Source organism: Lottia gigantea (genome assembly GCF_000327385.1).
Source record: "Lottia gigantea unplaced genomic scaffold LOTGIsca_68, whole genome shotgun sequence".
Taxonomy (NCBI): Eukaryota; Metazoa; Mollusca; class Gastropoda; family Lottiidae; genus Lottia; species Lottia gigantea.
In genome coordinates, this window is record NW_008710315.1 from 122165 (window position 1) to 194253 (window position 72089).

The following is a 72089-nucleotide window of genomic DNA, read 5'->3' on the forward strand; positions in this document are numbered from 1 at the left end:
CTGTAACGAATTAAGACATGACATTTCATGAAAATGGACAACTGAACGCAAGGTTAGAATTGTGTACAAATTCGATTCGTTTCCAGTAGAAATAATCACATTAGTTACATTGGCAAATATCCAAATTCATCAAAGCTCCAAACCAATTCCCGCTGGTAATAATTGGGAAGCCTGTTTGTGCTATTATATGGACGACACTAATAGTCATTGTAATTTGTAAACCAAAAACCTTGAATAACACCTCTGAATCCCTTTAACGCTCCTATCTAAACGTGTACAAGAAAACGAGCTATATTGGCAAATATCCACAACCATCAACGCATCAAACCGATTCCCATTGGTTATAGTTGGGAAGCTTGGCGGTACAGAGAGGTTTTGTATAGTGTACAATTTATAGTTATTGATCTTTGTCCTGAATGGTGTTGACACAATCGGCACGATGCTGCTTTCTATTAAAATTAATCGTCCAAGGCTGTATTGGTTGTTAATATTTGAGTTAAGTATCTAATCAATATTGATACACAACTGTTTTACTGGAACCTCACGTCTACTGCAGACACTAGATTCTTATACACTTTATTTCCATGCATTGTCAATGACAGTAGGACATAACAGGTTCGTCCGATGTTGGATTGTCCAATGATGAAGCACTTATTGAAAGTACACATAATGATGAGTGCTGTTATCTGAGAGAGTACATGTATTATAGATACGGATTCGGGGTTCTAATTTACAGTCACAGTAAAGGTAATTTAATATTACGTTTGAAAAAACTTATCATCAGAGGTGTGGAAAATACCCATTAAACACGCCTAGTTTTTCTGACTAATAAATCAGAAATTTTGTGAACAAAAATTGGATAATTGAAATTTTTTGGGTGTTCTTCCTATGGTTTCCTTTGTTTGGTTCCAAAAATCTCAGATTTTTAGTCCCGAATTTATATGCTAAAATGTTGTACCATGCTTCCGAGATACATGCGAATTATCAGTTGTACCACTTTTATGGTAAAGTTACAGTTGTCGTGATCAACCAATCATCCAAAGGGAAGTGTTGAGTTAATTGGTGAGCTTATCTTGTGTGCCATAAAATGAAGACTAAAGATACATCGGCATTTGGAAATCGACAAAAAGTAGGCTAATTTAATTTTCTATCAAAACGGAACAAAGCAGACCGCCTGGTTCCCAAACTGGGGGTACCAGCCAACACCACATTAGAGATCAGCAATGGCATCAGTGATAATGGTATGTGTATCACACTTATTGTTGTAAGAGTGGTTTGTTCTACCATTTGTCGCACTCAATTCTATTTTAGCCTATTATAGCAAAGCTGATCCTTCCTATATATATTATGCGATAGATTGAGATTTGTCGATTGTGTCGATCTAACACTAACAAGCTTGTAATGTAAATCGAATTCAGATTATTTCATTAATCGCTGGACGACTGTAAAGTAGATTGATACTCTATCTCATTGTCCAATTGATGTGTATAATTTGTTGCTTGGCTAGAATTTCAATTTATTTCCCTGACGTGGGCCGAGATTCATTAGGTTTAATGAAGGCTTTACATGGTCGCATAAACTCGTGACTTTTTAAGATATCAAATAAAGGTTATTAAGCTTTAAGAACTGTCAAAAGGAATGACAAGTTGAAAAGCCTAGTCACAGAAAGCATCAGCTGGACTCTTTTTAAATTAAAAAATATTTTTTCCGTGTGATAATATTTATCAAACAAACCGTATGTAGGAAATGTGTCGATTGGCTAGTTTGAAAATCACGTGACATTATGAATATTTATTACTCCAAGACCTAAGGTGAAGCAGGGTACATGAAGTAAGAGTGCTGGACTCATTGAAAGGATCAAGACTGAGGTTACCAGGGAAAAGAGAAAGCTTCTAGTTCTTTAAAGGCGGGCTGTAGCATAATGGGTTACCAAGGCGTTATTTGCTCGAACAATTGGTGGTCGCTGGTTCTAATCTTGATTGGCGTGTGAAAGTCCTTGCCATTGACTAAGTCATCTTTCCGCATTATTTCAGTTAATCCATATATAAAATGCCTAAAGGGTTGGTCTAGGACCATTTGGTATAAAGATGTTCGTGAATTTAAAGGGGTATGTTCACCATTTGTTTAATCAATCGTATTTATGTCTCAAAAACTGAAATATCTTAGCTAAGCTAATCAGTAATAGTGTTCACAGCTCAACGTCGAAATTTGAGCCTTCAAATCCATGTGTGTTCAGAATTATCAGTGTTTGAACGCTGAATATGAAGACTTATCTTCCGTTGACACTTCGTCATATATAGAAAAGGTATAAAACGAAATAGAGGGTGAAATTTCTAGTTTGAGATATATTTGTGCGATTTTAGTGTAGTTCTTGTACTTCCAACGACTATTTATTTATATTCAAGACCAAAATGAACCCTGAAAGGTGAACTATGTATGATCTTTAAAGTTTGTTATCCGTGTAAAAATGGTCGTTCCATTTTATTCTTCAACCGGACAACGAAGAAGAATTGGGATTAATATTTAATTATAAGAGGCTATTATTATCACAGTCAGAGGTTATACTATAAAAGGGTGATATAGAAATCATCTGAGTTGACGTGATGAGAATGGCACCGATACTCGAGGATTAAATGGAATTACCACCAGGGCCTGCCGGAAGTTAATTAGTTCTGACTCTTGTAAACATATTGACCATGATAAGTTGAAAACATACACCATACATAATTAGCTATCATATAGTATCTTGCTGAAATATATATCGCACACAGGCAGGAGATGTTAAAACTAACATGTTTTAATGAAATTTCTGCATTTATTGATGTTCCGAAGTCTTTCGTCAAGAATGCAAAAATTACTAACTGGAGCTAAATGATTTCTTGATTTGAAAATTACCGTTTCCTTTTAGCTTGAGGATATGACTTTTCTTCAATATGTCGTACAATTATGTTGGTTATGAAACCAAATCCTGGCCACGTATTCTCGAAACGATCTTAGCTCTAGGATGTCCTAGGTTCTTATCTTCTAACATCGATTCTAGGACATCCAAGAGCTAAGATCGTTTCGAGAATACGATGCCTGGTGAGTTTCCTGATACTCCGGGTTGATGGGCGAAAATATTGAACATCATATGATCACAGACAGTTCTTCCTTAAAATTAATTAATACAAGTGTACTGAATTCATGTTTACCTCATTGATTTTGTCTGGTTGTGGACGAGTGATAAGTAGGTAAATGTCGTTTCACTCTTTGTGGTTTGCTGTTCTGAGGTTGAAGTCAAATTGTCACCGTTAGGGTTGTCTTCACATTGTTGATAACAGCAGAGTGTTTTATGTTTTAAAACTCTCGCCTAAGGTTACCTCCAATCTAAGTTGTTATCCTTTTAAAAGTTTGGAAGTCATCGTATGGTTATGATAATTGGTAATATTTCTCCTGGGTAACTCCGATTGATATATCAACTGTGGTCTGAAGCCTGTGTTAATTCCAAGAATAATGGAGTTGTCCCCCTTTAAGCCTTAGTGGCATTCTTAATGTGTATGTACTGAGACCTAATACATTTCGTATGTATACAGGCCCGTAGCAAGAGGAAGAAAAATAGATTACCCCCCCTGAAAAAAAACTTACAACCGACCAATTCCATTGCCAATATATTACTTGCCTCTCCGAACAATCAACAGTACGGGCCTGTATGTGAACGTCTTACGAATTCGAAATCAATCAGTGATGTTCCATGCCGCTGTCCATGACAAAATTTGAATGGTGCTTATCAGAGAGTGCTGAAAGGTGGGACCTAACACCCATTCCATAACCGTGTTTGTAAATTGTCTCAAGTCGATTGGTGGGAGGTAAGGGAGTTGGCAGACAACCAATATCATAATTGCAACTGAACACCACACCACTTTGCTTCTCCGAATATACTACCTGCACACCGAACAATCAAGTCTGGCTACGAGTATGCCCAAGAACACGAAGATTATCAAGGAGCCAAACAGTTCACGTCATCCATTGAATATCGCCCCAAAGCAGGTACAGGCTAATCCAATGGATATTATTAAGTACGTTTGAATAGACATCAAGTAAATAAAAATGTAACCGAAGTCATCTACCTTACGCAGCTGGCAGCTGTCTATTCTAATGACTTTCTAAAAATAAACTATCGCATTGACAGAGTCAACATCTTGTGGGTAAAAGAAATATAGTCGTCATCTAAATATCTGCATTTCCCAGTAGACATAACAGAAAAGGCAGCTGTTTGCTATAAGCCCCACAAACATTTTTGTCAAGTTAGTCAAACAGTCTTATGGTCAAACATCATGAAACTCAACAAGTTGAAATCAGAGCCACTACTCTTGCACGAAATATGACCATAAACAGTTATTTTTGTTTTTTGTTTTGTATTGTTGTTTTTTTTTTTTTGGCCCTTAACGTCTTAAGCGTCAATGGTGTACTTCCTTGACGTTAACGTTGTACGTCTTTCGCGTCAATGGTGTACGACCTTGACGTTAACGTCGTACGTTCATAATTTCAAATTTCGTGATCTATCATCTTAGTGTGTACCTTTTATTTTCTTTATCATGTCTCAAGTTGTACCCCATTTCTGTAATGCCGTAGCTAACGTCTTGAGCGTCCGCGACGTTCACATGATACGTTCCTAATTTCAGATAGGTCTAAATTTTCCGTTGTTCGCGGTGTGGAGGACGATCAATAAAAAGCAAGTGATAATGTGACTAAAGTAATCTTCATTGACCATCCAACCATTCTAACAATTAACTGATAAAGCTGGAAGAAGAAAGTTAGAGTGTATGATATTAGCGCTTTATTAGTCGTCTAGTTAATGCTTTCTTGATACGACTCACGAAGGTTTCTCACTTAAAAACAGGTTGTCAATTCTGATAGTGTGAGAGCTTCAAGGGGTTAATTCTTGCAATTTTAACGACATTGATAGACAACGCAATTATTATACTGAATATGAAACGTGCTAGAGGGGGCAATTGTACAACAAAACAAGAATTCAAGAGATTAATTTTGCATTTTTTTAACGACCTTAATTCTTGATATTTAATGACGCTTGGGAAACATCGTAGACAGGGCAATAGTACACCAGATAAGAATTCGAGGGTTTTTTGCATTTTGGAACGACCTTTGGGAAACATGTTAGACAATGCAATTGTACACCAAAACAAAAAAGAATTCAAGAGTTTACATTTTTGAACGACCTCTGAGAACCATGTTAGACAATGCAATTGTACACCAGAATAAGAATTCAGGAGATTTTTCTGGCAAATTTAACATCCTTTGGGAAACGTGTATGACAACGCAATTATATTACACAAAAAAAAAGAATTCAAGAGTTTATGTTTACATTTTTGAACGGCCTTTTAGAAACATGTTAGACAATGCAATTGTACACCAGAATAAGAATTCAAGAAGTGAATTCTGTCAAATTAAATACCCTTTGGGAAACATGCTAGACAGCGCAATTGTACACGAGTGAGATGAAAAATAATTATGATCTATATATTTACATTTATGCATATGGTGGGATGTCGAGCAGAACAGGAGCTGCACAATCCAGACAAACTCATGGAAAGGGACAATCATAATGTTTTATATTGGTTGGTAATTTTATTTGTAATGGGCATCGGAAGGAGAGGTATGCTTCCGTTTTCAGATATACCATTTTACATTTGTGCGTATCCTATATGCAGTTGTGTTAACTATCATTGTGTATCCATAGATATCGGTATTCATAGATCCATTTTCCATCAAATGCCATTCAATAACTTTAAACTGAATATTATTATCAGCGATAACCGTTTTTGACAACATCCACTTGGATTTAGACTTCAATGAAGTAAAGGGGGCGTATGGACCAACTTCAATCAAAATTTATTTTAAAAATCCTTTCGGTATGCAATTTCGTAAACATCCTTACCGATTTATCAAAGAAAGAAAATAGCCAGAATTTCAAATTTTTGACCATTATGACGTTTAGTTTCACGCAAGTAAATCGGCATATATTCTCATATATACTATCAAAGTATGTGAATTCCCGATAGGTCTCCGAGATTACAAGAAATCGTCGCTTTAATGCTCGCCTCACTTGTCATCAAATCTCTTTAGTGTCTATTTAAGGAGCTCGGTAGACGAGATAGATCTGCTACTTTGTCACAAGAAAAATAGTTTAGCTCGTTAACTGTAATTTTGATGGAATCCCATTATTAGATTGAGGATGGTTTTTGTTCCTTAAATGTCATTCAAGAGGAGGTCTCTCTTAGGCAGTTGTCGTGATAGTGCTCGACACAGAAAATATCAGCTGAGGGTCGATGGGACCATAGGCTCCCATGTAGGGTACGGCGGTGGGGAAGAGATTTTACCATTTTGAGATGCTTTGGCAGTTATTTCCTATGGATATTTTCAACCATTGCACCAAATTTTTAGTAGTTTTATTCCAAAAAAAAAAAAAAAAAAATACCACTAGCCAGAAAAATAGAGAAGTCTTTGATCCCTATCCTACCCTTCTAATTTTAATCAACCCTATAGATGAGCAAAATGAGATACAGGGGTCAGAAATAGTATTTTTTTTCTTCTTTTTTGAGCTGTCGAATTGATGTCCAAAATGGTGGTGGTTGAACTAACACGAATTACTGAATATAGCCCAATGACTACTCAGAAAGTCATACCTTACCATTACTTTAGCCGTATGATGCAGATGAGGATGCTTTCTTCCTTGGTTTAGCCTGTTGGTTAAAATGGTGTCACAACACTTGTCGTATTTAGGGATCAAGAGTAAATAAATAAACCAAGAACTAAAGATCCAAATCGCAAAACTAAAGATCCGAACCGCAAAACTAAAGATTCGAAAACTAAATCCAAACAACATATTGGCGAAAAAGCAGTAGCAACTAATGAACTTCTCATGTATATCAATCATAAATGAGTAAAATGAGTTAGTATTTCAAAATGAAAAGTGGTATCAGGTGTCTAGAAGAGTAAGCATACAATGCCTGGCGCCACACCCGTCATATCTGCTTAATATGTGCTTAACCTGCTGTCTTTGATCCCGGACGATGGTAATAAAAAGCTTTCAGTTGTTTGGATGGAACAGCAAATCGTTGTCCTCATATGAATTGCATAGGGGGATTGTTCGTCTTCACGTGCTCGATCAGATGTTGAAAAGTGGGACGCAAAACTTCCATTAAATTTAATTTCAAAATCCTTAACGTCTAGGCTGGTAGTACAATTAGTATCCACCGGTATGAGAATAACCCGACGTTCTAATTATAGGTAATAATAGCACCGAACATTTCATATGCCACTGTTCATCAAGTTCCTTCCGTTTAATGAGCAGTTATTAATTCGTCAGCCGACCACTGTCAAATCGAGCCGTAATTACTAGCTAGCACATTTTACCACCTAGCTATTACCAGTAGATAATAATTCAACAGCCATTTGGCAAGGAACTATTATAGGGAGCGATACGAGTTATATAGGTCTTATATTGCCCATTTAACCGTGAAAATGTATCTTTAAGTACAGACCCGTTCCCCAGTCTTGCTTGAAATTGAACATCGCATCCAATGATGATCCTACTTGTCTGAAATTATATTTCAAGGGATCTTTTCCCCTAAGTTTGTTATAAGTTTGCCAATAATGATATTCACATAAGCAATATATTAATTGAGGACGAGTCAGGTTCGAATATGTTCATAAAATACATAAAAATGCATGATGTTATTTATATGCTTACAGGGGCATTTATGGAGTTGATTTAAGTCTTGATTACAATTGTCTGAAAATCTAAATATTCCTTCAAATTTCTATAGGTGTCTTTTTTAAATATGGTAGTGTCTCAAAAAAACACGACTGGTCTTTTATACTTTCAAGCGCGGATAATTCTGGACACACATGGATTTGAAGGGTCAAATTTCGACGATGAGCTGTAGATATTATTACTGATTGGCTTAGCTAATAAAATTCCCGTTTCTGAGACAATGGTATGATTGGTCAAAAATATGGCGCATTTGTCCCTTTATGTAGTTTGGTTGACTCTTGCCATTATGATCCTGGTTAGATATTTGAATCATTTCATGCCTACTTCATTGATTTTGTTGGATGGTGAACTTATTAAGATAAGTACGTGTTGGAAATTGTCTAAACGCTATCACTTGGATGTTTTTCTGTGATTGATGTTAAGAGGACCCTTGCTGTAATAAAATTACATTTAATAGCTCATGGAATAAGTTTGTAGGATATTAACCTTGTCCAAATGGTTGTCGTAGTTTGAATATGACACTTAAAAACTGTTGTAAATTGGCATTTATATAGTGTTAAGAGCGAAAAACTATGATAGGATTTAGAAAAAGTGCACATTTCGATTTCTGTGAAGGCAGGGTTTGATTCTCCCCGGGCCTAGAGGGGAAATACTTCATTCAATTAGAATAAACTCTTTATTTTACATGGGTCAAAATTAGGCCCAATACACAAGGACATGGCCCTGTTTAACATTCAACCCATGGCTGATCCATTAGGGAATTGGAATAAGCTGTCTGGAGCTGCTGAGTATTAATCTTCTGTTCTGATCTGAAGTTAAATGTTTTTTTACACAACTTTCATACACAACTTTCATTTGCTTCGCAATATAGCTTTATAGACATTACAACGCGACTTCGCTGGAGCCGGAGGTTTGAAACATTGCTTAGGGAGGGGCTGATTGGGGAATGTAAGTGCTATAGATACGTCATTTAGAAATCGCAAGCGGAGCTGTCTGTTGGTCTCAATAGGCCCGATAATTGTCTTATGGTAATTGTCTCTATGATCTGGCAAATTTGGAAGCGAAAAGATATGACGCAAAACCCAGGTTCATTAATTGACTTCGTCAATCCTCCAAGTGTTTAATGTGAACATGGTTCAATAATTAAATTTGGAAGGTTAGCTTTTAATGGATGGGAACAACACCAAAACAGCCGTCTTATCATTCCGACCGAGCAGCTATTAACCATGTAATTCGTACTGAATGATGTGGGGCTTTTGTGGATGCCCTTCCTCGTATAGGCAACCATCTTTAAAGGACCGTTACTCGATAGCAGTGGCATCATATACGGTTCAGTCAAGCAAGCGTTATTACAGATTTATTATATTACCAACTGGTGTCCATGAAGTCATGATACACTTTTCGTATGATCAAATTCAATTTCATGTTGTCTACGAGATGTTATGTAATTGCTGGAATAATTAGAGGAATGGTCTAATCAAAAGGAAGTCGTATCTCAGATAAGCATTTCGCTTCACAGGACTAAGCTTGTTGACTAGCATCGCGAGTTCAATCACCTCGTGTAGTATGGCTGAATGCGAAAGCAAAAGTAAGCAAAACCCTTGAAAATCTGATGTGGAAAAAGCTAATAATTTAACCGTTTTATTGCAGGTTGTAAATATGGACTCTTTGAGCGACGTCTTAACCACCAAGTTTAATAACAAAGTGTACAATGTTTTAACACAATTTACACGTGTCGTCATCAGATGAAGTATGTAAAATTTTGAATCTGCAGCAGCTTTTTGTTATTTAACTCTGGAGCCATATAATATATGAGCCTTTTACAATGTTACAATCGTAAACGGGATCAACGCTTAAAACTATCGCGTCCAGGCCCTGTATTCTCGAAACGATCTTAGCGCTGGGATGTCCTAGAATCAATGTTAGAAGATAAGAACCTAGGACATCCTAGCGCTAAGATCATTTCGAGAATATGGGCCCAGGTTCTTAAATGTTGTTGATTTAAGCGATGACGTTGAATATTTTAATCTAATTCTATTGTCTTGGTGAATCTTGTTTTGAATCTAGTTTAAAAACCTGTTAATTTGGTGATAAAATCTGTTAATATGATTGTAATATGTGTTAATTCGCAATAGATTGAAGTTGATAAATATTGAACATTTATTATATTGTGTTATCAGTTTTAAGGCAATATTTATCTAATAGTAATAATCTTGTAGATTCATTATTTATTAAAACAAAGTACCAGCCTGTCAAGATTTATGATGTTTTAAAAGATGTTAAAAGATGTTGAGGCCACATGCGTGGTATGTAATATATTATGCAGTTGTCAGTTGATCGAAAGTATCTCTCTCATTGAAAACTTTGAAATCTTGAAGCCATGCGCTTTTCCAAAGTTCTGGGTATAGATATAGCACTGTGTCCAATTTTGGAATATAAATCCGTACAAGAAATGACAATCCCGTTAAGCAAGAATGTCGTCCAAAGAATGGCAAAATCGAGAGCAAAGGATGTATAGAAGTGGACTCCTCCGAAGAGAAGTGCCATCAGGTGTTTCGAAACTATTTTAAAGGTTTACTTAAACTTTCGTTATGCTTTTAGGGAGTTGTTCAAAAACTGCTGTGTGGATTTAAGCAAATAAAACGATTAATTGTACAGAAATGTCATCTACTTATTCAAAAGGTTCAATTTGTTGAAGCTGCTTTCTGAACAATTATTACACTTCGTTTTTAATTAAACCTTTTAAAGCAAATTCAGTTTGATCAAAAAAGATTCATAGATGTAAATAGCATATTTCAAGAATATTTTCAGATATAATTTACGTCCTTTTTGATAATGAAAATGTTTATTGCTTACACAAAATCGGAACGCTGGGCATCAGTGTCCAGTGATATTACCTCTCATTTGGCCACTATTCCCCTCGAAAATAACAGCGACAGCAAATTCTGGACAATGTAATGAACAGGAGAAAAAAACTAACATAAAACAAATCACAAGTAATGAGTACGATGGCTTTAGGGTAATAACACACTTACCGTATATTGTAAGAACAAAGGTAATTGCCTTTTCATTTTTCTTCTAACGTTTCTCGACTTATATTTCTTTTTTTCTTTTAAGTTCGGGTCAGTAAGTCTACGAGAACACATGTAATTTAAATGAAAAATTTAAAGTCACGAAACAAAATAAGGAAATTTCTTCCCATGGTTGATGCCAAGTTTATACTTTTAGTCGAACCCTCACTTATCACTGTTTAAACCTTTACCAATTTGACCAAAATCCTTTCTAAAATTCAAGGTAAATTTCCATTCGAAATATTAGTGTATAGTATGGGTTGTTAATTAAAATTGCTTTGTTTGAAGACTTGATGAAATCTCCAGTTCATGGACAAAGGAAAGTGGAGATTTACCAAGACATGAAGATGATTGACAGGATTTAACTACAGATAAGACTTTTAGTGTCAATAAACAGATCTCAAAATCAATATATTATTCTCTTTTTTCTTCTCTCTTTTCAGATTGCTTCTATAGCCATTATTATATTGGGATTATAAATTGCTAGCGATATGTCTTCATTATACCGGCCATAGTGTGATAAACACAATAAGACTAGCTTAGAACTAGCAGAGTGACATCTTCGGCTTTAATAGACCACTTAACACCATCCATTCCCCAATAATGTCTTATTGAACGCTTTTATCTCTTCAACATCGACGTTACTAGGGAAGCTCGCGAGGAAGAAGGCGGTACCTGTTGTTAAGGGAGGTAACTCAATCAGGAAAATGAGTCGACCGTCACCTTCGGCCTACCTCATCGCAGTGTATGTGGCCGTGCCAGCTGTGGTGTTATTGCTCGCTATTATAGTGGTTTATATTTACTGCACCAAAAGACATCGACTCAATTGGTATCAGAGGACGTTACTCGAGGAATATGATCGCGGTACGCTTGGACCGTTACTGTCAGAAGGAGCTAAAACGGGACTAATGTCCGGAAAAGGCGGTCGTGGTATGCGATCTAGTAGCTTAAAATCTGAATGGATGATTTACGTCAAAAAAATGGGATCCAGTCCCAGTTCACCAACTAATGATGCCAGTGAAAAGTTTTGGGTACCACCAAATGTGCTGGAACGTAAACGTGCCCAAAGCTTGGTACCGTCTTTATCGAGACAGGACTCCGATGAAGGTAAGACATTTTTTTTATATGTTTATAGCAATGCCAAAAGCAAAGTAACAATTACAAACTGCACACTTCCTTAATTCGCGTAATCTTTTTAAAAAATGCATGAATTGGAATTGTTTTGTTTTAATTCGAACATTTGAAAATCTTTTCAAAAAATCGTTTTATCAAAAACTTTAATAAATTTTAAATCTCGAAGTGATGACACAAACATTATTATTTTTCTCATTTGCGGCTAATGACAAAACAAACATTGGACAATCATGTATTTTATGTAAAGATCTTCAAAACATAAACATTGGACAATCATGTATTTTATGTCAAGATCTTCAAAACATAAACATTGGACAATAATGTATGTTATGTAAAGATCTTCAAAACATAAACATTGGACAATCATGTATTTTATGTAAAGATCTTCAAAACATAAACATTGGACAATCATGTATTTTATGTAAAGATATTCAAAACATAAACATTGGACAATCATGTATATTATGTAAAGATCTTCAAAACATGAACATTGGACAATCATGTATTTTATGTCAAGATCTTCAAAACATAAACATTGGACAATAATGTATGTTATGTAAAGATATTCAAAACATAAACATTGGACAATCATGTATATTATGTAAAGATATTCAAAACATAAACATTGGACAATCATGTATTTTATGTAAAGATATTCAAAACATAAACATTGGACAATCATGTATATTATGTAAAGATCTTCAAAACATAAATATTGGACAATCATGTATTTTATGTCAAGATCTTCAAAACATAAACATTGGACAATAATGTATGTTATGTAAAGATATTCAAAACATAAACATTGGACAATCATGTATATTATGTAAAGATATTCAAAACATAAACATTGGACAATCATGTATATTATGTAAAGATATTCAAAACATAAACATTGGACAATCATGTATTTTATGTAAATATCTTCAAAACATAAACATTGGACAATCATGTATTTTATGTCAAGATCTTCAAAACATAAACATTGGACAATAATGTATGTTATGTAAAGATCTTCAAAACATAAACATTGGACAATCATGTATTTTATGTAAAGATATTCAAAACATAAACATTGGACAATCACGTATTTTATGTAAAGATATTCAAAACATAAACATTGGACAATCATGTATTTTATGTAAAGATATTCAAAACATAAACATTGGACAATCATGTAATTTATGTAAAAATATTCAAAAACATAAACATTGGAAAATCATGTATTTATCAAATTCAAAACAAGTTGTACTGGAATTCAAATCTTGTAACCGATATTTGAAAAAAATCGTAGAACAGCAAATATACAAGTGTATATGCATTCTTTCATCTTTCGCTTACAATGTTGTGACGCATTTTTCTGATAAACTTAAAAAAAAGTCGGGTCAAAAGCAAGTCTTCTGCAAATCAAACAAATAACAACGACTTTTTCACTCTCCTTGATCATAAAGCAAAAACAAAATACTTTGATGAACTGTTAACTCACAAGGGATATAGTCTAGGGACTTTTTGCTAGTTTATTTTTAATTCGTTTTGTGTGTATCCGTGACACTCATAGCGTTTACGTGTATTATGTTCCAAGAATCGTCATTTTATATCGACTTAAGCTTTAAGACGCAGTTAACCACCCACTTCCTATTTGAAAAGCAAAAATTGTTCTGATGTAACGCCTGCAATAGAAATTTAACTTCGATGAGCAGTTTATTTTCGAAAGACAGCCCATGGTATAAAATCTTGTTATCTATTCACCAAGAGGATGACTTCGTGGAAGGGCTATCACTTGGTTAAACCACTGAGTACTTCTGCCTGGACCAGTTCATTGCAACTTCCAGATCAAGGCTGAAAGTTTCTCTCTGATATTGGGCTGTGATTTTTTTTTTTGAATAACCAAAATTCTATTCATAACTGAAAGGGATTCAAAAACAGGCTTATTGTATGTCGTCGTTGTACCAAATTACATATATGTATACATATTCAACCATTAATACCTACTAATAACGCTGTGTCTAATCATTAATGTTCTTTGTGATAGGACTTGCTTGTCCAATTTTAAATTTATAACGCCGTCTGATCTTTAATGTCCTTCCTTTTAGGACTTTCTCTTCCATTTTTAAAAATCATAACGCTGTCTAATCTTTAATGTCCTTCTTTGTAGGAATTACTCTCCCGATTTTTAAATCATAAAGCTGTCTAATTTTAAAATATCCTTCGTGATAGAACTTGATTTTGAAATTTGAAAATCCTAACGTTGTGTAATATATTTAATGTCCTTCGGCAAAGGAATTATTTTTCTAATTTTTAAATTCCAACGCTGCCTATTTTTAATGTCCTTCGTGATAAGGCTTATTCTTTGAATTTTAAAATCCTAACCCTGTCTCTATTTTAATGTCCTTGATAGGATTTTAAAATCATAAGTTGTCTGATAGAGAGAAAAAAAACTCTCAAACAAGCGACCATTTGATTGACTCTCTGAACCCTGCATGAGTGGACGTTATTTCTGTCATTCTTGCGACATTTCAAGAGATTGGTAGTGTTTTCTCTCATTTTCAACAGGATATTACTCACGACATGAGGTTGTCTATCATTATTTCTTGATATGACAGATTCCATTTATAACGATTTGAAAGACTGAAAAAGGGCAACACATCTTAAAAAGATGAATGTCGGTCAAAAAAAGCGATTGACATCATTATGGATTGAACATCGATAAAACATTTATTTTTTTAACAATATTTATCTATGAAGTACAAAGTATGCACATGTATATACAAGCTTTTATGTGGACATTTTTATTTAATTACCGTTAAGGTCTACGGGTGTTACTTATTGAATATATTATAATTTGATAAATAAGCATACTTTTTACGTCTTATTGAGTGGGCACTGTTTTCTACTTTTTTGTAATCGATCTCCAGATTAACTTTGCTGAAAACGATCTTTTGGATGGGTTTCCATTTATACAAACACTCATAAACATCCAAGTTCATATTTCTAAAAATACATGTTTCTTATCAAATTATCTTGAATGAATGTGTTGTAACGTTAAAACACATTTGACTTGATGAGGATTTTATATCCAAATCACGTGTCGGTAGCATATAACTGAATTCTCCTTAACTGCTGTGGCAATCCGGAAGTGAATAATGCCAAGCGTATTTGATTTTTTTTTAATTCTGCGAGAATGAAAAGACACCGAGACTTGTTTCCTATTTTTCTGCTCCAGATTGGCTAATTGGAGTGCAGCGGAACCACACTACATATTAATAGACATTATAAAACAACATGTTGAAACAAGAAAAAAACTTCCGAAGCCATTAAAGAAACAAAGGTGGATCTCTTCTCCGGCCATTGCACTTTACATTGACGGGTCTTCTGTGACACAGACGTCTGAAAAGACTGGACTAAAAACAGAACCAGAATGATTGTGTCCACCAGGATCTTTACAATGTTAAAAGTGAGAAATTTGCTTTATATTGAGATAAATGTCTGAGAATGGCGGGGAATGATCGATCACGTTCCATTGTGCGTTGGATATTTTATTGAGATAAGGTATCAAAATAGTCTACAAATCTCTCCTACTAAGACAGAACTAGTCGGTTTAAATTCATTAGGTTGACCTTTTGAAGGGTAAAGGTGGTACAATTCTTCTGGGATCGCCATATTTACCACGGTAATCGGCCTTGAATAACCACACTAAGAATAACAAATCTTTTCATCAACAGCACAGATTTTATAATAGTATCAAGAACGACAAGCGGTCGGACTTTTATCAAGTCAAGTTTCAGGCAGCCTATTCTCAAAAAGATGTTAGCGCTGGATGTCCTAGAATCAGTCCTAAATTAACGTACTGACTATAAGCACCGTCACCTTCACGATGCTTTTGTCTTTGTTTCGTTCTTAATCGTACCGTTGTTATGCCGAATATGAGTTTCATTCGTGTTGCATATGAGCAATGGATTGTTTCCACGCTAATTTCTTTTCGAAGCGTGAAGCCATGTTGAGTGTCAAGAATGCTATTAGTGACTTCTTTGGCTTTCAGACGCCGATAGAGAGACTCTTCCAAGTTAGGATAGGATCGTTAAGATAGGATACCTGTAGGATCGTTTAGAGAGAATACGCAGCCTGGCCCTTTGAAGGACACCGGTGGTTAAATTTGTACTGACATAGTGTATTCGACTACTCACTCTTAAAAAAGAGTTCAATCGTACTGTTATCGAGAAAAATAGGAAGAATCATTTTTATTTACAATAACAACCTAGACTCATTACGATCTGTCTACCTTTTCTAACTTTCAGACATTCGTTTACCCGGATTAATGGCAGCCATGGTCAGCTGGGATGTCTGGCATAATGATGCAAGATGTTTTATTCAAAATCACTAGACTTTCACACGCCCATCTAACGGCACATCTGCAAAACCATCTCCATTTTTGTAATTACATGGTTTACCTCAATGCTTTTGTTTTTGGTAATATTTAGGGAACTGGAGGGTTATGTAACCCTGTAGTGAAAAGTGTTTTTATTAGATTTACATTAAAACCTGTTCCTTAGACAGATATTAATATTTAATAATTGTGCTGATCAACTGCAGGTGGAGTTTAACGTCCATGGTAGGCTTAAACAGAGGCACTCTTTCTAGTTATTGTAGAGCGATCTTTAACGTGTTTTACATACATGTTATAAAGAAATAATGTAAATAGCAAACCACTTTTCCGCAATAATGTTTCTTCTAGTAAAACTTTTAGGTTTTTTTGTGGTTTGTAATATTTTATGCCATTCATTTTGGTTTGGCTCTTGTGTTTTTGAGGTTGTGAGTTAAAAACTCACGATCAGTCATCTTTTCGAGAGCGTCTCCGTCTGTCTACAGACATGTGAAAGCGTGCTTTTAAAAATATTATCAATAATATTTCCGCGTGGGAGATGGAATTATGGTCGAAAATGAATTTATTTCCTCCTTGTAATGGTTAAGAATTAACAATCGATTTGAAATCTTTCTGGTTTTGCTTTTGGCAATTGAACAATCTTGAGTGGGTCTTCGATAATTCTTCATAAGAATTCACTCAAGTCTTTATTATGGAAAATGGTAGCTAACAGTTTTCCGGAACATTTTCAAATCGGCTTATGAGTTCGACAGAAATGAATAATCCGAACTGTAATTAGACCATATGAACCAGTCTAAATGTACGTTTTAACCTTATTCCTGTTTCACATAACGTAACTTTTCAAGATTTTAGAACTAAATTTAAAATTAATTTTAGTGATTGATCAATCAGATGACTGGAAAACTAAAATCCATTTATTGCATTGCATTATAGATTGAAGTAATGACACCAGCAACCAAAATAGTATACCCTAGGTATGCCGATTCAGCCAATTTAAGAAAAAATGAAATGAATGAAGTGTTATGTTCTACTTTTCTGCACCATGTAGGGTGCAATGAGGGAAATTTTGCCAGGACAGTGGCAATAGTCTGCTCTTTTACGTGCGCAGCCTGTAGCTCTCGCAAGCGTCTAACTCACTGAATCACCGAGGCTTCATCAGCCATTTTAAGTCAGAATACCTGAAGGAACCAAATAATTAGAAGATATATATGTGACCAAGATGACCTTTCCATTCTTTCACTATAATTGTTAATCATGTCAAGGCGCTGCGGGAATCCGATATGTCCTTGCTTTTAGGACTAATTGGATAAGCCAGCTGTCATGTTGCATTAAGTTCCTTTCCTCAATGAACAGTTTGTTGTTCCTGGCTTCTATTATTGAATGGCTTGTTGTATTTATATTTATTCATTCATTGTGTAGTATCTCGGTTCGCTATGTTAAAGGGACAAATTCGCTCTCCGTTTGGCCAATGGTACTTTTGTCTCAGAAACGGGATTTTTTTTTATAACCAAGCTAATTAACAATAGTGTTCAAATTTTACCGTCTAAGTTGCAGCCTTCAAAATCATGTGTGTTCAGAATTATCTGCGTTTGGAAGTTAAAATGACGACTCGTCTTTTATTGAGACTGCCATATAAAGAAAAGACATATCATAAATACATTAATTTTTTTAAGGAATTATGCAAGTTTCACAAATTTTAGTCCTTGAGTTATTGATATCTCCACTAACTGGTGTTTAATGTTATTTTTCTAGGTAAACTAATTCAAAGTTTGAAATATTGCAATTGAAATTGTCCTTAATAAAGATAAGTTAAGCGTTTATCAGACGCCGGTAATATTTCAAATACGATTTACTTTTGGTAATCTGCGTTTAATATTCCCTTCAGTACATTTCCAAACGACCTTATTATTTTATCGTCAATGACAAAACACAAAAGATTCATAATGATCGTTTTATATCTTTCCATTAAAGGCTTAAGATAATTATTATATTGGCAATTTCGATATAATCCACGAGTACTGCTCACTGTCGTATTCAAGATAAGGAAGAAGTCGTAATAGCAGCTTTGAAGAAAAGATGATCATTCTGCCCTGATGTATTTAACAATTGTGGTGTTTCTCTTATCTGTTATTATTACCCAAAAATATTTCTTCGTTTCGTGTCTATCACAACGGTTTCTTGAAGCAACAGATTTTATTGTATGTGTTCTGTCCCGAGAACTATTCCGAGACCACCTGGCCTCAGAACAGTTCCGAAAACAGATATTTTTTTAGTGTAATCTATTGCACATCAAATGCCACTACTCGACTGGATTTGTCAACACGGCATCTGTCTCTTTAAGTTCACATAAGTAGGATGTTATTGGTTATGTAGCATATTTTTCTTATGAATGGTTCAATATGATTTCGAAAGAATAGTTATCAGGGGACACATTCAAACTATAAAACCTAAACAAGGAGTGCGAAGAACTGAATGAACTGTGTCTTTGATTTACTTGAATAGTGTCATACGTATTGTTTCAAAGTAAACAAAAACAATCTAAAATCAGAACGTATACAACTCTAGTTGAGCATAATAAGAAACTAAATTAGACAACAAGACGGAACAACAGAAGGATGTAAAACTCCTTTTCTATTTCCATTTAAAGACCTCTTCAGACAAAGCCTTGCAAATCTTGTTCAATAAAACGTGATGGTGTTCGCTGACGTGTGATAAATACTTCAGTTCTAATCAGGTCTTCAATAACTTATCAATAACCAGCTATTGTTTCTGTCTTTTGAAATCCCCACCAAGTTCCGTCCTTTTTTTATTCTTCTTTGGAATCGTGTCATCAGAAATCGATCGTGAAGCTTAAAAGTTCAATGGTTTCACAAGTGTTTTGGTTACTACTTCAGAGGCTGAGAAAACCAGTACATATATATTGAAACGCATTTTGGTTTTAGTCGAGAATAGACCAGCAATGGCAGAAAGTTACTTCTTCAAAAAACCACTAAATATATTTTGAAAGCATTTAGTCGAGAATGGCCCAGCTGAACTTGCTGATTCAATATAACAAAGGTTGTCATCTACTGCTTCCAAGGCTGCTAACATCAGTAAATATATTTCAAAACGCATTTTGTTTTCAGTCCTTTCAATCAAGAATGGAACAGAAGTGGCAGTCCGTCTTGGCGATTCCATAGAGCAAGGCTTGTCAGTTACTGCTTCAAAGGTTGCGATAACCAGTAATTATATTTTTTAATAATTTTTTTTTAGTCGAGAATGGACCAGAAGTGACTGTCCATCGTGACGATTCAATATTGCAAAAGTTGTTGTCAAAGGTTGTGAAAGGTTAGTCGAGAATGGCCCAGCAGTGACAGTCACTTTCCTGTTGATTCATTAAAAGTAAAGTTGTCATTAACTGCTTCAAAGGCTGCAAAAGCCAATACAGTTTTTTTTTTAAAACCGCATTTTGTCTACTGTCCATTTATTCGAGATTGAACCAGCAGTGGAGGTCGTTCTTGCCGATTCAATTCAGCAAGATAGTATAGTAGCCAAGTCTGTTGTCATGGGCTACACTTCCGGTATTTTTGTTATGAATTAGTATTGTTAACAGTGTCCAACAAGAGAAGCCGTTTCAGCGGATATGGTCGTCTTATGGTTTAATATCTAAAGTCCCGGTCACACCATGACGATTTAGGTAGGGAAAAATGGCGTATCAAAATGTCGCTAAAACGCTGGCGTGCGATGAACTATTGATGCAAAAATTTCATCGCAGCTTTAACCTTTTAACTTTTAAAAAAAAGCATTTCGTAAACCTTCATAAGCTTAATTAAATGATGATGTAAATCTTAGAGACTTTGAGATCTTATCAAAATACACAAGCATACCCAGTTTTGTCAAAAATCGGATCAAATCTAGAATTTTCTGTCACTTTCACAAACAATACAATGTGAACGGCGGACAGACAACGACATTGAAATGTGGGCATATAAAATCAAAATTCGCTTTACAATGACTGGACTGGTCCACTTGTATTCTCTGATAGTCAAACATATCGCCAATTGCATTTATGCAAAACTTCTGTTCCGTGTTTTAATATAGCCACTTCAGATAAGGTCCAAGGACAGCCCCCCGAAAAGGTCGTCAAATTAACCTTTTGAGCTATCCTTATAAACGCCGCGTCAAAAAAATGCCAGCACAAGACAGGATAGAAATTTGATTGGTTAAAGCAGACGTATCGAGTTAGGTCAAAATGTTAATTTGAAGAACGTTCAAGAGGGTTGTCGTTAGACCCTAACTGGCGTGGCTACATCAAAAATAAAAGCTACGGATTGAAAGTTTGATCTAATTGTAATTAGGCTGACATATCGTGACTTGGAATGAATGTAATTTGTAAACCTAATGTTTGTATTATGAAATGTTACTTAAACTATCTGCTGCTCACTGAACTGTGCCTTGAACTAATGTAATATATTGTTTTTTCTTTGACAAGATATATGATTTGGCAATTAGACTTTTTGCTGTGCTTCCATTACTTGATTAGGGCAGAACAAAAAGCTGGAAAGAGTTAAATTGGCAAGCCTTTGTATTGTTGGTCACAGGAAATTTTAATCGCTAATGTCAGCAATGAAAGGCTACAAGAAGATGTTTTCAAATAAATGTGACCAGTTTTGTGTTTCACCATTATATTTAATTAAATATCAAAAACTTCAAGATCCTAAAAGAACAAAATTCGAACAGCCAACGGAAACCACATAAGGTGACACTACGTATGGCTTTTACATAGAAATAACACACACGAACGTAGTTCACAGCCATTTTGAGTCACTACCACGACTGGTTAAGTCGAATTTAAAAAAAGGTCATAGTATTTCAACAAAGCCTTCAAATAACACTAAAAGCCATTTCTTAAATTGTAGATGTGTTTTGAAGGTATAGTTGGAATACAAAAGGCTTTCTAAAAAATATATTCAGACTTATTAATTCGAGGAAGTGATTCAAAACGGTTGTGAACTTCGTTCATGTGTGTTTTTATCAAGTAAGATTCATACGTAGTTCGGTGTGCAGACAAGAGGAAAGAAAAATGTTTAGTTTTCGAATGAAAGATAATTATCGATATAGCCCACGCTGGTATCCCATCATAATATTAAATATTATTTCATACCTTTGTCTTCCAAATTCTGGATACTGATGGTAAATATTGGTTTTAGAAGAGAAAAACGTGAGAAGTGTTTTTCAACCATTAATTTTGCAAATGGTTTCCATATGAGTGTCCAATAAATAAAAGTGTAGTATTGTGATTGAGCATTGTGATTGTACTAGGACGCGGTCAAACTAGAGAACAAATCCCTAAAAATTACAAACTTGAAAACATTCGAATTCATACAACCATATTGCTTTCTAACGTTGTTGCAGCATCTTTGCCATGCGTGTACTACGCTTTTAAACCGCCCAAGGAGATATTACAACGCTTGTCAAACGACATTCTCGATTTCAAGACGTTCATTGACGAACTTTGGCGTATGTTTTGAACATGTATGAACCGCCTTGACTCTTATAACTTTGTATGTCATTCGCTACTGGACATAATTAAAAAAAATAATAATATTTGTGACAGATCGAGGATGCAAAAAAGCACGAAAAAAAAAACCCTGACGTTGATACCATGTGTTATTCTTTTTGCCAATTCCAGTCCCCCACATGAGCTCAAGACGTTCTTTTTTTTCTAATTGTGAAAATGGCATTTCGTCAATATCATTACATAAGTATTTGTATATAATTGATATAATTGCCATCAATAATCAATAGGAAAGTAGAACAGTGTCTTATTATCTTTGTTTTCTACAGATGAAAATCTGCTGTAATTGGGGGCACAAGTATCAAAGGCATCGTCACACCGGAAAGGCGTTCTTACTGCGATGCTACTGCAGCGGAAAATTGGCTTAAAGCGTGTTGAGGTAACTATAAGACACACCAGACATAGTGCAGTTGTCGCCACTATTCGCCGAGCCACGGCGTTTATTGTGAACGAAACAAACGCCAATGTTTGGCGATCTGACACACGCTTCAAAACACATCATGGTCGCATAACTCACGGTATGAGGTCGACTGTTTTTAAGCTATTGTGTGCTAAACACCCGTCACATCGGACAGCGATCATTTGCGATCTTACGGCGACTCAAAATGTACTTCACCAGCAATCAAGAGAAATCGCGAGAAACTACATCGCTATCAACCTGCAATATATGCGACCGATTTGCGTTCCCGATTCGCGTTTCTGAAAAAATCTATGGGCTTGGTGCACGACGCTTGTTTAAAGATATTATTGATTCCGTGGCGATCTCGAAGCGATTATTTGCGACCACAGCCCTCACTACACGATATGTGACGCTTTCTTAACGCTTATACTAAACTTATGGGGACCTTAACATGCTCTTAGCAATTTTTCATTCGCCGTAAGCAGCTCAGTAAGTACGCCTTTCCGGTGTGACCGAGCTATAGGACATAGTGCTCTTTTAAAACTCTATAAAGCGCTATTTATAGTGCCACTCCTCTGACAAAATCTCCTTCATTGCACACTGAAATGTGTTGCCTTCTTCATTGGCCAAATCAGCAATTCCCATTTAATTAATTTCTTTCTATTATCAAATACTAATGATGTTTTCGGTACTTATCTTCTTTTCTCGGTAATTCATCCTTCTAACCTAGCTATAACCTACTAATCCCCCAGATAATCCCCGACGCCTATTACTAGATAGGATTAAGACCCACATTCCAATTTTCTTACCGATTCAGTTATTACTTCAAGATGTAGTCTCACTTTATAGTTTCTTTGGAAAGGCTACACGCAGTGCAATCTTTCAAAATAAAGGATCCATATTGCAATGAAATGGAGTATTGCATCCTATACTTTTGCATATGTCTGTTTTTAAGCTAAAGAAGACGGGGAAACGCCGTGAAGTTTTGAATGTCCTTTTTATTTCTATATTTTATTTTATTTTTGTTTTGTTGAATGATCAACAATAAGATCCCTAATATCTGCTTATCTGCCATATTTAATTTTGTTCTTGTTTCTGGCTTATCTTGAAAGTTGAATGTGCATACATAAATTGCTTGTTCATATTTCTGAAATATATAACCCAATTCACAGTTGCTGATTCTTTTTATCATATGCTCTCCTGCATTTCGAGACTCCTCTGTAAGTCAATTTATTGCTTGTTAATGTCCTAACTGAGACTGTCGGACATCGGTATTATGTTGCCCTCTAATGTAAAGGTCTTAGTAATTTGCATGTATATGTGCCCCCAGACAGTCATAACTGAAAAAAGGACCTCAGAACATTGCCCATGGTAGAACCCTTATTAAATTATGAACCATTTTTTAACTTTTGTGTTGACCTTTTCGATAGGTACATTTTTTTTAATTTTGTGTCTTTTTTCTGGGAATGAGAGCTCACTTAAGGTGATGGTAGTTGAGCCATTACCAATGCAGTTCCGACTACATTAGTAGAAAAATTGACTTCATCACATTCTATGTTACGAGGTTTTCAGAATTTGTATGTGTATCGGAGACACTGACAGCATCAATTTGCGCCATTCAAATTTTAAATCAGACATCCATGGTTCCTGCAATTCCACTGAAACTAAGTTTTCGATAACTATTAGTGTCACTAATCGCATAATATGCTATATAACATGAGACTTAATCTAGAAATCCGCTTCTAGAAAGCTTTTTTAAAAAGCTTCAGTGGCAAATGATTCTCATCTCTTTGCTTGCTATAAGCCTAAAGTAATATAACGTCAAAGTAAGGAATAACACGAGCTAATGAGAATGGTGTTATATTTAAACTAAGTCATTCCGTATGTCATAGATTCATTAAGAATAAATTAAACTCAGATTTTTTGCTGATGATCTATGCCAGGTTCAATATGCATTAAGAGAAAATGTGTTCTGTACCAGACCATGTCGGCCCATAGGGAAATTTTCACAAGTGTTTTGTTGGTATAATAAATTTATTATTGTTTGAAGCCTCCAGCAAGAGGTAAGCACAAATTAAAGGCGTAGTTCTGTATACCTGAATTGTGGAGTGTATAGGTGGCTCCTTGCACGAATCGCTGTTTGTGGATCCTCATAAAGATTTTCAAGCCCACGTGTTGCAGAAAAGTAGGACGTAAAACTAGAATAGTGCAGCTCCGAACACAACTGTAAATTTAACTCCTGAGATAGTATGAATCTTGAAGCTCCTTGCAGTATTTATCTGTACATCTTCACAATGTCAAGCTATTAAGAACTGCGTCTAATACCTTGACAGTAACAGTCACCTTTCTTGTATCATGAAAGTTTGAACGACTTAATAGGATTGTACGCTAGCTAATACAGCCAATCACAGCCCCTGATTATATGCGCAGCCAAATTGTTCATTAGCTTGACATACGATCTGTGATGAATTGTAGTTTTTGCGCTCCTTTCTAAACTGTTATTTTTGACCCCTGGTTCGTTGCATCTCACAAAAATAGTGGTATTCAATTCCTCGAGCTCATTCACCTTAAATTCAACATGGGATAATACATTTCCAGTTTCCCGAAAAGCTGCCCTGAAGAGAAACGTCACATTGTCAGCAGGATGAGATGATCTCTAAGACAATTGAAATTCTATTCTTAAATTCCCAGCATGGTGGCATGTGTTTTAAATCTGGATATAGTTTGCTATCCCCAAGAGAAAGTGTCAGGGTAGAATTTTAAATCAATTCTTTTCCATCATTTTTAAATTTTAACCCACGACGGAATTGACAGAACGACATGATTATAAGAATTCTTGGAAAAAATAGACTTGAGTAGGACAAGCAGGTTATTGAGAGAAAAAAAAATATCTATGTTTTTTTTTCTAACGAACATATTGGCGGAATAATTAAATACACAATTATAACCATTTGGCATCTGGTATCTATATTGTAAAACAAAACAAAAGCAGCTGTTTTGACAGTGATGTCGAAATAACTAAAATGAAATCATTGCAGTTTTACGTCCTACTCTTCTACTCCCGATTGGGTTACTAACTGCGGGCGATGCCTTGCAGTGTGCAATGAAATGGAATTTTTGCCATATATTAGTCTAATCATTTTAGATTATTAATTGATATTTACGTTCGCACTTAGGGCTTTGGTATATTTTCCATTTGAACGGTTTTCCATGTCAACCACTCAAACTTGCATCATCGATATCTCATTTTTCTCGTGATCACATAGGCAGTGCTTAAAACAAATAAACAAATTTAGAATTTCAAGCCGAGATCAGGTTGACGTTCGATTCAAAGCATATCATTGAAAACACGTCCGCTTATATGTCTACGACCAGTTTGTATGTGTGCCAGAAGCGCAATTGATGGCAATTAGTGGAGGATACGATTATGAAGTCGTAGTTGTGCTACAGTTGACTAAAGCCAACGATTGAAATTATTCCGCCATTTGAAAACCCTTGAAAGGTTCTCCACCAGGTTACTCCATTACTGAGTTCTGGACGTTCGAAAAAAAATGTAAATACAGACAGAATTATGGAGAGGGAAATAAATGAGAAATTGTTGAAAGCGACATATTCCGCTTCGGTACCATTCTATTGAGGACAGAATTGAAACAGACATGACCTCTTCAGAACTCTCCAATCAAGCGCCACTTCATTGTTCCCACACACCGTGCGTGATATTCATTCGTATGCAATCCACCATTATACTTTGCTGATGTCGACGTTCGTGGCATCAACATTTCATTCGAACGTCTGCCGCAATATCAATATTGTGATGATAAACAAATATTATTTCAATACATTGTATTAAAAACAGTAATTACCATACAGAAATAATCATGATGGGAATAATTTTTAAATATCTGAACAATTTTTGTCTGGCATTTTTTAGATTATTTCATTAAATTTAGATTAGGCTCGGAAACAGCTTGTCATTGTAATGATCTTGTGTGTAATCTCAAATTCTATATCTAAAGGGTATTTTCGTGCAATTATTATAAAATCAAGGAGTCAATTCCTTTACATTTTCCTTTATTGAAACTTTCTTATCACAGAAACTGCATCTCTAAAACCACTTATGAAAGTCTCGAAAGTTCCCAGTTAAGAGTTCTCAACATGAGATGCTAGTATTGGATTATCAGTGCTCAAATGAAATGCTAGAATTGAAAGCATCGTTAGCAGTTCTCAAAATGAAATGCTTGTATTGGAGATGTCGTTAACAGTTCTCAAAATGAAATACAAGTATTGGAGACATCGCTAACAGTTCTCAAAATGAAATACAAGTATTGGAGACATCGCTAACAGTTCTCAAAATGAAATACAAGTATTGGAGGCATCGCTAACAGTTCTCAAAATGAAATACAAGTATTGGAGACATCGCTAACAGTTCTCAAAATAAAATACAAGTATTGGAGACATCGCTAAATGTTCTCAAAATGAAATACAAGTATTGGAGACATTGCTAACAGTTCTCAAAATGAAATACAAGTATTGGAGACATCGCTAAAAGTTCTCAAAATGAAATGCAAGTATTGGAGACATCGCTAACAGTTTTCAAAATGAAATACAAGTATTAGAGACATCGCTAACAGTTCTCAAAATGAAATACAAGTATTGGAGACATCGCTAGCAGTTCTCAAAATGAAATACAAGTATTGGAGACATCGCTAAAAGTTCTCAAAATGAAATACAAGTATTGAAGACATCGCTAATAGTTCTCAAAATGAAATGCAAGTATTGGAGACATCGCTAATAGTTCTCAAAATGAAATACAAGTATTGGAGACATCGCTAGCAGTTCTCAAAATGAAATACAAGTATTGGAGACATCGCTAAAAGTTCTCAAAATGAAATACAAGTATTGGAGACATCGCTAACAGTTCTCAAAATGAAATGCAAGTATTGGAGACATCGCTAATAGTTTTCAAAATGAAATACAAGTATTGGAGACATCGCTAACAGTTTTCAAAATGAAATACAAGTATTGGAGACATCGCTAACAGTTCTCAAAATGAAATACAAGTATTGGGAGCATCGGTAAATTCTCGCAAAACACACGGTATAGCGTTAACCCAAGACGCAAAACAATAGAGCGTTGAACTCAAATCTATATTGAAAAGCGATAATTGTAATTTGAAAATAAGTATCACATATTACAATACTCATCATGGTTGAAAGAACTGGATTCGGAAATGGGATTATGGCATACCACAGATGTACCACATGTGTCGTGAACTCATTATGTCGATATATATGTTATTATAACATATTTGTCATATTTCGATTCAATTTTCATGTTATTTTAATGATTTCTATGTTTGTTCTGATTACGAAATCGATCAGGTTTAAAGGAAGCATTCCGCATAATTGGTTGAAATTGGAATATATTGTATGTGTTTATATGCTTAAATTCCACTGGTTAGCCCGTATTGTGACACCGGTTTAGACTACCATTCGAAAGACTAGATACTAGTGGATACTAGTGAGTCATTGCCTAGGGTTTCGGCTTCAAACCCGTATTAGGTTGAAACAGATATTTCAACCCGGCGCCCAACACTCCATTCCCACACTATCACTGATACAGATCCGAGGGGCAGACAGGGAAAAAGTTTAATATGGCAATAACCTAGGCTTGGTACGCTACTGGTTGTCAACGTCAATCATGCCCCCAAAACAACAGTTGTAAAACATGTGCTATGTCTCTTTCCCGGTCAAAATCAAACCGAAACGCGCGCCTTAAAGCATAATTCCCTGACAGTCCCTCCGTGCTGCATCACCGACGTACTGGCACCTGTATCCACCTGTGTGTGCATGGATGTAACACTGGACCACTTGAACGAGCAGAAGTCGGGGAACCACTTCCTAATGAGAAAAAGGTTAAGCCAATACATATGTTCTAACTAGTAACACAATCCCAAATCGAATGACGCTGTCAAATCTTTCATTTGTGAACAGGCAAGTTATTCCAGGTGGATCTAAAGATACAATTAAATATTTTGATTTGTCTGGCCTTGGAAGCTAATTTGACCCGGTGTCTACCGAGAACGAAACGCGCAGTTAATACAATATTGCATAAACATTAGCCAATTTATCAATTTCTTAATAATTTTATCTCAAGAGAACTAACTTCTACAACAACTTTTTTCTAAACAAATATATGGGGTAATGTGCCTTTAACAAGCCGTAGTGATATATTGATTGGACCTGGCTTGTTGTAGAGATCAAACGGTCAGATCAAGAAAAAAAATCATAAAAGTATTAGAAATATGAGAAACATTCGATTAAACTTTTACCTTTTGATGTGATTGTAAAAGTCGATGTAAACATTTGATATCAATTTAATCAAGTAATGGAACTAATTAATTTTCTACCCTCAGAAATGGAATGGAGTTTTACATTCTATTATGCCCATCTAAAATGGTCAATATATCATACATGTATCATGAAATTAAGAATGGAAACGTCATGGTCGCGTGGAGCTAAAGGGCTGTGTAAATCACCGCATCTTACCTTTCCGCCCCTTAATGGGTTAATGAAGATGGGCATATTATGCAGTGTGCAATCAGGGCAATTTTACCAACAACGACATTAGCCAATATCTTTGATGGATCTTTTACGTGCATATCATACAGGCTTAGCCATCCATTAGCTCCGACCTTCATCACTGACAGAAGGACTGGGTTGAAAATTCGTAACGTATTATCTGGACCTATGCCGGGATCGAACCCCCGACCCTCAGGTTTAGAGCAACCATCATACTTACTGTCGGCCAATCAAATCATCTTTATACGCCGACATGAAAATGTGGACGTATATTGCCAGCACCCCCTGTCCGTCTATCCACATTTCATGTAGACACAATAGAGACTGCAGCTTTAATTCGATTGTGATGAAACTTGGTATGTATGTATAGATTGACGAGATCTCGGTCAAGTTCGGATTAGGTTTTAATCGGATGAAGGCTTTTGGTAATATTGCATCAAATTTGGCTTGTAGACGGGATAAAGTTTAAATATTTAATTGATTAAAATTGGTATGTTAGTATACATTGATGGGATCTTATTCAAGTTCGAATTTGTTGATAATTGATTGAACGATCATGGAGTTATTGCCCATGACATGATAAAACACAACAAATTTGGTTTGTAGAAACGATAGACGTTCCAATTTTGAATCGATCGTTATGAAACGTGGTATGCATTTATATATTGATAAGATCCTGGTTAAAAACAAATTTGGTAATAATTGGAAGAACGATTAATATCATAGAGACTACAGTGTTTATCCAATTTTGATGAAATTTGAAACTAATCTGTAGTTTGATGAGAACCTGTTTATGTGTAAATTTGATAACTACAAAATAATCATGAAGATCTTAAGCCTTTATCATTTCTGCCATCTGCCAGTGGACGTATGTTACATTCTTTGGCAAGCTATCTGAACACAAAGTAATGATATTTCCAATTAATTTTTTAATTCAGAAAATATTTGTCTCTTGATCAAGTAAGGAAACCTTAAAAAATTTGTATTTCGCTACGCTCAGCACAAGACAATTAAAAATTGATGCATTCTACAATTGAAAGCCAACACATCAAAAGCAGATAATGCATATTTATCATTTGCAATTTAGCGCTGATCGATGACCTTGTAAGATGAAATATTAACTGGTGTTTTCATCATGCTTTGCTTAAAAACGACAAAATACCCAATTTTATGCATGAAGAGATGTAATTTTATAACAAGAAAAAATCTGCTTCACTCAAAGAAATGACACATTTTTTCTTCTGTGTAAACATTTTTCCCATTTTATTTTCAATGAAACCTATTTGTCCTTTAATGATATTTTAATATCGATAAAACTTGACTTTGATAGCAGTTAAGGTTAAAATTAGTTGACAGAAAAGACTTTTACCAGCTTAAATCGGCTTATTACTTTCATTCTTATTATAGTCTTAATGGCTTAGTCTACCGTATGTACTTCACTAAAATGCTCATGGCGTCTCATTTTCTTGAAGCTCGGTCCAAGATTGACGTCATATAATCTTCATGTCAATAACGTTATCTCTTAGCCTCTGTATTCCACTTTCATTGAGTTAATTTTCATGAAAGGTGCAAATCCATTGAAAGAAGATGACGAGCCATTACGGCTAATACTGAATTGTCCTCGTTGAACTTGCTGGATGAAGTCATAACAACAATTACTGTAGACTCAAATGTAGATGAATTTAGGCTATTGCGGATAGGTTTTTTCGTTGCGCATTAAATGGCCGTCTTTGGCTGTTAAACAGTATAGTTATTGTACGGACATTCGAACAGCTTCGGTCGCCGACTCCAGTGTTGACTTAAATCTCACGTGTGCTTCCACGACAAACCAGTTTGATATTTTTCGCAGATGTTTTATCGTCTGCGAGACAGAGCGTCATCAACTATTCAGATTCATTTTCCTTTCAATTGTATGATCCGCACGTGATTATCGACATTGTCTCCTCGTGTGTCAGCAGCCGGTCGGCGAATCTTTTAAAAAATTTCTTGCCGACCAAGACCGTTCAGGTGCAAGCACCAGTAATAACATAAGCGCATTATGAAGGCCATTACGTCTAAAACGCAATCTTGCTGAACTTTAGATAAAATTGCCAGATCACCGACGGTAATGCACAAACGTAAATTAATCAGGATATTATTATAAAACACACGAAGGCCATGTCATTAGGTGAAGGCACATCAGAATAAATATGTACAAGACATAATTAGTGTTTTTTCTGTGTACACTATGGCATTGAATTCTCTCGCACACGCTTTTTAAACATAAGAGAGATTATACCGCCGTCCTTTTGCTTTGATCGTGTAGTTTTGTTATTGTTCATTCGAAAAGGGGAATATTTTATGCTTGCTTATGCCTATACTGGGTATACCAAACTATAATCTCCACGATCTTCAGGAAAACCTTTGACTCAATTGCTTCCAATAGCATCTTTTCCATTAGCTTCAATAACAGTAAAGATGGCGTAAACCTAATTTCAATTTGCCTTACATTGTTCATTAAACCAAAAATCGCTCTTACATTTACTTTGATTCTATCAAGGAACTTTGTCGATCGCTCTCAGATCCCAAGGTTTTCTCGGCTAATTGGCGACTGAAGCCATTTCAGATCGATACACCGACATGTGCTCGAGGCCATAACTCGGATATTCCGATATCAACTTATCTCTAGCTTGTCAACTTACCAGCCAAATCGGATCAGCAGATATTATTTAGGAATTAGCTTGAAACGAGCTTGGCTGTTCGGGAGGTTCATTTAAAATTGATTGAAATATAGCGTCAAACTGTTCCACATTTTGCTGAGCTTATGCTAATGAGGTTGAGTTTCATTCTGATCTCAGACAACTTGCATTGTGCTGAATAAGGTTCTCTAGCTATAAGCTACCATGATAAAGTTTTAGGGGTGTGACCTTTAGACTACTCCCGGTACAAATACAAATGGAAAGTAGATATTGAATCAAAGGCATTCTGTTATGTCGTCGACTCTTTTTTCACAAACAAGCCAGGAAACGTTTACCTCTATGCAAATTTTAATGGGCGTGGTCATAATAAGCTCGGTTTGGGTAGCGCTCGATTGGAGGGTTCTGAAGAGGTTCCGTCTGTGACAATTCTTTCCTCAATCGAACAGTACTACGGAAGCAGAATATGTCACATTCAACATTTCCCCAAATATTTCCTTCTCCGGCACACCTGGAACGCGTTGTGAACTCTGTTTCAACTTGTTTCATTGAACGTCCAGTTGATTCCATGAATCTTGATCGCGCAGAACTCAACAATCGACCAACCTTTTGGACAGTGTTTTTGTTAGTAGGTGAACCATATGGAGAAACGTTGTAACACGTATTGAGTTTATAGTTTGTAAATTTTATAGACTGTGTGTTCAGAAAACAGAAAATCATTCTCCTACATTTGAGTTCAATGGCTACCCAATGCTATCGTATCACAACCCACTAGTGGCACACAATAGTTCGTATGAACGACTTAGCGAGTAATTTGCACACCATTGTGTTTTATTTAAAAACACAAAATTGTTGTCATTTCATTAGCTGCTACTAATGTGTCGCCAATATGTTGTTTGGTTCGGATCGTTAGTATGGTTGGGTTATTTTTGTCTTATCTTGGAGCTCAATGGCTACCCAATGCTATCGTATCACTAGTTCTTATGAACGACTTTGTGGTATATGGAGACCAATACAGTCTGAAACTAGATTTTAATAGCAACATGGATAATTTGTTGGTCTAATGATAGCTTTAGATTTATCAAAAACACCTGCTACTTCCCTATATTTACATTTCTATCTTACTATTTGGAATTGGATGCTCGGGAATTTCCGATGACATCTTAGATCATGAAAAATACATTTCTTGATCTTTCAAAACGATTCTGGAAACCAAATTTCCACAAAATTACGCCATTTTCAATTATTCATTGTAGAAAATATATCGTATTTCCTTAAAAGGATTTTAGTTTTTAAACAAGAAAATGTTTTTGTTGATATCACTAATCGCTAAGGACCTTGTGTGATACAATTACAAGTATAATTTGCAATTAGAGACGTCATCTAACACTCAAATTTAGTCGAATTGCAGGAACCACAGACGTCCGATTGAAAATTAGAATGGTGCAAATTGATGCTATCAGTGTCCCCGATACACATAAAAATAGAAAAAAATACAATCCCAGCGATATACAGGAGTCTGAAAGTTGTACACAATGTTTTTTTTAAGTTTTGTTTTAATAGTTCACGACGTGTTTAGATTAATGGCGCATATTTAATTATATGAAGCAACATTTTGAATTTCGACAATGTTGTGGATAGTCTTTTTATTCGACATTTATCTTGAATTTTCTGACAATAGACATAAAGTTCGATCGCTTGACAAAACTAATCTAATTCTGAATGATTTATCTTATAAAAATGCATGTCAATTGTAACACTGATACCTGAACAAAAACAACGTATTAGATAGAGATTTTAAATCAAGCTTATCTTTCTTTTGAATGATGTATACATGCATATGGCTTATCTCACGCGCTATAAGTTGTTTTTGTAAAGAAAATAACATGAAATAGTTTCCGCATTTCTCTTCGACATTACAATAATCACGGACAACGTCATAGAGTGTACAATGAGGGAAGTACACTTGGTCTCGGTTTGTCAAAGTGGATTGCTCGCTCGTTTTCCCTTCCCTTAGATTTAAATCCTAGTATGTATGTTCTAGGGTTTTGGTTTCCTATCCCAGATAATAACTAAAAAAGAGGTATATACTTTTCGAAGGCTGTATTGCTATCTTTGTCGACTGTGCAATAATTCTAAGTTTTCTTCCGAACTCATGAACCCTCAAGTAACCCGTCTCTTCGTTTTTCTTTATCCCGGTCGAGAAGTGCTATTAGGGGCTGAGAACCGACTGTGGGCCGACTCTCGAAAGCACTAACACAGACAGGATTTTTCTTACCTAAGGGAGGAATTGAACCGACAGTACCTAAGACGAAAATCAAACTCACTTCCGACTGAACTATTTCAGTGCCAAAAATCGACCGTGCTTCAAGCACAGGTTAGACTGGCCAGGAGTCCAAAAGGTTAGTCAACAAGGTTCAAGACAAGACTGACAAAGAGCATGTCTCACCTATGCCAACGAGTTCAGCAATATAGTTATCCATGAGTAACAGAAAAACAACTTTCTTAACCTTTCTGATTATCTGTACAGATGAATAAGACGGTTTTCAGCTAAATTAGTAATACCAGAATGTCAGGCTGCCCTAATCTATTTAATGCCCAATTCCATTACTAAAATTGCTTGCGATATTTGCTTATTCTGGAAAGACGTTCGGAAATCATTACCTTTTTGTGAATTGATTTACATGGGTTTAATGGAATCGGAACATTTTGATAGCAGAGAAAACAAATAATTGAAAATTGGAGTTTAAATGACACTTTGTTCATTTTACTAAAACGTTTCGATCAGCGTTCTAAGTGGCAAACTGTGTTGGTCTAATGATCTCTTGAGGTATTAGATTCGCTCAGCAGTGGCTGAACTAGATGAGTTTCCCCTGGGATGTTTTTTTAACATATGCTCTCCTGCAGTTTTTCTGGTGGTGGATACCTGTGGACTTGGTTCAACTAGTCCTTGTGGTAGTTGGACCACTGCCCCTCGGTAGGAGATGAAAGCGTGAGAGGCTGACATGGAAAGCGTCGTTTAGTGATAATCAAACGCATTTCACCCATAACAGTATTCTTATTTACTTTACGTTTAATATTTTTCAAAAAAAATAAAACCCCAAAAAACATTTTTGATTCATAACGGCCATTTTTACTCGCATATCTAACAAGGCAAAAACGGCGTTTAGAAGTATATGCAATCTAGATCAACTTGTCCATTAGTAGAACCAAGTTACAAAACAAGTCTACATTTTTTTTTTTGTCCCAAGTCAAATCGATCCACTGAAATCACTCCAATTGACAAGAGACATTTGAAAATAAAGAGATTTTCTTTTTAAACTCGTTATCAATAAAAAAAGAATACTATATTGTGGACACATCTATTGAATTTCGTTATACTTAAATGGTAAAATCAATGAAGCATTGGCTTAATGTAGTCTAGGAAATGATTGGGAACCTACGCATACCTTTCATACAATGAAGCTCTGACCTTTATCTTGAGAAATATTTCCCAGTTATTGGTAATGAAGCTGTTCACGCACGAACTCTTCACGAAAAGCCTATTTCTTTTATAATTACGTAGCTTTCAGTTTTCAAACTAAGATAAGTTCCCCCGGGAGGAGATCTCGGCCTTGGCATATTTTGACTTCGATTAAACAGAATGAAATTGAATTTAAAAGCTTACGGAAAATCCACAATGCACTGTGTGTAATGGATAGATAGTTTCCAAATTAAATTCCACCATTTTAAGCTTTTTGACGATGTTATGTCGATTCTTAACCCTTGATTGAGACGAACCCAATCTCCTAAAATCAAAATCGCAATATTTAACCTGCCCGACTCGAATCGAATGCAAATGCTTTTTAATTTCGCTCATATTCTTGATAACATTCAAGATTTTCAATCCGTTTCCTTTGTCAGCGATGCAGGCATATTTGATGGAATTATGCGATGTTTGTACATTTCTAGTACTTTACTTCTGAAGACTATTTACATATATTCAAGACTAAAATCGACCCCCGAAGATGCCGAATATGTCACTCAAACTCTGCACACAAAGCAATGGGCCAAAACCGATTTCTTGGCAAAATTTCCACCATTGAACCCTTCATATCGTTAGCTGCCGTTATCGGCTTAATGAAGTTCAGAAAAGTCGAACGTAAAACTAACTGATATAAATATGATCATAAAATTTAATTTCCAATAACGGAATGTTAAATGTGTTTCAGCAATATTCTCGAGAATATTTCCGTTATGGCCGGAACCAATCTTCGACTGAGTATAAACATCATTTTGTAAAAACCCGATCTACACGAATGGTCTCATATTATTGCAATCGGCGCCGCTAGCTTATGTATAAATTCACTTCCGCTAATTATGAGGCATTGATACGAGTTCGTTAATTTCGATAAACGCATTTAAAGATAAATGTCAACTCCTAAAATTCTTTTTAGTATCAATGTTGTATTAAAAGGCTTTTTTCGTATAAGCTTTGCTTTGCTGTCTGAATAACCTCAATTACAACCTTAACTCCTAAAAAGTAGCATCCGGTTCTTCTATAATTCAAAAAATTGTCGTCAATTCCGCGACCCATTAGTGTTAATTAAATTTAAAGGTGAAATTTGTCGGAAATTTCATGGGAGGGGTAGGGGGATATTAGCTGACTGTTCATTGGAAGGTTATGCTAAAAAAGATGACCGTTTATACAAGTTTGACTGTGTACGAGAAATGTTTTCGTCGGCGGTTTGAGCACTGTTTATGTGACGTGCACGTCAGCACTTTATAACTACGTATTCAATAGAATTATTTTTAATTTTGCGTCTCTTTTGTCTTTTCAGAAATCAGCTCAGGAGTCACCACACCGGCATCCATTCCAGGACTTCGGGAATTCACATTCAACTTTCCAAGTGAAAAAATCGTCCAGCCCATAATGAGTGTTGATGGCCTGCCGTCGACGCCACCACCGGCGTACACATCTAGACGTAGAGCGTCAATGCATGATGCAATAGATCTCACCAAAATTGATGCTAGACTCTATGAGAAAAAGGTAAGACTGTCATTTTCGTGTTGAAGTATTTCGAGCTTCCAAGAAGATAGTCAAGAAGAAATCGTGAAAGGGACAGATGGACGATCCCAACTTTTTGTGTACATCGAAAAAACTTGTATCTATTTCATATACTTAAAATGACCCTTACCATGTCTGAAACCTGGGTCAAACACACCAGATTCGACATTAATATGATCAGTTCAGTTAACTAAAAGTGTGTCAGGAAGACAAAAGGTTTTGAAATCTGCCGTTGGGCAAAATTGCTCCCGTGTAATTTTTCAACCAAAATGCTCAAAGGTATTGAATAAATGCCTCCGATGTCGATAGCGAATCAAAGTTTGTACACCCTTCAGAAACTCTTGATGCCAGTGTGCGACTTCGTTTGTCAACTTGGCATCGCTTTTAGAGTCATTGGATTTGAATATGAGTATTTGGATATTCATTAAGTTAATCCTTACCATTGTTTGTGAAATAAGCATCAAGACAATTACCGACATATTCGAGAGAGACAATACGACAATGTAAAACTATGCGAGAGTAATTAGATCTACCGTAGCTAACGAATTAATGGGCTTGTAAAGGAGTTTTCTAAATTTTGTATGTGTATCGGGGCCACTAATTGTATCTGTTTGCATCATTCCAATTTTCAGTCAGATGTCTGTGGTTCTTTTAATTCCACAAAAAAAATGTTTGATGCCGTCAATATTCGCAAAATATGCATTATCGCATAGAGCCCTTTGCGATTAGTGACGTCATCGAACATGCCATATGTGTCCCCGATATACATAATTTTTTTTAGAAAATCTCTTTAGAATCCTTCTAAGCCTTAATATTTTTTTTAAATAAGTCTGAGATAATTAACGACATATTCGCGAGGGACAATACGAGGGATATCGACGAAAAAAAAAATAAATTCAAAGTTAGAGCAAGACTGTCTGTGGAAAGAAATTATACAACCGGATTCATTGATATTGATGTCTGTATGAAGAATAACTGTGTCAATTGAACACGTAGCCATCTCGAAATTGATGTTCATTAATTTATCTTCGTGTTCTTGCATAATGCGATAAACGTCTTGTCGTGACGTCAGTCCATTTCCCAGTAATCACGATTTGACAAAAATAGAATAAAATCGACATTAAATTCAATAACGGAGATTGACATCAGCACATACAAGTTGGTGGTCGTAGAAATGTTGAAGGTGTACCGACAAATCCTGTTGACATACTAATCGTGATTAAAGAGAGATTAAATTAAAGAAACAGATGTACTGATATATTCGTCGTGATATATATATATATATATATATATGGTTATGTCTATGTACCTATTTATATACGCTCCAATATAACAATACAATACAATACAATGTAGGCCCTATATAGTCTTCAAAAATACTAGAAATTCACAAAAATAGCATAATTCCTTCAAAAATACCTCATACTAAGAATTTCACTTTATTTTTCTATGTCTCTTTTCTATATGGCAGAGTCTCGAGAAAAGACGAGTCGTCATTTTAACATTCAAACGCATATAATTCTAACTACACATGTATTTGAAAGCTCAAATGTCGCCGATGAGCTGTGATCACTATTACTGATTAGCTTAGCGTAGAAATTCCCGTTTCTGAGACTAAAGTACGATTGGAGAAAAAATGGCGAATCTGTTCCTTTAAAAAGAAAAGAATTAAAACAAGTTCACGAGTTCCAACCGTTAATCAAAAATCGAAGTCTCTGACAGGATTGAAGAAAATACAAAAGAACCATTTACATTAGTATTACTTGAGGACAACTTTTTATTGTGTAACTTTGACGAAAGCGTAGGTGTTTGGACAAGTTCTATAGAGGTTATGTTCTACTCTTACACGCCTTATCGTGTTCAATGCAAATAGAACAATATTGAAAATAGCAGTTAAAATAGCATACATAATTTAATGGCACAAAAGGTTGATTGATTTAAAAACACAATAAACAGGGCAGGTCAGCGAAAATGCTTAATGCTTAAGTTGGTCTCTTTGGAAATTGAAAATGGCATTTCTTTCGATTTGTTTCTTTTGCAACTTGCAAAGACTAGTACACGAGGATCCTCTGATCGGATGTAGCAGAAAAATCCGAAGGACATGTTACTTTTTCAGCCTATACCAAGATAATATTACACGCTTGTATGTGATTCCTTTATTGATATCATTGAAGTGAAACATGCGACTGTTTTGTATTACCAGAACAGTGGTATTAGCAAGCGGTGGCTTTTGAAAGGGAGAAGGGGTTTAAAACAAAAACTGAAATGAAGTGACCAAAGCAAGCGAACTCACTGAACATAGACGTAACATCTTCACAATGTCAAGCTATTATGAACTTCGCCTTATATCTCGACTGCAATAACCACTATTCTTGTATCATGGAATGCGATTTGATTGGATTGTATGTCAGCGAATACAGCCAATCCGAGCTTCATTTATAACGTGCACTCAAGGTATAAGTAAGAACTTCGAAATAGTTTGACATTGTCAAGATGTGACGCTATATCTTGCTTCTACTATAATCCTCGACAGGGAAGACTTCAGTAAGATAAGGTCACTACAAGAAGCCATATGTTAAACTGATTTCCTGCCTATCTCTGTTCAATTCCATTTCTGAAAGAAACTTCTTTACGTATTTGGTCTGATCACGCAAGGGAAACTTGTTTTTCGTGCTTATCACAGCTTTCCAGAAATAGTGTTTAACACGTTTTAAAGTTGGTTTTTTTAATATTTCATACAAAGGATATAAAATAAAGACGTAGTTCATAACAAGCAACGGTCATGTTCGATTTAGAAACATACTTCCAAATGAGGTAAAACCCCGATTAGAAACAAGTGGCTCAACTAGATGAGTGTGGGCCTATGGACTTAATAGTAACATAATGCTCTTCTGCATTTTTTGTGGAGGTAGGGTCTCCCGTAGGGATGGGACTTGGTTTAACCAGTCCCTATGGTAGTTGAGTCACTGTTTGAAACATCACAAAAAAATTGATACTGACAATCCTACCTGTGAAACGAAACCCGAAGGCCAAAACAACATATTGGCAATACATCGGTTGCAGCTAATGAACTTTTCACTAAAGGAAGTATATCAATCATAAATGAGGACATATTTCATAATGGAAAGTGCTATCAGGTGAAGAGTAAGCGTAAGTCAATTAATTCTCGACAAAAATAGTATAATTGTATAATTGTGTTATGGTTATGTTCACATTGTTTTACTATGCGACAAACGAACTCTATGAGAATCTGGATTTACAACGGCTACTATCAACAGGCAGCACTTGAGTAAATGTGGATAATTGCAGAAGTCTTGTGTCTGACATCGCAGTTTCTGTCGGTCCTCATCAGTTGCTCATGTTTTACTATGTACCCAAATTGGGACCAGGTTGTCAGTCTGGGCTTTTGGAAGATGTGATCATCTAGTTGGTAGTAGTTTGTCAATTTCTGAAAGTCGACTGTGACGGTTCCAATGAAGATGTGATCATCCATATCGTAGTAGTTTGACAAATTCTCAAAGTCGACTGTGACGGACCCAATGAAGATGTGATCATCCAGTTGATAGTAGTTTGACAATTTCTCAAAATCGACTGTGACGGATCCAATGAAGTGCCATGAATCGGCCTTGACCGCTTCTAGTATTAAATGACATAGAAATTGTTTGGCAGCTAACCTAATAATACTAGTGACCCAAAACCAACTACACGTATTCTACGCGATTTCTGCATTAGCCACTACTCCTAAGAATACGTTGTATGAACAACTGACCTACAAAGTTATATCACATTGGAGACCACTTTAAAAGAAAAACAAAAGCAACAATATCGATACACGCAATAGTGTCACACTAACAAAATGAGTTTGGGTTTGGATGAATGTTGATCCATGGAGTTCATAAAGATTCTAGTTGCACACCACCTGCGTCATGTCAGCACCTTTTTATATATAATTAAGTGAAACGCAAATTTTAATTCAAGAGCACTTTGGAAATGAAACTGAAAAATTAGATGGTAGCTTCAGAATAACATCGGCTTCATTTCCTTCTGCCAGGCAATTTTGACTATAGACATTATAGAAAGGAAATTAACAAAACCCTACTCTATTGAGAATATATTTTTTTTGTGATTTTGAAAATTGTAAGAACAGATTTGGAAAGGTTATTTAATTGTGTCTAATGGAGTTAGTTTCTGTATACCAGAAAGTTTAGACGAATGCAATACCACTTAAATAATAATTGATATGTAGGCTTTCCAACACCATCTGCCAAGGTCTAAGTAATTATTGAAGTGAAGCTCAATGGCTTAAACAGGAATCCAAGACTTCCTGAGAATTCCTCTATATTTCTGACCAGTGGTATTTTTTTTTGGGGGGGGGGGGGGGGAATAAAAGCACTAAAATTTGGTTAAAGGAATAGATTTCGGGGAAGGGAGGGTTTGATTCTCCCAAATGTACAGGCCTAGGGTGGAGCAGACACTTTATTTAGAAATTAGGATTAAGGGTCTTGATATTGGGTTTTCTTCTGTTCTTATTCTGATCTGAAATTAGAAAAAATAACTCGCCCAATGGGCGAGAAGTATAGTATCTGTTATGTACTGATTGTTTTTAGTTTACTATGAACAATATTGTCATTTAAGTTCTTATTTTTTGAATATGCAACTATCATTTTTTGCTTATAGACATGGGGGAATTTCTCTTGAAGGCTCTTATAGTGGGCATGAACTATCTTGTTTGCTCGATTGCTTGTTGTATTAAACGGGACAACAAAGGGTGCTATGCCTACATTATGATGAATATTTAGTCCTATAGGTCTTGCTGGATTCAATGTCTCAATCCAATGGGCCTCCCTAGATTGACGGAATTTGTTTTGCATCTACTGGACAAACATGGAGCACTTCTTAAACCTGGAGGTACTTGGGCATAAAGTCTGTTTTTAGCTGCTATCTGTGCTGAGGTGGAATTTTTTATGTTTCGTAAAAATCGTTTAGAGTACCCACGCTCTTTCAGTTTTGAGAAAACAATCGTACAGGCTTGGTTGAAATCAGAAGATCTTGTACAAATTCGATGAAATCGTAAAACTTGTGACTTAATTATACCAGAAAAGGTATGTTTAGGGTGAAAGGAGCTCTTGTGCAAGAGTTGATGAGTATCAGTTTCTTTGAAATACACTTTAATATCCAGTTTATTTGTTTCGGCTATGGAATCTCCAAACAGTAAGCACCTTCTGCCTTCAATGCGACAACAGGCTCTATTGTACACTTTTGAAGCGCATTCTACCTTCGGTTTGACCCTTTGACTTTGTCGTACACTTAGGAAATACTATTCTTGAATTACACCCAATATGCCAAAGACACGACAATATAGTTAAATTGGGTGGAATTGGGAGTGTACTTTCATATAAATGAGTCCACATTTCATTAACCTAGTAAACTAGTAACCTAGTAAGAAGCCATACCCCTTCAAATTTTAGTAATTTTGAGAGTCAAACGTCCCAGACAAGTTCCGCGCGGTGGAGGGCTATTGGGCCATGGTGCTCTCTTCAGGCCAGCGAAAGGTCTTATTTTGAAGTGAAAATTAAGCCCTTTAAATGCCCAAATTTCATCTTAGCCCTTCCGAAAAAAGTCTTTTTTGGGACCTCTGGCAGCCCCCGGCCTCAAGGGGCTCCGGCGTCGGAGAGACAACTCATTATTGGCCCCCCAGACATTTTCTAGATAAGCCCCTGGTTGAATAGTATATTCACGGCTACGTAAACTATCGAGAGTTGTCGAAAATGAATCAGTAACCGTTAAGTATACAATGCGAAATCCATTTTTCGTAATGAATGGTATCGAATGTCCGAGACAACTCCTAACCTTTGACAAAGCACATCCAAAATGGCTGACAATTTAAAAGGAGCAAGAAGTCAAATAGATCAAATTGGTTTGAAATAGAAATATAATCCTTTAAAACCCGTCTTGATTCATCAATTTGACTGAATATAGTTTTATATTCCAAGCGACCTAGGGCAATCCAGCTGTAACAAGGTACGTGGAGTCAGCATGGCAACCAGGAGTTCAGATAGCTAGCTGTTCATCTCAATCAATACAACTAGAAGAAATCTGGTGTCTTCGATTTGCCTTGATGGAGCTGTTCTTGGTTTAACTGTGCCCGTATATGATAATCACTGAAATCACTATTTTTTGTGGTTCCTATTTGTCATGGTTGCTGCTTATCTTTAGCAGCTATGACGGCTGTGGCACCAGGCAGGGTATACTTACTCTTTTAGACACCTGATACCACCTTTTCATAATGAAATACTTCCCGACTTATGATTGATATACTTCCTCGTGTGAAAAGTTAGTTTCGTTTCGTTTGCGGTTCAGATCATGCAGTCGGATCATTGGGGTGGAAAGTTTGGAAAACCTTAGCCTAGTTTGCACAAAATATTTAAAAAAAAAAAAAATTCACACCAGAAGAAGGCATACCAAACGAACCAATCGAATTGTCAATTCCATCATTTAGTCGTCAATTTTAAGGAAAAAATGTCGACCATTTCCGTAATAGAAATCAAATTGCTTTATGTTATTTTCTATCGAATTAACAAAAATCAATTTACCGGAGAAATAGAAATTTTTATGCGTGGTCTTCATTCGCTACAACCACTTAGAGGTTGTAATTGGGCTAAAATTGCTTTTATTTGAATATAATGTGGACTCTCATGGACTGAATTTTGTAACTATTGGTTACACACATTTGTACACCTACAGTGGCGTAGCGAGAATTTCATCGATTTTCTGAGCGCCCCGGGGTCCCTTGGCGGCCTTTTAGAGGGGACTAGCCATGATGGGCTTCACGGGGCCCCTCCCTGGAAAACTGGGAAGCCAGAGAATACCTCGAACCAGATTTTGTAAGTGTAAGTGGAATACAATTTTCATTTTTTATGACCCGACTGAAAAAGGGGGTGGGGGGTGGGCGGCGTATGGCCCAAAAATTACCACCGTAATACTCCACTGTAAACATCAAATTGATTCATGAAGAATAAAAGTTCCTGTTTTCTAAATGATGTAGAAGTAATTTAAATTGAAGCCGTCAAAATATTATTTTATTACATATTATGAATGTCATAAAAATGTCAAAGAGTTATGGAAATATGTCGATTCAAATATAGACTGATTTTTATATGACACTAATTCCAAGGCGAAACAATATTTCCTTCATAAGCCAAGTGATTTTATTACCTTATTTATTTTCTGCTGCTGTCGATCGGGTCTTTGGCAATGAAGTTTTACACACAACAGTTCGTATATTTCACTAAAATGCAACCAACAGAGTTTTTTTTACTCTTTCGTATTGTACGTGACAATTTCAAGCATTTCTTATACTTTAACGAAATTGTCCATCCGTTCTGCGTCGTTTGTGCTGCAGCGTCATACTGATCTACAAACGTTTCTAAAATCCTTCCCATATCATACTATCTACAAAATTTGCACCTTTTACACTAACCAAGCGAATTAGGTTTCGAACTTACTGCTCCGCATCTTTTTGAATCATCGACCTCGTGCACTATTTTTAATAAGCGATTTGCTTCGAACATTGAATGCAAAAACGTACAACATTAATAACAACATTCGTGATGCTATAATGTCCATGTAGTTAAAATTGATCTAAGCAATGTTTTATACAACACACTATTTTTTAGCTCATTTGTCTGCTCGATTAAATTACATTATTATTTATACCAAGTAAGTTTATTCTTACAATCTTGTAAACATAGAGCGTGTGTGTAAAATTAACGAGATTCAAATGAGGCTTTCCAGAAAATTTTATGTGCTCAGAAGACACTGAAAGCTTCCATTTGGAATTCCCACCCGCCATGGTTAGATCACCGTTGTCGTTACATACTTGTGGCTTTCTGTAACTGAAATACAGTATACGTTTACTTCGCTTCTTGTGGTGCAATTTTTTAGAGCGAGACAAAATAAAGATAAAGTGTCGACCAAGGAATTAATCGTTCTGCTTTTGGTCATCGCTATAGCACATGCATGTTGAAATACCTCTTGCATAAGTCTGTTAAAAATAATTTTAAAACAGAACATGAAACATGTTAATCAGAGTTCCACGCTTATTTGGTGTTGTCTGAAGATCGTCCATCGTTAAACTCTGCGTAACAATATGTTCCAGGCTCTGATTTAATATTTCTTTATAGCTCTATAATTGATGTAGTGAAAATATTGTGTTATCGTAATCTAAGACTAATCCATACACGTCAGACAATTGCGTTAATCAAAATATCGTGCAAAACATGGCAAAATCGAGAGTAAAAGTTGTATAGTAGTGTATTGTATTGTATTATTGTAGGTCTGCAAAATATATAAGTTTAGACAAAAGTAAACCCAAAGATCTTTTTTTCGTAATTTCAGTCTTTGGTGATGCGGAATATATAAGCTTGGTCAAGAGGAACTCCAAAGAACTCATTCAATTGCTTTTTTCTCATTTCAGCCTTTGGTGAGACAGACTTCCGTATCGTCCATTCAAGAAGACAATAATGGAAACATTCATTTTAGTTTGGAATACAACAAAGAAACTTCAATATTAACTGTCCATTTAATACAAGCTCAGGACCTCGTCCCTAGAGACTGTAGCAGCACCTTAGATCCGTATTGTAGAGTCTCATTGTTACCGGATCGTCGGGGAGACCTTCAGAGTAAGATTCAACGTAAAACTTTAAATCCGATTTTCGAGGAACCTCTTATGTTTGAGCTAGGAGCTAATAAGCTGCCCTCGACAACGTTGGAAATTCTAGTGTTTGACTATGATCAGTTCTCACAGGATGAGTGTATTGGTCAACTCCATGTGTCTCTAGATACTGTGGATTTCAGTGAAAAAACCATTCTTTGGAAGGGACTAATGCCTCCTGATAAACCGAAAGACGTAAGTAATTGTGTTTCTAACGATCCTGGTCCTAATATAGTGCATTGTAGTTTTCAAAGAAAAAAAAGAGTAGATGTTCAACATGGCTCTTGGCTGGTTATCCCAGCACATTTACAGCTTGCTTGGCTCGAATAATCTGCATAGATCACTATTCCACAATTGAGTCTGACCGGATCATCCCAAATATTACCAATAACCCCAATTAATTCCATTTCCAAAATTTGCCATCTGCAGTTCAGTTAAGAGAATCAATTTGATATGGACCATAGAGATCAACCTTTAAAAAATGGAAAATGTGGGGTGATTCAGTATGCTTTCAAATCCCTTAATTATAGTTCACGACCATCTTTTTTAGAATTAGTTACCTTTTTTGAGAGGTTAAAATGTTGAATTTCTTGTAAATTGACATTTATCTTAAAATGGATAAAATTTGTGGTTTATGAAGGAAGTTAAGTCGTTAAAATACTGATAACGTTATGATGCTACAAAGTATTACCCCAAAAAGCTAAGTCCCAGCCACTAATCAATCGAATATTTTGCGTCACGTCCATATAAATTATATTTTCTAGCATGAAGAAATAGGAGATATTATGTTTTCCATGTCCTACCTACAGAGTGCTGAGAGGTTAACAGTAGCCGTTACCAAAGCTAGAAATTTGAGACATCCTGAAGATGGGAAGTTATCGTTAGGTAAGGTCAAATAATATATTTTCCTATGTTATCGGTGTTCAGAACAAACATATCCTTTGATATACGACTGGCTGCATCGTAACTTTAATTTCGGTTCACGCCTATAAACAAACCAATCTAATGATGCTTGATACTCAAAGTCAACGGATAGACATATATGTTAAGCACATGTTACCGTTCATCATTATCAGTAGACTCTGAATCGATCTTCATAAATAATCAGGATGCATTTTGGTCACATAATAACATTTTTAGTTCGTGGTGGTTAAAAAGCACAACAACACCCGGAAGATATGCATCTTGGTAAAATAAGTCACTACTCTGTCGATTTTGACATCAAAGTTAAAGAAAACGTATTGATTGATGGTTTGTCGAAATGTTCGCTTGGTTAGGAACAGTATATTCTGTCTTCATTCTAATCTAAAACGATTTATACCAAGGTAGCGTACTGTTGATATTCATTTCAACAAATCACAGCGCGCAAAGTAGAGCGATATAGCCAATGAGATTATGAGACTGCAAATACTCACTAGCAAAGGTGATTCTGTTTGATTTTCTGCTACAAATAGCTTGAAACGTCACTAGTACGTGACCTTGGTATAAATCTTGTTAGATTACAATGAAGGCGGACACAAAATAATAAGGGAACGAAATTGTAATCTAACTAGATTGCACTCTGTCCGCCTAATTTCATCTGATGGGTAGACTGCTTGGATAACATGAGAGAAACAAGTTTCATTAAAATGTCACAAGTATATCAAACTGTAGACTTCGCTCTATTACAATTTTACAATTATATATGTATCTAATGTGTCTGCTTTCAGAGTCATAAAAATCTATTTTTATAAAAGTTATCTAACTCCCGGAAGACCAAATTATAAGTCAGACAAAAGAGGGTCGTTTAAATAGAAGCGTAACCAATTTTTTTTATATTCATCTTCAATGTTTCGTTGCCTTTCTATTGAATCTAATGAAATGGGCTTCAAGTTTACTTCTGAAATTTCTGGTGCCTAATCTGACCGAAGACGAAAGACAGCGCCATGAAAAGTGGGATATTTTGTCAGGACAGAGGCATTGGCGCACACCTCTACGAATTCCAAGTGCTGATTGATACGAAACTTACACAGAATTTATGCTCGTGGTTATACGTACTATTTCCAATATAACAACAACATTGGCCATGTTAACCTTCTAATATTGTTGTGGATTTGATAAAAATCAGTAGTAACTGTAAGGGTGCTCCGGAACAGAGAACTCGCCTCTGTCTGAAACCCATCGCGTAATTGTATAGCAAATTGTGTCCATGTACAGCCGTCATTAGAAGATGTCGACAGGAAGTCATACGGAGTCAAATCGAACTGTCAATACTGATGAGGAATCTATTCATTATCAGTCTATCGTTGATTCATTAAAGTCATGTACAATCTTGATAACAACCAGTAACAACACCTGCTATTATCCCTTAGCTTAAAGTCGCAGTGTGTTGGTTCGTCTTCGTTCGTTCTTTTTCGATTTTTCTGAATTTCAATAGGGTTAATGTTTGGGCGATAATAAAAAATTACACCAAGCTTCCTCAAAATACATTAAGAGCTGTCTAGAATGCTTACGATTGAACGCATTTTTAAGGTCAAGGGCTATAACTAATATATATTATATTACATATACATAATGTTATAATATAACATATATATTTGCTGATTTCAATAGGGTTCATTCTCGGGTAATATTTCGAAATTTGTCAAGAATTCTGCCAAGGGCAATTATTCATGAAAAATATTTTTCAATTTTTAATTATTAATAGACTTCATCCTTGGGTGAAAATAAACAATTTCATCACGTTTCGTCAAAATCCGTCAAGAATTGAGTCTTCTAGAGTGTTAAAGAACAATTGTAGACAACCAACGGACCGACATGGTTAACGCCAATATACGCTCAACATTTTCTGTGGGCGTATAAAAATTATATGATAATCCCCCTTTAATTGGAAAGATTTAGATTCGTAATCAGGATCAAATCGCTATTGGCCTGTCCTTGACATTTTATATGATCGCTATCGTGATTAATAACCCTAATTTACAGCACCCAATAGCGAGCGGCCATAAACCAGGTGTCCAGCTAATACTAGTGACAAGTTGTTAAATCAATGTCGGGGGAAACCATAGTGCAAAAGCGGTTAACTGACACGCAATAATTCGAGGGAACAATTTATCGTCATTGTTACTATTGATATTAAAGGGGGCGATCAATTGGTGTGTTCCGCACGATCGGGAACATGGTTCAGAATTCAAGTGTTTATCCATCCATAATTATCCACGTTAGAAAGTTACGTTGACGACTCGTCTTTTGCGAAGTAGGGTGTTCTCTTAATTTTTTACCGTAGATATGCTAAAAAAAAAACATGAAAATTGATCCTGAAATTTGTGTAAAGTGAGGTATATGACGTATAATAGATGGCGTAGATAGCAAATGCCGAGATCCCTTGTCAGATGGAAATTTAAATGTTATTTCTGCTGTCAAGATAAAAAAAAATCTATAATTGCACACTGCATGGCGTTGTCAGTCCTCATTAGCCCAAACAGGGGGACCGGCAAATGTCATTGCAAGGAATCATAATTGATGATGAGTTTTGTAAATTGGATCTCAAAGAAACAACAACAACTCTCCAAATCTTCCTTCCTGGAACAACTTTTTTGGTATTAATATGTTTTTCCAGTGTTATCCAAAGCATCGGATAAAATTGGCGTATTTATATTGGATTATGGTGTTTTAGAATTTCATACGACAGAAATCCATAACAGAACAAACGGAAATATCAGAATTGATTGCAAGGAATAGATGTTTAGAAAAATGAAGACTTGTATTTCATTAACGGTACTTGTTAATTTGACGAACTGGAAATTTTGACATTTATTTTAACATTGGATTATATACTAAGAGAATCGGAATATGGGCGTATTTCTGCTTATTCAAATAGTTTTGATTGCCACTTTAAGTGTTCCATATAAAAATCTTTTGAAAGTAAAACAAGTTTAGCAAGTACTCTTCTGCGCTTGATAGGTCTGCAATTTGACGCAGTGTGCAATTATATTAAAAATATATTGTACGACTATATTTGTGCACACCTTTTTATAACAAAAACACAAGACGATAATATGGAATATGGAATATAACACACTTCTTTAATAAAGTTGGACACATAACGTTTTAACACATTATTCTCTTGCCATCACATCTGATGACGACACGTGTATATATTCCATAATATCGTCTTGTGTTTTTGTTATATGTGCTCCTCGCTTCTACATGTCGTTCAAATCTTACACCTTTTTATGATTCTGAGTTATTATTTTCGGAGAACCAATAGACGTATGGTTTTAAAAATATGATCTAGATTCCAATACGACAGGAACCTCACAAATATTCGTTATCGACAATACGTATCCTCGATAATGATAGAAAAATGGTTTGCACCCCAAATTGTATTGTCACTTTATTAGTGTCCCAAATTATGTGTCAGAATGCACCAAATCAATTCAATGTTTCTAAAATTTGCACAGGGAGAACCTCCGAGGGGCTACTTTAGATATTTGAGACAAGACGTTAGTTGCTGAATTCAGCCTCGACATTTGTTCCCCTCATTAAGTCAGTGTGCGTCTTATTCTTCTCCCAGTCTCGGGAGGCTGGCACGGCCACTGATTGCCGTCAAGTACCATAAGTCGTAAAATTAAGAAACGGGACCCTGGCGTTCGACAATTAACACGAAGTATTGGGTGATTTCTTCTTGAGGTGAACACACTCGACCAAAAGAAAGTAACTACAACCATTTATTTGATGAGTCTTAGCGCTAATCTGTTGATGATTTGTTCGATAAAACAAATTAAAAGTCAACGATGTCAACTGCGTGTTAAGAATAATGGATATTGCTGTCAAAACGAATCGCTCACGGTAGTTAATAAAGAACAAATTGATTGAATATACAGAGGGAATGATGGACGGAAATGTCCTACTAATTAAATGAGTATAATGGAATTTGTTAGATTTGTTATTCCGTTGATGGTCTCCAGTGGCGATCGTAGAGTGACATAGAATTTAAACCCCAGGGAAATGACTTTGATTATTCTTCTTTAAATTACATCTCCTTTTGTACTCTTGTATGATATTAGACCAAAACATCTGGCTCTATTCTAGCTATTTTGACAGTTGTCGGCTGGTGTAGAGACAAAAAAAAGTAGGACCTGTTTTATGGAAATATATTCCATATTCGCCAATAGCTGTCAAAATATTTATCAGCGGCTGGAATTGAGGCAGATGTATCTGACTAGTATGAATTGAAACGAAATGGAATTGCACTCCTTGTGCTTTCCTGCTAATGGAAGGATCAGGATTGATGTTTATTGAGGACAGATCGAACAATTGGTAATAAGGCTAAGTTTTTGTAGCATCTGCCACTTCAAATTGGCACAACCTTCGGGTCAATTATTATTGCAACATCCGAATAGAAATACACATATTTCGTTTCAGAACGTCTGTCCGACCGACCTGTATCACTTACAAAGATAGTTACAAGGTTTTTCAATGTTAAAATAGTGACCAATGCATTAATAAAAAAGCGATATTTCGGATAGTGCTGGACTCCCAAGATATCATGGGTGCATCCACAAAAGTAGATAAAATCGTCAACCATATCGGAGGCCAAAATATGAACAGGTTATAGCATGGTTTTAACGATTAATGAACTAAACTATAAAGTTTTGTTCTGCTCCTTGCTGAGCTAATGCAATCGGGCAACGTCATGCGATAAGGTAATTTATGCAAGGCAGTGTCTCTAGCTTAAGTCTTTTTGGTTTCCAACTATAGAAAATTGACCGTCTACTGCTCCAATCTGAACAACTAATGATCGCAAGCTGTGATTTTTCAGTTGTCGATGCGTAAAAACCATTTCTTTATTGAAAATCCAGTTGGTTGCATATTTTGACAGTTGTTATGTTGATATGATCCTGCCTTTAAATGCTTAACAAGATAACCCTCCGACTCAATAAATATTTTCTGATGATACACAGCGTCGAATTAAAAAATATATACGAAGAAGTCGGAAAATATCTTTAGAACGTTTACAATTCCTTCCAACATCCAGGATTTACTATACAAAGATGGGGTGAATTAATGAGGCTCAGTCGCAATGGAATATGGCTTCAAATTAGTTTCTAAGGAACATTTATAATGACAACTGGAATCGACTTTGACCAAGTGTCTTTCTTAATTACTTGTCTGATCGATGGTGACACATTTTTACAGATTGTCTTTCTCGCTACCTCATCGATTTATCCTAGAAATTGTAATATTTGAAAGATTAGGGATAGCCTATACAAATATGGAGGTCAGGGGCGTTATCTAGAAAATGCCAGAAGGCCAAAAGTGAGAGGTGAGGCCGGAAATCTACCAGCGGCGGCCCCTAAGAAGCCAACGAATTTCAGATGATCCGAGATGAATTTTGAGCATTTAGAGGGCACATGCCTAATGGGTTGGGGGGGGGGGGGGGGGCTTGGCTCAGTGGAGTTTGATCAAGGTCCTTCTGGGCAACCGGTCTGTTATTTTAGAGTGAAGAACCTCATCGTTCCATTGACCTAATTCTTGTTATACAAATTATATTTTGAATTCAATTACGACGGACGTTCAAAACTACATTCTGTTCCTGCATTTGGTATACCAACTTGATAGCTTGTGCAAGAAACTGGGCGAGCAAAAAGTGCAAAAGTGGGTGAATTAGTGGAAATTGAATGAGTCATGCTGCGGACATACGAATGCGAATCTTGAGTGCCAGCGCTTCCACAAGATTATCGCTTAACCAACAGGATTTATAATATCAAACCAGTTTGATATTTGTTGCCGATTGTTATATCGTCTGCAAGACAGTGTCATCATCCAATTTATTTTCCTTTCAATTGCATGATCCGCACGTGATTGTCGACAGAGCGGAATACGACAAAAAACCGCTGACCAAGACCGTTTGGGTACCCGCAGCAAAAGCCTTCACAAGCAAAATATGACATTATTGTTAGCACTCAAATGCGTTCACCACTGTTTATGGACCACGCCATAGTTACACCACTGTACGACATAACCTTCAAGGTAAACAAGCGAAGTTATAGCCTTGAAGTCCTACAGGGATGGTTGCATCTCCGGAAATTTTCAAAATATCCATCAAATCATATCAGAAGTTACGGCTGCGTAATCACCGACAAAGTCAATGTTGTCATAGCTAATCGAAACCCGAGCCAATACATCCTTTTGGTCATGAAGCATGGAGAAAATAATTACTTAAATCATGGCCGAGATGCAATCAGCAATTTTAAAAATGAATGTCGAACATGATTTATCAATTTATTATTACGACACTTTTATTATTTTCTATGATATTATGTTCGGTCATACGACACTCTCTCTCTAGTAGACTGGCTGACATTTAAAAATCGCAATATCATAAAGTTAAAGAGATGCTTGATGAGCGTAAAGGTGTAGTAATTTGATAGGCTCTTTTTTCCAATGATACGAGTATTTCAGTACGGGTTTTGAATTGATTTACAAAGGGAATGGGTAACACAGTAAGTGTTTGGAACGCTATAAGGTGTTGGAATTGATTTTTGACTTCTAAGGAAATGGGTAACCCAGTAAGTGTTTTGAACATTGTAAGGTGTTGGAATTGATTTTAAGAAAATTGGTAACACAGTCGGGGTTTGTGATAAATATATACATTCTTCAGAAAGTGATTAAACCCACAAAATTAGATCCACTAGTTATTACAATGGATACAGAAACAAAATTTAATTCAGCTGTATGTAGCTGAACAAATTTAGGGGTTGGAATTTATTTCCAAGGGTTTGGAGCTTTGTAAAGCAAGGATATGGATTTCCCTGAACATGGGTATAACATCCTTTTAAGGTACACAATGATCTAAACGGTCTGGCTTGCTTTTCTAGTTTTGACTAACCAGGGTTCCTTAGTCTGTAGCACAAGGATCCGGATCTTTTGTGTAGTGGGCAATAGTTCGTCACTATTCAATTGACCACTTGCGAACAAATATTGACAATTTGTAGCGAATTAACAAATGCTCGTGAGTGTTAGTCTTTGATTTTCAACTTTTCCCATCTTGAAACATGTCGGCCAAATATTTATATTATTCATAAATTAATCTGCATATTATGGAAGTCGTCGTCTTTGGAGATTTCTCAAGGAGTGGATATTGTCTGCGGCGATTCCCCGTGAGATCTTTAGTGTGCACCATATTTTTAATGTAATAGAGCCTTTCATAAGCACTAAAATTCATGTGGAGAGAATGTCACGGCTTTCGATATTCTCTCCGGACGTTTACACCATTAAATATCTGCAAATGAGTTCTGATAGATGGCAATTCGTCGCCTGCTGCGGTGACATTAAAATTTCAATTTTTTAGCAATAACGATGTGCCATTTTCAGCACAAATCAATACAACATATCTATTAAAGGTAGTCATAATTTCCTAATCGATAGCTGTAAAAGGCACGAGTGTTTCAAAGACTCAGTGGGAGTGCTTGTCCTAATTGCATATTTATTTACATTTATGTGAACATTTTAGAAAATGCATTTGAATTTATTGAAGTTATTGCTTTTATATCTTGCCATCTTGTGTTTTATTTCCAACTGTCAGGAGATTATTTCCGTACCCCGAGGGTCTTGGTGTGATGCTGTATTCAATCTAATACGACCAGTTGTTTTCTCCACACAAGGCTGTTCGACCTACAACTTCTGACAGGGGGAAACAGGTTAACAAAATCGAAGACATCTCTTTATGATGTTGATGTATGCGAGATCTGGCAAACACTTTCCGGAACACCCGCAACCACTCTTTCTGTTTCTTTACATGTGGTTGTCACCATCTAGTTGCCTTGAATCGCTAGTCGACCTAAGCGAACTAGCAACTCGAAGTAAACAACATCTTTCCGTTCATCTTTCAGTATAATTATTGAACTAAATCTTCAACTATTAACTAGAACATTGAATTACATGTTATTGCAAATTTTGTTCAAATCGTGTATAATCTCTATAATTACCCATTCGACCTCTAGACAGTATGTTTACGTTGGTGGAAAGGTTTTGCTTTAAAAAGTTAAATTGAAACAAATGATGCGCCTACACAAACATCATAGAGCTTAGTCGAAAAGGTCAACCACAAACGCGAAAAAAATCTATGGTTTGGCATTTTTAAGTATTTGTCCTTACTCTACGTTAAAGAGAAAATAACAATTTTGTCTTTTCCTGTTGATTAAGATGAATTGTTATTTAATTTCAAATGCCATGGAATGCCGAATGCCAACGCCTACTTCAATCGAAGCACAAAGGCACACATTAAACCAATAAAATGACGGATTACGCGTGAGAAAAATACCATCTCTTTTCCTGAAGCCTCTTAAAATCTTTCAATTAACTGGCAAAATACAATTGCGGTTTTAAATGTTTTTAAAGTGAAACCATTTATCAAGAGTACAATTTGTGGATTCAATCGAGGGCGGAGATGTAAAATCGTTTGAATAATCCTTTTCCTATCTTAACAATGTCAAGCTTTTACGCCTTAGTATTATACCTTGACTGCAATAGCCAACTTTCTTGTATTAAAATGCAGTTATTGGACTGGATTATACGCAAGCAAATACAGCCTATCATAGCTATTTTTGTTTAAAGACTGTTGAGGACTCTGATTGGTTTTACTTAATTGAATACTGCCAAACAAAATCGCTGGATTTATTAACATAATTATGTAATACAAAAAAAGTTGGCTTTTGCAGACAAGGTATAAGACACAGTTCGTAATAGCTTGATATCGTGACGACGTTTTTTACCATACAATGAATGCGTCTTATCTCGAAGCAGATTTTTTTAATGTTCGCAGTTGTTGGACTGTTGATATACATGGCTTTGTCATCCCAGTCGCTCATGAATGAACCACGTTAAAGATCCCTCGACAGTTGGAAATCGAAAAAGAGCAGGCTAATGCCGTTGTCCTGGCAAAATTTTCCTCATTGCACCCTGCCTGGCGTTGCCCGTCTTCATTAGCCCACATGGTGCAGAAAAGTACGACGTAAAACTCCATTTCAATTCATTTCCTCATGAATGATCCAGGATAATCATTGTTGATTTTGTCGTCTTTTTGACTGCGATTAGGATATATATTATTTGCAGCTTCCTTTCCATATTTAAGATTTTTGCTTTGGGCGTTAGGTTATTAATGTAATCAGGGGAAAACTGATACAACTTAGGTCCGGCTATGTTCCAAAGTATAATCACGATTTCCGTTCGGAAAGTCAAAGTCCTCCTCCAGTAAACACATATCGCCGACAAGGTGGCTGCTAGTAGATGACAAGTTAGTCAACTTCCAATAAACTGATATCGCAGACGGACAAGGTAGTTATTGGTGGATGGCAAGTCAACGTCCTTTTCCAGTAAACTGATATTGCAGACAATTTGGTTGTTGGTAGATGACAAGTTAACGTCCACTTACAGTAAACTGATTCGCAGAGAAGGTAGTTGTTATTGGATGACAAGTTAAAGCCCTCTTCCAACTTAATAATATCGTAGACAGGGTAGTTGTTGGTAGATGACAAGTTTAAATCCGCTGCCAGTAAACTGATTTCGTAGACAAGGTAGTTGTTGGTAGATGACAAGTCAACGACCCCTTCCAGTAAACTGATATCGGAACAAGGTAGTTGTTGGTAGATGACAAGTAAACGTCCTCTACCAGTAAACTGATATGGCAGAGAAGGTAGTTATTATTGGATGACAAGTAAACGACCTCGTCCAGTAAACTGATATCGCAGACAGAGTAGTTGTTGGTAGATGACAAGTTTAAATCCGCTGCCAGTAAACTGATTTCGTAGACAAGGTAGTTGTTGGTAGATGACAAGTCAACGACCCCTTCCAGTAAACCGATATCGGAACAAGGTAGTTGTTGGTAGATGACAAGTCAACGACCTCTTCCAGTAAACTGATATCGGAAACAAGATAGCTGTTGCTAGTCTTAGAAGTTGGTGGTAGTAACCGTAACCTCTTACACAGCACCAGATGCATCAAATTTGCATGAGGTAATTCCAAGTGATCAGACAAATTGAGAATAATCTGTCGTAAATGGAAATATACGAGGCACGGTGATCGGTACGAGATTATCGATACGGTAAGAAAAAGCTAGAAGAAGCGAATACATCCTTAATCTTGATGCAGCATGGGGGTTCGGCCCTATCCATCCACTCACAGAATTAATTGGGCAATTACTACGTATTTTCCTTGTTACTGATCAATTTCTAAAAAGACATGTACCAAGAATATTAAGAAGCACGTTACTCAAATTATCCACTTTCTCAAACACTGTAAGGTCATGTCTCCTCTCTGGACGGTATAATTGCATGAAAAACACCACCTTTATTTCCAATATCAGCAAGATGTTTTTCATGTAATGCCACTATCTCATCTATTTCTGGCCCGTAGATTGTGTTTACTCTACATGATAAGCGGCATGTTTTCTTCAGATTCATTATCATCAAGGAATTGACAATATTTTTCTTCTATTTTGCTCCATGCTTGTAGTGTTTTCTTTGCCGAGGCAGTGACATGGTTTAAAGGAACTTTCAGTTTCAATCCAAATATTGCCAGTAATGGTTTTGTACACTCCAAATTAGTCTATTATCCCATTATTCGAATAAAAGCATTATCCCTTATTTTCGGTGCATTCCAAATACCTTACTATATAACTTTTACTCTCGATACTTTGGACGAGATTTTGATTAACGAATCGTTTTATTTGTACGGATTTTTATTAAGGTTAAGTACCAATTTGAAGTGGTAGAGGAATTTATGAAGCACTTTCTAGCTTCAAGATGGCAATTGCCAACCCATGAAATACAGGCTACTATAAAAGTATCGATAATAGTTCGCGAAAATATTACGTACCTTCTTAGACGTATATAGTAAAATTGAAAACATTCGAGAAGTACACTATAAAATGTCAACCTTCGAGAACTAACATACAATCATAAACCGAGTAATTATGAGGTCGTGAATAGTCTGCCATAAAATTGTTTACTAAGGAGTACTATGAAATAAAATGGTAAACTTATAAGTAGAATACCATTCCATTATTTATTAGTACTTAGATGGCTATAAGCTAAAGAGAGTTAACAATCGTATGGTTATCCAACGCACGCTTGCTGAACACGATGCAATCGACACCCTTTTGAATTTGTTTCAGAAGGCATGAACAAATACAAAATATTTTCTCGTGATCGAATTGGTATCTTTAAGCTAGCTAATTCGCTGTTCATGAGTTTGTTATCCTTGTCAATCACATGACGACGATTGATGTTATTTTTATATTATTTTCTTTTTCAGATCCATACACGAAGGTCACGTTAATTCTGTCGAACCGGAAAACCAAGAAGAGGAAGACCAGCACGTCTCGTGGAGATTGCAATCCGGAATGGAACGAAGCTTTAGTATTCAATTTACCTAACGAATATTTGGACACAATATGCATTGATGTTAGTGTTTTCCATGAAAATAAGATCGGAAACGACGAGTTATTAGGTCGCGTTCGATTATCGGGCGACTCGGATGGCGATGAAAATATCCATTGGCAAGATTTAGTCAGTTCTAAGTGTGCTCGAGCTCGGTGGCATCATCTGTCCTGACATACAGCTAGTGATCTTGATGACAAACTTGAAACGGCTACTTGTTGGTAAAGATTGGTTAGATGTTATTATGCATTGTCATAGAATAAGAGGTAAAGGTACGAAAGCTAGGGAAGAGTACAGGGCGAAACCTGAAATCACATATCTAAACTAATAAAAATATAATGTCCCATCAAAGTATCATCAAATCTGGCAAAGTACGATTATTTAATCAGATATAGGGACAGCAACCGCGTATATCTAAGACAAAACAAGAGCATGTCATTTCGATTTAAGGTAAAATGAATAATAATTGAAATTACATTCTTACTAGACTTCTCCAGAATGTTTTAGATGTTCAAAAATTTCTTTGCATTTAAGTGAGAACTAGTAAACTGCATTTGGTGAGGACTAGTAAACTTCATTCTGGTGAGGACTAGTAAACTTCATTATAGTGAGGACTAGTAAACTTCATTATAGTGAGGACTAGTAAACTTCATTATAGTGAGGACTAGTAAACTTCATTATAGTGACAACTAGTTAACTTCATTATATGCATTATAGTTAGTACTAGTTAACTAAGTCACAATTTGAGGTTTTACAAATGGGTATGCAAACCCAGCTTAGCTTAGCAACTTACTCGTGTCACAAAATCGGTGCACTCTTCCACTCTTAATAACATCGCTAACCCCACAGTTCCTTAAAGCAGTATAGACGTTTTGATGCAGACTCAAACCTTAATTTATTTGAAAACTATTTTCAGTCAGATTGACTAGTTTTACAAATATAAAAATAAGCTTGACATTTCCAGTATTATAACTCTCTCAACAATTCCTGATCAAATTACAAACGGAAAACTTCAAACCTTTTTACAAAAAAATGCTATGGATTTATTGGCAAGATGAAATAAAATGACAAAAACCGCAAAGGAACGTTAAGTGTTGATAAAAAGGCAATCTTCACTTTCATACATAACCTTATTTGCTTGTAGTGTTAGGTTATTGGCTGAAATTGCGGAATTTCCAGTTAATTACGATACATTGGGGTATTTAGACACACAAAGAGGCTATTGACATTTAAAAAGACAAATATTGGATAAACGTCAATCTATATCGGCAATAATGGGATTAATGAAATACTTCAGTTCTAGCTCTGTCCGACCTTTCTCAATGATTTCTTGAGAGCAGGCAACGTGTCTCGATGATTGCAAATCAATTTGGTCTTAAAATACAAAAAAAACATTGTAGATGATTATATGATAAAACTGCTTGGTCAGTTAAAATAGTATTTTCAATCTTGATGTTCGATTGTCAGTAATAAAGTATTGATAACAAAATACGTCAATATACATGTAAATAGGATTTTGAAAAATGTTTGAATAATAAAAGATAGTTATATAAAGTTATACATATACACCATAATGCAAGCATTTTCAATGAGTTTGGTAATCCAAAAATATCCAATTTAAAAACATATCAGGAATTTCGACTCGAAAGGAATACCATGTTGACAAACCAAGTTGGAGAGATGCATGAGATGCAGAATACAGAGTAAGCCAGCTCTTCAGATGTGGAGCTCGGATGCATATTTTCTTATGAGCTAAGTTAAATAGTATACTATACCACAATATTTCAGCATTAGTACATAATCCAAGTTAACAAAATAATTTTATTCGCCTTGAAATAAATAAACCAAGTACTAGCGATCCGAACCGCAAAACGAAATCCGAACAAGATATTGGCGAAACATTAATAGCAGCTAATAAACTTTTCACGCAAGGAAGTATATCTATAATAAGTGAGTAAGTATTTCATAATGAAAATTGATATCAGGTGTCTAGAATAACAAACGATATTAAAGTTCACCAAATGCAATCTCTCTTCATCTAGGACACATAATGCATCAAGTAATGCATTTATTTTGAAATAAGAAAAAAGAAGCCGTGATTTTATTTCAAGTTTGTCACTTGATCACTATGATGAAATTTACAACTTCTCTGTTTTTGGGAGGTTTATTTGACCAAATTTCGTAATGTGTCAAACCAAAAACGTGATCCATTGTGTTTTGTGCATTCCAAAAATGTCAGTGTTCCCATTTACCTCCGTACCCGTTTTGTTGTAAGGATTGTGAACTATGTTTACCACCCATTGAACTGTGTGATGTGTTTGGATTCCCAGCCTATGCAACCATGAAGATGCTGTGTAAAACACTTTACCTAAGGACGGATATATAGAAAATATCAAGAAAAAGCCAATAAGTTAATAATGCAAATTATATAAAAGAATTATTGCAGTTTTCTTTCATCATATTGAGACCAAAACTGACGCAAGTCGCCAAATATGGAATCTTAAACTTAAGTCGGCAAATGAAATTGCTATTTACGGATCCTTTTAGAAAAGGATTCCTTGTCCATTACAGATTATGTTTAATGTAGAGTATGGTTCAACGTTATGGAACAACATATGTTCTGTTATTGTATTAAGTTTCTTAAGATGATACAATTTTTACACATTGAAGTAACACATTAGTGGGCAGAAAGCTGATAACAGAATTGAATTATCTTTTGAAAGTTCAGCTGTGCGTAGGAAGGTACTTGGATGCAATTAGTTTGTCAATTGCAATAATGTCACTTTGATCATCGCAGATCCATCAATGGAAACATCAAGAAGTTGCGAAAATGTATGAGATTCCATTACACTGCATTTACACCACAGCACCCCAGAAGACTAAATAATAGGTTTCTTGGTCAGATTTGTCGTATTGCGTATGTGAACTAAAATGACTGACCAGTTTTCCCCCAGAGGTTCCGTTTACATAGAAATTCCTCAAGTCACATTCGATTCACGATCAAATTAAGGTTAATGGGATGTCAATTACAGATTTGCCATAAACTACATTTATTTTATATTCTTCGCCCTGGAGATTAGAAAATTTCTCCCAAACTATGTCTGTTTATTAATTTATAGCTTGAGAGATTTGGAAACAATCTTTAGTAAAGAGATTTGATATCCACTTAAATACATTTCTATATTTTCTTTCTATGATGTCTTGGATAAACAAATTATATAAAATCATAACGTTTCTTGCACTTAGTAACATATTGACATTAGGTGTGGTGGGAGGAATGTCAAACTGTCCTTGTCCAATTTGAACGTTTCTGTACCTGCAAAATTTTCATTATCTTAAATAGATTTTAAATTATAGCTGACAATATTTTTGAATATGTTATTCTATGTATCTATTTGAATTTTCAAAGGGTTGATTTAAAACGGGGTGTACTAATTATTAATTAAGCCGCGTGTTGGGCTTCATAAAGACTCAATATTTTTAGTTGAATGCAAAACAATTTTTCAACACGAAAAAAGATGCCCGTTTACCTAATGGAATTGACTGTCACACATTCAAAATGGTTCAAACACGATATACGAGTTCATACATAAATAGTCGAATTTTCCATAAGGGTTTACTATTGGGTTTGCCAATAAAAAATGACATTACTAATGTTTTGGTATGGATTATTAAGGCATTGAAAACGGTAGTTCGTTTCGCTTACATATCACATGACATTGTTTATTTGGGAATACATGTAATTTGTTTAAGAACTTTTGATATTTTTCCAGATTTGACTTAAACACGAGATACTGGCAATAAAAGTTTTTCAGGTACAAAGCAATACCCAATTGGTTTAAAATTTAAAAATGCCGGGCGGGGTTTGAAGGTTTGACATACAACTATAGCAATAGTGATTAATGTTTGTGCACTGTTGATAACGATATTGTATATGTTTGCATTTAATAATAATTTGAGATGGGGTTCAGCATAGTTATTTCTTGATTTGTATATAGCTATCTACAACATCCTCCACGCCGATTAGACAAAAGGATACCTGAAAAAAATAAACCACGTTAGGCCAGTTTTTTTGTGTGATTGATTCATCAAAACACGAATAGCAGCAAATTTCATTCGATTGAACTTTATTCCAATGCACAGTTATGTATTTTGTAACAAATTGTTTTGACCAGCAATTTATTGATCGGCAAGTGCAAGAGGTTCGTTGATGTTGAGTAAAACCGATATTCCTCTTAGATATCATGTATATAGTGAAAATGAAAAATATATTTTGTATATGTATTATTTCTAGTGATGTACATAGATCCTTTCATATTTTATCTATTGTATTTTTAGTACCAAAAATTTCCTTGTTATATTTTAGTACCAAAATGATTGTTTTTCGATACTAGAACCATTTTACTGTTGTGTTAGATCTGTTGTTTTTGAACGATAGATAGATACGTTTTCTACTTTTAATTGTAATTCGGTGCTCTAGTGCTGTTTGAAGTACGCTCTTTGACTTCGAGATGCTCCTTCAGTGGTAGATTGATAAGAAAAATACACCAAATCACATCAAATCCGCCGCAAAATAAAACTATTCGAAAAAGGACAAAATTTTGCAACTATACCACATCGTAGACCACCATCTGACCTAATGTCAAAGCAGAGATTTGCTCTCACTTATACTTTGTTCCCGCTGCCAATTAGACATTGTATGGTATGCAACTACCTTTTACAATGAGAAAAGGTTTATTTGAGACATATAGCGTACTTCAAATATATATATTTAGTAGTGGTGCAATTACGTTACTTTACTGTATAAGATTGCGCAGTTATGTTGTAAGTTTTGTTAACATATACTATATGATTGATTTTTGTTATCAATTTGTTATTAATAGGATATTTTCCTGTGTATTTATGTTCTGTTGGGTTTTTGTAATTATGACAATAAAGTTGTTATGATAATTTGATTTCTGCATAATGAGTTTTGTATTTATGGTGCTATTGCGTTGACAAGAAGTTTCTCATCCCGAACAAACCTATTACTCAAGGCCCTTCTGCACTATGAAAACGCAGCATGGATAGAAGGTGTTCAATTATAGTATTCTTGAGTAGGATTTGTTTGTATGCCAAGAAGGCCTCGCCCGAACTTATCTAATACTCAACGCCGTTCTGCATTATGAACACGCAACATGTATAGATAGTGTTCAATTGTAGTATTCCGGAGTGGGATTGTTCTTTGAGTTACAAGAAGGCCTCGCCCCGAACTTACCTATACTCAGCATTGAAGTGTTCACAAGGTTATTGCGGTAATAACTGGCATATCATTATCATCTTTGGTTGGCTGGACAAAAGTGCTGCACCATGAACAACCTCACGAACTGTATACCTCTACACAACCCTTACCGAGAAATCACCCTTATAACAGAGTCAAATGTTTTCTTAGCATTATCCTTGGCAATTTTGTAATTACAAGGACGGTTTGCCATTGGTAAGACCAATCGTACCTTAGTCTTAGAAATGGGAATGTTTAAGCTACGCTAATTTAATATGGCGTTCACATCTCATAGTCGAAATTTCAGCCCTTCAAATCAATGTGTGTCCAGAATTATCTACATTTGAAAGTTTTATTGACGAGTCGTATTTTCAAAGACATATAAAGAAAGTAGGAAGGAAGGAATTATGCGAATTTTGTATATTTCTAATACTTCTGAAGACGATTTACATCTATACAAGACTCAAATCAACCCCCGAAAATGGATGAACTCGCCCTTTCAGACCTGTACATTCGCGAAATCAAACCCTGCCTTTCCCGTACTCATATTTTATTTTTGATCATCGTTGATGATATAGTTGGCCTTCGGAAATATAAATGTTAATAACACGCTAATATAATGTAGAGTGATCCAGACCGTAGATAATTCATCGGTCTTTAAAACCAGTCTTTCGTTAAATTTAATTCCAACTAACCTAGCAATGGGAACATGAAACGAATTCTTACTCTAGCAAAGTTAAATCACTTAGAAATAAATTTCAGACAATGTTCTAAGCATGAAACCACATTTTGTTTTAAAGCTATTATTTAATTAATAGATTTTTTTTGTGAAATAAAACAGTCTTCACATTAATTTAATTCGGAGCTTAATTGAGAAAGTGTATGCCAGATAATGGATGCGGACTGTGTTGCATCGAACTGTTCCTCGCGGAAACGTCATCTACCTTGGAAGAATGCTCATGTACGTGTACGACATATTGTACTTAGTTTACCCTTTGCACAAAATACACAATTCAGTAGAATAAAATGATTGCATTTTCTATCTTATTAAGAGTGATATACTTTCCGCTGTAAAAATTTCATTAGCTGCTACCAATGTTTTGCCAGTATGTATTTTGGATTTCGGGTTTCGTTTTGGGGATCGGATCGTTAGTACTTTATTTATTTCCATACAGAAAACCAACAACTGGTCTTTTTCCATTTCGTGGAAACATATAGTAGCTGCCAGACTTTCGTATAACTAGACACTTTTGCACCAAGTCAGTCGAAACCCGTACTTCAAGCTGCTTTACTAAGACAGAGCACTGGTTGGAAAATTTGTGGATGACCATGCATTTGGTTACAAAAGCTTTTTTCTGATTTCAGAGCAAACAGCTATCAGTATACTAGTTCTAAGCACTGTTGTAATTGTTTGACTGTACACTAGATGTTAAGGACGGTAAATTCACATTATAAATGCAATGTAAACGTAATGGTCCACCAAGATAGCAGAAAATGATTGATGCTGATAAACAAAGTGCAGTGGCTCACCTACCATAGGAACTGGTTGAACCAGTCCACGGGCTCCCACCCTAGAAAAAATGTAGGAAAGCATAAAAGAATATTTAAAAAAAAAACAATCCCAGGATAGGGGCCACAACCCACTTAATTCAACAAGAATTCATTTAGTTAAGCCACTGACTGAGTGCTTGGGCACGAAGATTCAATAGAAAAGTAATATTAAGTTGATCCTATTGTTCACAGATGTGGTTAATCTCGTGTCATCTAAGTCACTTCAAAAACTTCAGCATTGTTTCCATCCACTACAACACGCCAGCCTACTAAGAAAAAATCCACTGAAATATTCTGGGCGTTATTTTGAGATAATAAGATCATTACCATTAGTCTAAGAAAAAGATCAACGTCACAGACTTTAATGGCCTTCCTAATAAGAGCAATTTTAATGGACGCGACCGCTTCTAAAGTAGTAAAATGGCCATTCATGATGTGTTTACATAGAAAACATAGTTTAATAGTTTAAATTGACAGGGTTCCTTCAGATGATTTCCATAGATGTAAGTGTCTGTGTTTAAACTTTTTATCGACCGCTTTCAAAAAGTGTAATAAATTTTACAAGAAATGAAATGAGATTTACATTCTTATTGTCTGAGCGTGACATAGCGATTTTTATAAAACCTTGTATTAACGCACATCTGAAAAATAGCAAAGGATCGCCGAGGAATATCTTATGTACCCAAGTTCAAGTTCTCCAAGTGGGAGAGCATATGTTAAAAAAAAGATTTCCTATCTAGTTGACCATTGTAGACACATCAGAGTTTGTTCATCGACAATTGTCAATAGAAAAAAACTGACGAGAGATCATGCTATCAAATGAAATGAAAATGGTGATGAACGTCCTACTTTCTTGCTTTTCGTTATGGATTCGCCACATTAAAATACTATAATTTTTATTTCATCTTTCAAGGGGAATTTTTTCAGGGGAAGAAATCCGAAGGCAAATGCTGGCAAGTACACTTGATACGTTATATAGGTAAGAGCGGGTGATCTTTGAACTGGTGAAAGAGGCGACAATACAAGACAAAATAGGAATTGTTTCAGATGGTAATTCGTTACTAGTACACAAAAAGAGGTCACTTTCTAATATTCGGGTAGCTAACATAGATGAAACTGAAAAAGAGTCTGAAAAATTTCTTTTCCTGGACCACTTAAATATAAGATTTGCCGAAGATTTTTTTTAGTTACTTTTGAACATGAAATATAAACCGTACATTTAAATAAATAAACAAAATGAACAAAATTCGCATAGCCAACATCTATTGTTATTGTACAAAATTCGCGTTGCTAACATCCATTGTCACTGACCAAAATTTGCGTAGATAACATCTATTGTCACTATACAAAATTCGCGTAGCTAACATATATTGTCACTGTACAACATCCACGCAGCTAACATCTCTGTCACTATACTGATTCAAAACTCGCGTAGAAATAACATCTATTGTCACTATACAAAATATGCGTAGTTAACATTTCTTGTCACTATACTAAATTTGACTAGAAATAACATCTCTGGTCACTATACAAAATTCGGGTAGAAGTAACATCTATTGTTACTGTACAAATCTCGCGTAGTTATCATCTTTTGGCACTATACAATATTTCCGTACCTAACATCTATTGTCATTATACACAATTTGCGGGGCTAGCGTCTATTGTTCACTGAACAAAATTTGCGTACTTAACATCTTTTGTTATTGTACAAAATTCGCATAGCCAACATCTATTGTTACTGTACAAAATTCGCGTAGAAGTAACATCTATTGTTATTATACAAATTTCGCGTAGTTAACATCTCTTGTCACTATACAGAATTTGAGTAGATAACATCTCTTGTCACTATACAAAATTCGCGTAGCTAACATATCTGTCACTGTACAACATCCACGCAGTTAACATCTCTTGTCGCTATACAAAACTCGCGTAGAAATAACATCTATTGTCACTATACAAAATACGCGTAGTTAACATCTATTGTCAATATACAAAATTCGCGTAGTAAACATCTCTTGTCACTATACTAAATTCGACTAGAAGTAACATCTCTTGTCACTATACAAAATACGCGTAGTTAACAACTATTGTCAATATACAAAATTCGCGTAGTAAACATCTCTTGTCACTATACTAAATTCGACTAGAAGTAACATCTCTTGTCACTATAATAAAGTCGACTAGAAGTAACATCTCGTAGCTAGCGTAGCTAACATATATTGTCACTGAACAAATTTCGCGTAGTTATCATCTCTTGGCAATATACAAAATTTGCGTAGCTAACATCCATTGTCACTATACAAAATTTCCGTAGATAACATCTATTGTCACTATACAAAATTTCCGTATCTAACATCTATTGTCACTATACACTATCTGCTGTTACTGTACAAAATTCGCGTAACTAACTATAAATATAGTGAAATCCTAGTAAGGAATTTTATTTCTTGAACCATCTAACCTTGGTAAATTCAGACATGTTGAAGAATACGTAATACCCAATCAACACGTAATTATTGAGGAAGAACTCGACGAGATTTAATAACGAACATTTTCTATGACCTCTTCGTTCGTGCTAGAATTCCTTCTACTTTCAATTTAGAGTTATTTTCACGTCATTTAATATGCCATGACAACGGAATTAAATAAATGTTCTTGAACAGAAATGTCGATGAACTTCCTTATGGAAGTAGATGTGTTGGATATTTCAAAAAATGAAATGGATCTTTCCGGTTTACTTTTCTTATACCTTATTGATGGGTTAATAAAGACTACCTGGTCCGTGAACAATGTTGAAATATGGGAAAGGAAAGTGGCATTTACCAGTTCTTATGAGTCCAAATGTCGAGGATCTATAATCTACACAGTCTGTGGCTTTCGGGTTCTCAGTTTATTGATCATGGTGCAGAAAAATAGGACATAAAATAAGACGTTTTGTATCCAACATCCGAAAGTTTTCAAATCCCGGATCTTTTGCACGTCTTTAATCATTTTTTCATTCAGTAATGAACCTTAGGTTAGAAGCATGTAGGACAAATAGATTAAGACTTTAGATCGCTAATTGGAATATACAATAGGGGTGAATAGGGGTGGATTGTTTTGGCCACTGATTCAGAACGAACTATTAAGCCTTTCCTAAAGAAAACCAGTCTTTCTTTTGACCTGATGCAACTGGTCTCTATCGGCTAATCCGATTTCGAAACACTTCTTTGATGTTATTTTTAGAAAGCAATTAAATACTGGTCATCAGTGGTCATTGAACTTTGGTAGTCATGGTACAGAAATATATATAATCATTATAAAATCAAACGCTGACATGATTTTCAGGCCAGGTCAATACGCGGTCAGCTACTTCAGTTATATTTGTGTCAAGAGGATTTCGACCACCTGGAACGTTCCTAAGCTTACTTTCGAACATATGTTGTAACAAGCTTTCAAACAGAAGTAGCTAAACTTAAAAAGTGGATAATATTATCCAATAACTGTTGTAAAAAATATCTAAACTTATGACTCATATTTAACTACTGTTGTAAAGGTTTCCTAACAAAAAACTAATATTTACCTAGTGATTTAAAATGTTTCCAGACGAATATTCAACTACTGCTGTAAAGGTTTCTAAACTTTCATTGTAAAAATGTTTCTGAACTAATATTAACTTCGTGCTTTAAAAGGTTTCTGAAATAATATTGCACTACTGTCGTGAAAAGTTTCAAAACTTACAATGTAAAAATGTATCTTAACTAATATTTACTTCGTGATTTAAAATATTTCCAAACAAATATTGAACTACTGCTGTAAAAGCTTCTTACATAATATTGTGAATGATTTTGTATCTAAAATTCAATTTAAGCTGTCAAAGTTTAATAGGTTTGTAAACTTTTATCGAACTACCGAACTCCAAACTAATATTCAACTACTACGGTAAAGGTTTTCTTCTAAATAACATGTTGCTTAAGTGTTGCGTGAGCGGCAGTGCATGATTACTCTTCCGGCAAACCCGAAGCCACTCTTCGACTGAGTCTTTCATTCTGTTAGGCTTTCATTAAAGCCCATTCGCCCACTGGTTCAACGGGGAAAAAACTTGATATTGCTAATATCTCAGATCATTGATCTATTAATGAACAGGACTGAAAGCATTGCTATCCACCAGCACAAAACAAGATATATATTTCAGTTTGATTCCCTATCTTTAAGTTCCCCAGAGTTTCTTTGGTCGCTTGTATGATATTATGGTACCAATGATATTAACATTACTAAATCCCGCTGAAATTCTTGAAGCGGATGGTGCGGCTGTATTATAACACCAATCTTATGATGTCGACCACAAACCCTTAAGAGATTAAAGAGGACGTTATATAACACATTTACCACGTCATAGATCTCGCAAAAGGAAGGACCAAGTGAAACAAGTCATAATTTGGTTAATATTCTGCTATATGCTACAGCTTTGTTATTCAAACCAAAGCTCAATTTAGAAATTGCCCTCGAGAAGTTGACGTTTTAATGAGCGGACAAAAGCAAAGAAAATAAGAAGGTTGTCAACAAACATTGGTAATTATTTCGTAGTTTCGGGGTTGGTGGAAGCATAGTGGAGGTTATATATAACCACAGGAAGACCTCTAAGCTACAAGTATTCTTTTTATAACTGCTAATTTAGATAAACAATAAGGTAAACATGCGTCAAATAATAACCTTTAGGCCGAAGACCTTGCGTCTTTGGAATGATCACCTATGGTAACCTTGTGGTAAACAATAATTAAACCCCAAGGCTATCAGAAGAATCAAGTCGTAATTTTCAGTCCTTGTGTCTTTGCGACGATCATTTATTGATATCATTAAGACGATATCCCAAATAAACCAACCATGCATACGTCTTAGTTTTCTGACCTTGCGAAATTGGAATGATCATATTAATCGTTATCGTAGGGACAGGTTCCATTTTTGGTGGTAGATTTGGGTCTTTAATATATAGAAATAGTCTCCATTAGTATTAAAAATGTACGAAAATCGCAGTATGTCTTTTCTATATATCGTATAGTATCAAGCAAAAACGAGTCGTCATTTTAACTTTCTAGCGCGGATAATTCTGGACACACATGGATTAGAAGGCTAGAATTTTGACGATGAGGTATGAACACTATTACTGATCAGCTTAGCCAAAGACAATCCGAGACGGTACAATTGGTCACATGGATGGCAAACCTGGCCATTAAGTCGCAAAATCATCAGATTTTTTAAGTTATCATTTGTGAAGGAAATTCTACCTATCCGGTAAGATATCGCCATGCAGCTGCGTTTTAAACTCATGAATGCCCAAGTCCATTGTGTCCTGATTTCTCACAAGTCATGCTTATTATTGTATTGATCCTTTAATCCAATCAGTTGTTTGAAAGCGAACCAAGTCCCGATGGATTTTTTGATCAAATCACTGGATTGTATACTAAGCTAGTTTGTATGAATATTCTTAAATAGGAATTGTGGAAAGGACTAGATCTGTATCATGTTCAAAGGGGTCTCCTTGGGATCCTGACGAGTTCATGTTGAATTTGCTGGTTATTTTCAAGCGGCACCTTATATTCTGATAAGATAGGCTTTTCCTGCTTCACATTATGCTAATGTTACTGTCTTTGCAAGTTCATTGGTGTATAGCACATGACCGATTTTTTTTTAATGAAAATTGGCATATCAGCTTTTAAAATAGTATCGATAAAACTAGAAAAAACTTAAGCACACATTATCACTTCGAAATTTGTTTATACAAAGGATAAATTTTAGCCCAAATTTTGGACATTTTTTGGTAGCAATGTGTATCTTTATTTAATGCAATTTTGAAAATATTTATATTGTTATTGGAGCAAAGTCGTTCTAAGACTATTTGTACTATTTGAAAGCTAATTGCAGATGATTCTACTTTCAAATTGAAAGTGCAAAACTAATGCAGGACAGATTTGTTCCCTAAAAGTGACATCGATGTAAAATTTTCAAATGTGTCAAGAAAATGTTGAACTTTTCAATATGGAAAGATTTGAAAGGCCAGGTCTTCAGACTTCTGGTCTTTTAAAATTTCATTTGCTCGAGGACATGGACAACATTTTAAGTAAATATCAGACGCGGATAATGGATCTTAAATTTACCAAAATCGAGCTAAAATTACTAATATGTTGACGTGAATCTGTGAAGAGCTGCCATTAAGATGTTAAAAGTCAATATTGAATGTAGAGTCTAGGGAGGTAGAAGGCTGAAAAGGATGTCATTAGGTCTTAAAGAAGCAAATCTTGTTTCCTGTGTATGGAAGAAAGTAAACTAATTTCTAACGTATTCACCCCACGGCCGCCATTTTGACTAGCTTATCAATATTTAATGAAAGTCGAGATTGAATCTATTCTTCTATAAATGACTTTAGATTTAACACTGGGCTGCTTCTCATCTACTAGCTTTGATTTTTATTTTATTTGTAATACCACACATCAATCATTGGTTGGAGAGACCAGACTTATAAATAGCTTACATATTGAACATCTTTTAAACATCACATCGAAATAGAATAGGACATTAACGATCAGATTATGCTGTGATATGGATCGTTACACATCATCATCATCAATGACATTATCATCAAGCTAACATATAGTGGACATCTTTTCCGCATCGCACCAAAGAACGTCGTTACCATCATCATCAAACGCAACATACTGGGTAATTTTTTTCTCACCAGATCAAAATAAGCCAGAAGGCAATGGACACATCATGACTTGATGAAAACGGTACCCGTATGCACCATCATCATCATCATTAATGGGCTGAATGTTAGACAGGACCATGTCCTTGTGTATTAGGCTAATTCTGACCGATGTAAAATAAAGAGTTTATTATCATCAATGATAACAATATCAAACTACCAGATTTGGCACATCGCATCAAAATAGAATCGGAAATTAAGAATCGCATCCTTGCGGTGACCAGCATCATCATAATCATCATCATCAAACATTGGGCAAAATCGTTGTTAGTCCATTTTAGTAAAAAGTATTTTGACTCTTTTTGGGTCAAAATAAACTTAACACGACTTCAAGACCAATTTTATCAGATCTTAGATGGCGACTGCAGTAACCTTCAGAAAAACATGAAATGAAATATCCATATTACTTACGTTCAATGCTAATCATCTGAACAGTAATTGAATGGTACTAATGAAAGATATAATTGGTATTATCAGTGGAACTGGGCGTGTAAATATACTCATTAACTATGTAGATGAGAAATATTTCTCCGTTCTCCCTCGTGCAATAATACTTATTCATTATAGTTAATAGTTCTAAAACTGAACTTCCGTTAAATACAATGGTCCAGAAATTCAATACAAAGAAAATTATATTTGAGAAACAAAAATGCAGAAAATTTCAATGAAAAACGCTTTCTATGTTGATTCTAGGAACACATTTGTAAAGTCTCCACCGAGTGAAATTTCAACCTGTTTTAAAGAAGTGTCTGTATGTTCCAAGACTAAAACAGATTCGACTAAA

The 72089-nt window shown here is 35.5% G+C and overlaps 1 protein-coding gene across 1 annotated transcript; it reads left to right on the forward strand.

Annotated features, from left to right (window-relative positions):
• Window positions 1–11552: 11552 nt before the first annotated feature.
• On the forward strand, window positions 11553–57929 carry Sytalpha (the record flags this gene model as incomplete). The annotated part of the gene is made up of 5 exons (XM_009065198.1): window positions 11553–11952; window positions 36394–36602; window positions 45097–45528; window positions 46098–46218; window positions 57631–57929. The coding sequence occupies 5 exons, from the start codon at window positions 11553–11555 to the stop codon at window positions 57927–57929; spliced, it is 1461 nt and encodes a 486-aa protein (XP_009063446.1).
• Between the last annotated feature and the right edge of the window lie 14160 nt (window positions 57930–72089).